Source organism: Coffea arabica, chromosome 11c (assembly GCF_036785885.1).
Source record: "Coffea arabica cultivar ET-39 chromosome 11c, Coffea Arabica ET-39 HiFi, whole genome shotgun sequence".
In the NCBI taxonomy this organism is placed as follows: domain Eukaryota; kingdom Viridiplantae; phylum Streptophyta; class Magnoliopsida; order Gentianales; family Rubiaceae; genus Coffea; species Coffea arabica.
Window position 1 is genome coordinate 37,795,424 of NC_092330.1, and position 72,089 is coordinate 37,867,512.

The following is a 72,089-nucleotide window of genomic DNA, read 5'->3' on the forward strand; positions in this document are numbered from 1 at the left end:
GACTCCCTTATGTATAAAGTCTTAGTGAATTTGATGCAAGAAATATACATATCAAGATTCAATTCAAGAATCTTTAATTGCAAATTATTTTTAATTATTCATTGTTAGTCATATTTGATAATATGCATGTAACTGAAAAGAGTTACTTGGGTCCTTCATTAAGCGGAAAATATAAAATGATATATATATTTTTTTTGATGCTACATGTGATTTAATTCCTAATGATAAATAGTAAATTTTAGTGTTTTTCTTTAATGAAAGCGTTGGTATTAAATTAACTAAATAATGTAGTAAATAAGGGGCAATGGTGGAATCATATTTTCTTCTCTCTTCTAATGTCACTGTTTAATCATTAGTTGAGCCTTAATGTTATAAGGTAATTAACCTCAAGGGAGGTTAGTGTAATTTTCAAAATCTGGAGGAAGGCCAATGAAATAGTTAAAAACCTCGAGGGAGGTTTCTGAAATTATAGTGAATTTGATGCAAGAAATGTACATATCAAGATTCAATTCAAGAATCCTTACAGTACATTGTGCAAAATTACACCATATTCATGAATGAACTAACAAGAAATGAATGCATGCATAATCTTCCACTTCATACCTCTGGGTTGGTACAGAAGAAGAATAGTAGGAAAAATGAAAGGGTTTTCATAAAATAAAAAATGCGATTTACACATGGTTTTGTTGAGTAGGCTGTGTCATAGGTTACATAAGGCAGGCTCGAGTAGTTGGGAGTATAATCAATTAATCAAACCCTTCAGTTACTAGTAATATGAATAGGTTCAGTTGTATATACTTACCATTCAATATGAATATTTTATTAATCCTTCTTGTGGGATTCAAGAAAGGGACAAACAAGATAAAGAAATTAAATTAGGAGAGGATTAATTACTCCCATATTCTATTGTTCATCGAATAATGTACACGTGCTTCCAATAATAGGTGGAAAGAAACAAAATATCAAATTGATTGATCACAGAAACCAATCTGAGCGGTCGGCAGCAGCTGTTTTCTTGCAGCTTTGGTGATTCCACCGCCAACTTTAGCTTCTTTTCTGTTCTTTTTTTTGTCTAAAATGGGGAAACATGGGAAATTTTTCTTTTTTTTAAAAAAAAAAAAAAAAATTTTGTTTTGATTGAGAAAGCAAATCACCATTGGGTTTCTGCATAGGGTTGCTACCAAAAGAAATTCAAGTCATTAATAAAGAGAAAAATTGATGAGGATCGAGCTGTTATTAGTGATGTGCATATCTGCTCCTTCTCCTTTAGACAAATAGATATCCAAATTCTGTCCCTTTTTTTTTTTTTCAAGCATATTGAAATTTGTCCCTCCAATTTCTTTAGCAAAATTTTTAGTTTACTCTTTCAAGTCACATCTAATCCCAATTTCTGCAAGCAATTTTTGATACCAAAACTTGCAAACTTGACCGCTGATACGTAAATTCAATTGAAAAGTCTCTGTGTATATACCAGCACAATTTTGGAGCTTGTTCGGTTTGTATTTTTTGGGAAAGTTTTTGAAACTATTGTGGAAAAAAAAAACTATAACACAATTCTGAGATGTAATGTTTATAAGATAAATAAGTACTTGAAAAATAGAAAAAAAAAATATTCTGTAAAAACTCAAGAATCTTTTTCATAAAAAGTAACAATCCAAACCGAACCTTATCTTGGGTGTACCAATTTACTGTTAATTTGTTGTCATTTTCTACGTCAGATTGAGAGGCTTTACCATCATCTTTTAAGGCTTGCCTCCAAAAGCACATTTGTCCGTGGAAAAAGGAAAAAACAATGTATAAGTTTGTCCGTGGAAACTTTTCTTTTGCTTCCTATGATGATGGGTACAAAACTTCTGAGGTTTAATTAAACAATTTCTTACTTCTATAAGAAAAGGAAAAAGGAAAAAACATTGCAGGGGGTTTCTGAGATTTGTGGGGGGGTTTTTATCCCTTAGTAGCAGCAGCCTTACAAGCTTCCCTATTCTGTCTATCCCGCATCGTTCTTGGGAGGGTTAAGGGTTGGGTAGTTAAGTCCCCAGATTTGCCTCAAAAGTTGCCGGCTTTTGAGGTTAAATTTGGGATTATGTTTAATTAAACAATTTCTTACTTCTGTAAGAAAAGGAAAAAGGGTACAAAACTGTAATGATGCACGTCCAAATGAGTATGGCCTAATCTAATTATGCAAATATACATTTGAATTTAGAATTAGATCATGCATAATCTGGACTAATATTTTTAAAAATTGCTCTTTGAGAATTTACTTGATTCAAGAAGTTGTCCAGAGTAGCATCTAAATCAAAACACTTGGTACGTTAAGGATGTTCAACAACCTTTTATGAAGGGTTTTTTCTAATGCATTCTTCTGAATTTGTTGCTGAAATACTCAACCTCTGCAAGATAGAAGTAAAGCCTTTGACCTAAAAAAAGAAAAATAAAGAAATTAGAGGTCTCCCACCCTCTTATAATAGTAATTGGAAGGAAGGAAGGAAGAGAGCAAGAGTCGAAAAGAGGATGGCAGTTTCAGTAGAATTCTTGAAATGAAAGCAATTGTCGTGACATATGATAGGCAGGTGGATCAATAATGAACGATGATACAAGAGTTGAGTTCAAGAAATCTACCAATCCATCCAAGATTTCGTGTCCAACAAACCCGATTTGCTGGCTGAAGGAATAATCAGAAAACAGTACTAGCGTCACTTGCCAAAAATGCAAGAAAGGATTCGACCATTTCTGGATATTTGATGAATTATTTCTCTTTTCATCGCACTGTCATTAGTGAAATCCACAATGTCTTAGTTTACTGGTAAAAAATTATAATAGAAAACAAGATACTCCCTCCGTCCCACTTTGTTAGTCTTGTTTTCCTTTTTCGCCCGTCCCAAATTGTAGTCCACTTTCCCATTAAGAAATGTAGTAATCTTTCAAATTGTCTAAAATACCCTTATTAAATATCTTGTTATTAATACATTGTTATTAAATACTAACCCACTACATTGAATACATTGATTACATTGAATACATTGACTACATTGATTAGCATAAGGGTATTTTAGGAAATTATTAATCTAAATTTATGTTTCCAACCAAATTAATTACACTTTCTTAATCTGTGTGAAAAAAAGACCAAGACTAAGAAAACGGGACGGAGGGAGTATATAATTAATATTTCATGTGGAACTCGTGTCTTGAGGTGTTAATTTCTTTTTATAAAATTTATAGTTAATTTGAGAAAATATTTAAATGCAGAAGTAATTAAATGTGGATTTATTGCGTTCACACGAGAAGTTAGATAATTTACGTGTATTAACAAGTGTCACAATGAAAAAACTAAACTAGTCATCGATTGCCGTAGACAAAAATCCCAATGAGGTGATTGCCGTTTAAAGGGAAAAAATGAACAATGCCCTGTTTGTTTTAACGGGTTATCAACTCATAGCATTAGATCTAGTCGTCCGGCATTAAAGGTGGAGACAAATGTAGCTGTCAAAGGGTCTCTGGTCAATGGTCATAGAACAAGAATATGTTTTTGTTTGGCTTTGGCGGCCTTTGCTCTTCTTCCCTGCGTAGATTTTGTTCATATCCTCCAAAAATAACTACTAGAACAGTGGAATTCAGCTGTTGTTGAAAAAGATAATAAATATTGACTTGTTATTCATGACTTTTCTCCCATGTGGACTAAGTCTAAAGACTTTTTCTTCTTTTGGGGGTGGTTTTACAACAAACGACAGTTGTTAACCAACTTTAACACGCTCTATTTCCTACTTGTGTGGAGAAATTGTCCAATCACCACCTTCTTAATTAAGTAGAGAAGTGACAATTTCTTCTACTAGGTTTTTTGGATTGTAAGGCTCCTCAGACCATTGTAAGGCTCCTCATACCCCCGACTTCTTCAATAGGTTCAATAGATGTCCAATGACGGAGTCAGGATTTTTTTTCTTGGAAGGCCAAAATTTTCTTAATATGTTATGTTCCAAATAATTTTCATTCATTTAAATATATGACATCTAAAAAAAATCAAATATTAACTTTAATTATAAATATATATATATATATATATAAACTCTCGTAATAAAAATTAAAATTATAAAAAATTCGGGGAGGTCATGGCCCTATAGATTAACTTGGGGGGGGGGGTCATGGCCCTATCAGTCCCCCTTAGCTCTGTCATTGCAGGTGCTCACATTTCATGTCACCTTATCTAACAATCTAAGAATTAAGGATCATGATTGTTGTTTGTTCATGCAAGTTATTAGCTTTGATTTCAAGCAAATTTTAATTCCAGATTCAGCAGACAAACTGCAATAGAAAGAGATTGCACGTCACCTCTTCTGATGATCATGGATTTGAAGAGCCATCCGATTTTCCTACTAAAACAGCAATGTTACAAGAATCACTGTCAGATGCATGAATCAGTGTCCCGTTTTTAGGTTATATAGCAGCATTTCCATGATAGTAACATATGGTAGATTAATTGGAAACTCTGTAACATAAACAAGTCAAAAGTAGAATGAATACTTCTTCTTCGTCTTCTTCTTCTTCTCTCTCTCTCTCTCTCTCTCTCTCTCTCAATTTTAAGGCTGTGCTTCTTTCTATCAAAACTGAAGTAATTTTTGTATAAGAATTGTCTACATTTAAGAGAATGAAATTCTGCAATCAGCTGAATAAAATAAGTACGGGGTAGGCAATGAAATTCATGATCAGTATGTAAGGCGCTTCACCTGTGATCTATACATCCTGCTTCGAGTTATCAATGGGGTTTGGAATTCCACGATTGATTCTCTAACACAAAACCAAAAACAACGAATGGAAAAAAGGTAGTATATCCTAAAAAAGATGCTACTAAGGGAGTTATAGATATGATTTTTCCACTAGAATGAGGTATACTAATACTACAAATGGAGTTGAATTACATGAAGGTGAAACTCAGCACAATATATATATACACACAGACATATCTGGCTCTTTGCAACATAGTTGCAGTTTTACTAGAAGTGGTTACTGAAGACCTAAATGATGCTTTATGGACTATGGACTTTCAAAATGTGAATTTTTTAGTCAGCCAGATATGGAGCGTAGAACTGCATTTCATCAATTTTACAGAGGAGAGTAAGCTTTATCACATAATGAAGTCATCAAGCAAAGGGGTGTCAAATGGAAGCTTTATGATCCCAGAAGCCACGAAGAATGCAAAAAGCCACAAAGGTAGCATCCATTGAAATGTAAACATCAGAATTGGCTTCCCTGCAAGGTAACAGTAGAGTTAAACTGTCTTTCAACTGCACAAGACTAAATTTTGAAAGTAGCTAAGGTTCCAACAACTGCATGAAGATCTTAAGTCGGCAATATTCTTCAGGATAGCCAGATATAAAACAGTGCAATTTTTTTTTGTTCATGCAGTCTGAAATCTTTTCTTATGGTTTCTTTGTATGAGAAAAATGCAAATCCCATAACACAGTAAAAGATGTAATTTTCCATCATTCCTTTTTTTTTTTTTTTAAATGCTTTAAACTACTGTTAAGACTTAAGAGGTTCTTGATACAATAAGCAGCTCTTGACTAATGCCACTTCAGTATAGACGTACTTCTGCTTCTTTGCTTCTTTTCTTCTCTTACCGTCTTTCTCAATGGATTAATCATTCTCCATTCTCTTGCAAACGCTAATTCCTTACAGAAATGGTGGACAAGAAAGGGAAAAGCAGCATGAATCTGATATATTTAATTTGTGATTCATGAAAAGGCCATTGAAAGTAAACATAATGGAGAACCTAATGACCTGAGTGACAAGGAATATACTACCCTTTGCAACTTGGTGCAGCAAAGATCTAGGATAAGCTTGTAAAAGGCTATAAACTATTTTTTCATGTAATCTGAAATCTACCAGCCTTTGTTGTGAAGTTTTAAATCCTGGAATAGTGATTGACATGCTTGACAGTTAGATAAAAAGCAAGTAATTAAAAATTTAAAAGCACCGGCCGAGCAGCATAAACGCATATAGAAGAAAAAATGCAAGTCCATATTTGCAATTGGCTAAAATTTTACCAGCAATGTTGGGATGAGAACTGTTTTGCAGTTTAAATATAAGAAGGCATGTTTGGTTTTAGACAACGAAATATGGGGGAAAGCTTTATAATTTGAAGGATTTCAGGTTGATAATAACAAAAGTTTCATTGACAAATTGATTGGATTTCTTGAATCAAAGATAAGAATCATCTCAAAATACCAAAAGTACGCCTCATAATCATTATCATTCAACAGTAGACATAGGACACTTTAACTTTCTAAGGTCACTTCGTAAAGAAATGGATTGCCAGGCTATCAAATCTTTGCCCTACTTGAATGCACAAGTGCATTAATTCCGATCAATCTGGGATACTATACAAATCAGGAGAACTTCATGCATAAGTTTAGTAGAAATTCATGCTTTGAAATATTATATTGAAGACGACAAAATAATATTTTTCAGGACAATACGGTCAGTACCAGCAGAGCGAAAAGAGGCTTCCGTTTTATCAGCAATCCACTCCCCTGTCTCACGTAGTTGCTTCTCCACAGGGCTTTCAGTTGACATGGGGGTACCAAACAGGGACATCTTCTCTTTTGGGTCCCTAAACATTTTCAACACAAAAAATCCCAAAAAGCAATCAATCAGGGAACTCCAGACAATGCTAGAACCATTTTTCATGATAAAACAAGAAGTACTCAAGTCAAAAATGAAATAAAAAGTAGTTGCCTGACGGGTTCTGTGTCTCTAAAACTGCCTGCACTGACGGCTCTTTCAATCTCCAGAATTGATGGTTGCTTCTGCTTTCTCTTCTGCTTCAGCCTTGGTATTGATGGTGGCTGTGATGTTGTTGGGGAACTACTGCCAGTGTCTATTGTGGGATGTGAACGCTTAGGGGGGCTGCCTTGATGAGATGTGGAAGGTGAAGAAGTTTTGTTTGTGGAGGCAAGAATTTGAAGTTTGTTAATGGAAAGGCAGTTCAAGCTTACCATTCTTCTGCTTTCTTTTTGATATCCTTTGCTTTGAAACTTACTGTAGTGTTGCAAAAGAAGATGCATCCAATACTGCAACTTAAACGGGCGGCACTGAAATATCTTATCTGAACCATCTGATAGACAAAACCAAGCCTTGACCGGTCCCAATTCCAAGTCAAGATAGTAGACTGAACTTGTTTTTGGCCTTTCATCTCCTGTTTTAGGTTTTCTTGTGCAGCCACTTAAAGTGTTATCTAGTCCCAAATTGGTTTCAGTCTTGTAATTAAGACAAATTGTCTAGTCTCACATGATGAGAGGCATACATTACAATTTTCTTTAAGATGCTAATCCACTTCTCCTTATGCGGCAGCAGTTCCACAAGCACAAAAATGGCATTCTAGGATTTGAAGAGGGAGCAGGGAGGAAGCAACTTTTATTTCATCTAAGCATTAGAACAGGTGAAAATTGTGTATACTTAACATCCAAAATTGGACCCGGTCTTCTATTGGGTTGATACGATTTTTCTACCGTCCCAGGATCATCACCACTAAAAAATTAGTTTGTGACTGACATTTGCCAAAAATGGCGAAAATTTACATGGAAATTACATTCAGTTTTTACACTATTCTCAGGTGGGTAGAGTCCTGAGCAAATGAAGAGCTCTTGTCCACTGTGGCTTCTGCGAAAGCACAATTCTCCTCAAAATAGGAACAGCTCCTGCTGATATAATTGCTGCATGGTTCTCACTATCCATGCTCAAATTGTATAGTATTGATAAACCAGCTTCCATCGCTCGGTTGCTACCCTCTTCAATCAACTTGACCAATGGAAAAATGCCACCCTGTGCAGCGACTGCTCTGGTAGAATCAACCACCCCTTCAGAAATTATTCTGTTAAGTTCAATAACTGCAGCCTCTTGGAGTTCTGGTGAAGATGAGGTTTTTATCTGCTCTATCAACCTTGGGATTGTTTCATAAAGAGTTACCTCCATATTTACTGGATTCTCAAAGTCCAGGTTTGGACCAGAGAAAGAACTCAGTTTAACAAGACAAGAAGCAACCCAATCCTTGTAGCAAATAGGAATCTCAGATATCAGAATTTTACGAAGTAAATGCATGAAATGCTGTGTGTCTGTAGTGCTGCGGAAGTGCTCAGAATCAAGCAATCTTGTAAATAAGCGGGATGCTGCTGATATTGCTTGACCAGCTTCTTCAACTTGCAGGGCCAATAATTCTGGTCTCTGTACATCTGTGTCAGCTTCTATATCTGTCAAATTAGAAATGAGGTAGATTATGAACAGTGGACAAACAAGAAAACTGTTCTAGAATAGTTAAGCAACAGACACATGTACACACATGCAGACACACACACACGTATTTAGCACAATCAGGTAGAAAGAGAGTGTGTATCGCAGGCTTCATTTGGCCAATAGAAATGAGGCTTCAGTAGTATGTCTTGAATGAATAATCTCTGAGAATCTTAATTCCACATTAAGGCCAATAGAAATTGGAAGGAAGCATATAATTTCAAGATAGACTAAATTTGACTGAGCATCACAAATAAGCAATACAGGGGAAGGGAAATAATTAGAGAGCCAGAAGGTTAACAGTAAACGGAGAACTACCATTAGTTGACCAAATAAAAGATGTTCTTCACCTCAAATAAAAATAGGAATGTGAGATACCCAAAACCTGTGTGTGGTGGGACGAAAATATTCAAGATTCGCTTGGCTAGTGAGGGAAACACCTTGACGTTTTTAAAACTACAGGTGTCTACCAGTTGCTTTTTTGTATAAGGGCTATAGAATGGCATAAATTAACTTTCCAAATACTTAAATCCCAGGTAACTCTAATCACAATAGCTTGACCAAAAAAAAAAAAAGAAGAATGTCACTGAAAGCCTTAGTAAGACTTTGAAGTTGCAAAAGCCAGGTGCATTTGAATCCAGAATGTGCATACTAGGTTCTCCAAAACAAGAATGACATGTTAGAGTTGGTGGTTAATCATCTCTTGTTGGTCTGGTTGCACTAACTAGTAGCTTCACGTTAATGGATGGCTAGGACCTTTACATTTGATTTGGAGCAAATGGAAATGGAAACTTATAGAAAAGTTTCTCTTTCTTCTCTAGCTCTAGTCATCTGCCTGAAAGAAGTAAAGTGTGATTCACTTCTATCTTCTTGAGCTTATCTGTAATCATTTTTTTTGGTATTTGCTCAGCCACACCTAGATGAATGGACATGAGGTATAAATTTACTAGTCCTCAACGCAGGTTCAGTGATCTAAATCAAAATGAACTCCAAAGCAACAGTTTAGAAAAGGAAGAAGCATTCATAAATGTTTTGCATCTTACAGTTCTGAAGCATCTTCCTTACCGCTTAAACGTTGTTGGAAAACACAAACTAAGCCAGATGCTACATCAACTGAGATGACCATTTCCACACATGCATCATCAACTATGACAAACTCAAGGATGGAAGCAGCTTTCTTTTGCAAATTGGGGGATGATGTCTTCAAAATCTCAATGATGCGAGCTAAGAAGGCAGAATTTACGAAGTCTCTGACATACATGGTTTGCACACTGTAGAAAAAAGTAGACTTAGTTTGAGGTCTAGCAGTGACAGTCAGTTGCAATCATCATTATAACAAAGTAACACAGAAACTTGTAGTGCATAACAAGAATCTGAAAAGAAAAAAATGACAGCAGACTACCGTGTTAAAAATTTGAACAAGGAAATGCTTATTAACTGTCAAATTTTGCCCTAAAAATGATGCAAAAATCAAATTCAAGCTTAGAGACCCAAAGAAAAAGTAAAAGCTGCGTGTCAAATACACTGAAAGAACACACCTTACTGCTTCATAAAGGAAACCTGAAATGAAGGCAAAGAAACCGAAACCAGCAGATCATGAGCAATTAACGTTGGAAAAATATATTCTGAATGGAAAGTATGGATTGGCCAAATGAAGTCACTTTTTCTTCTTAATCATGAATTAGCTTGTAGCACTTACCAAAAAATACTGTGATGACTACTAAGTAAATGAGCTACAAGAAGAATGTAGTGTAAGAGTAAAAAAGTAAATAATTTTGTCTATCAGTCTGTTCCAGTAATGCATGATATATATACATATATGTACACTGACATCCCTTCAGAACCACAGAGTGGCATCTTTATCATATTGAGGAGTAAATAAATAAACAACAATAAACTTGGCTGCTTAAAATTCACTATTCTTGTTTTTTCAAACCTACAACTAGAAGATAACCTTTTCCTTGGGGAACAACAGAAGCCCTCTATGTGAGGCAGCCATTCAGAGATAGAAAAGTTCAATGGTGACTCAGCTGTAGTTATTATTTCTCTGACAAAAAATAACCCTATTAGCCATTTAGATGGCTCTCACCGTGCTTCATGTTGCCCTCTGCAGGAGGGGATTCTATGATTCTAAGACACTGTATGGAACTTGTTTTGATACCCTATCATAATGGCATATCATCCCAGACATAAGTTGAGAAAGAGGAAAGCATTTGAATTTTTAGTAAGGTACCAGAAGATTGGAGTGATTTTGTTCTTAGGTCAAATACATATCTCTTAACATGTATTGTCTGCTAAGAAGGAGGTGGTACGCATCATTTAAGAAGGCATAATCCACTGATCCCAAGGAAACCTCACAATCCTTCACCTCAGAAGGTAGTTCTTACCTTTTAGCAAGGTTAAGTACAAGAAATGATACATCAACACACATAATAAAAAATAAGGTTAGCCTGACCATCCTTTTCTACAAGTAGTGATACATTATCTCTATGAGAAAGCTAACAGTTCCAGTCAAGAGACAAGGCTATGGATTATCCTAATGTCCCATGCAGGACACTGCTAGAGATTCCTAATGAAATCAGTGAATCTGATAAAATTATCTTCATTTACCTTGTGTAATAAATTCCAGCATCCATTTGTTTTCTCATTTATGATCACAGGAGCATATTTCAGGCAGCATAGTCTCTCGCTCATTCAGTATTTGCAAGCAAACTAGGAGTCTTAAATGGCCCTTATTTTGGTGAAAACCTATTTATACACAATAGCCAAAACCGCAAGACTCGTCCAATATAATCTAGGCGCTAAATAAATTTTCATCTTTTTACTACCTCCTTTTTTTTCATAATCTAGGCACTAAATAAATTTTCATCTTTTTTACTACCTCCTTTTTTTTCAGTTTGCTTTCTTGCACATTGAGCTGGTAATAAAACAAGTATTAACAAATTGGTACTAAAATATAAGTGAGCTTTTCTGATGAACAGAAAAGAACCTGGATGTTGACTTTGACTCAGCCATCTCATTCAGATACCCAGGTGACTGAGAATTTCTTGTAGCATTCCATCCCTTCTTTGAAGCATTAACTGGTCCATCATAAAACTGAAAGCGAAAAATACGCTCGGTTCACATTGAAAACAAGTACGAAATCTTTGACTGCTATTGAGCAGTAGGTACAGACCTTTGACTTCATCTCTTTATCAGGGTCCAGAATCCGATTAAGAATGTTTAAAATCTGCATTACAAACAATGTAAAGCCCTTTATTAATTACAGAAATTAAAATTGAAGAGAAACAATATTGGAAAATTTCCACTACCATCTCTGTTGAGCTTCCAGATGTCTCAAATTGCATCAGTGAATTAATCAAAGGATAAACAACACCTTCCCTTTCAATTATCTGGCAAACATCATTGCTGCATTTTGAAACATATGAAGTTACTTCTTGACAAATTACCATGAGGCCATGAAAGAATTTGATCTCAGACAACTCAAGATGTAGATTACGAATTCAAAAGTGACCATGAATTAGGAACAGGTATCACACCAGTTACATTTTTAATATCAAAACTTAAAGACTTCTCAAGTGCATATGCAAAAACAATATTTTCCTTTCTTAGCAACATGAACACGAAGCGTAATACTATGTAATTGAATCATATGAACTCTAAGAGAAACAGACATTAGAAAATCATGTAAATGTAAAAGTAAGTCAGATTAGCTACACAAACATTGTTAGCATAATGCAGCATTGGATATAAAATATATGGAGTATTTCACAAAAGAAAAAAAAAGAGGACAATGTTTTTAAAAGGAGAACAGCCAAGAAATGGAATCAAGAGGGTTTTTCTGGAGAGGACATATAATTTCTACATTTTTTTTCACAGTTTAATGCCGATCCCCAAGCTGATCTAGTTGGCAGTAAGATCCAAGGACTATATAAGAAAAAAAGTCCCAAAAAATCACATAAATCAAATTTCTTTGGCTGAGAAATGAAAATGAACAGATATCATACAAAGAATGAGCTAGGATAGCTTAAATCAGACTGGGATAAAAATGATGCACTTGGCAACCTGATTGACAGTCTCTCCAAAGCTCGAATAACGGGCAACCTAACAGTTTCATTTGGATGATTAAGTAATTGACTAAGATGATTAATTGCTCCAGCTTCCTTGAATGACAAGCGTATATGTTCATTGACAGATGAATCAGCAATGGAATCTGCAGCTCTGGCAATAGCAGACTCATCATCAAGTCCAAGAATCAAAACTAGTCGAGCAACACCATCAACCCATGGCAAAAGTGTGAACCTCCAACTTGAGGATGATTTAGAGTCTGATTTGTTCTCATCTTCCATTTCTATGGCTCCTATACGAGCGAGGAACTGTTGTTGTGTTCGTCCAACTATGGCATTCTTTTTTGCCTCATCTAGTTTCTGGTCTTCAATATTCAACCCAATTAGCAGTTCTGAAGCACCATATCTTGAAGGAGCTGTTGAACCTTGCTCAAGCTTTGTGCCATCAGGTAAAGATGGCCATGAATACAAAGCTGGTTTAAAAGACTTGTAGGCAGCTGCACCAATCAAAGGAACCAAAACAAGACCTTCATCTAATAATAGAATCCTATAGTAATCATCTTTAGCAAATTCCAATAATGCATTTCTCGCCTCTTTTCTAATGACCTTGTACCCTTCCTCATTACTCTTCAAGAGATTTGCCTGAAAAGTGCCTAACGTTAGTAAAATCCTAACAGCCACTTACCTTCATGAAATCTAATACTTGAAAATTACATGTTAATACATGTAAAACCTTATACATGAAAATTACATGTTAATACTTGAGAATTACATGTTAGTAAAATCCTAACAGCCACTTATCTTCATAAAACCTTATACTGGAAAATTTCATGTTAATACTCCATGTGTGGGAGGACATTGATGCAGGACAATCTTTAAATTCCAAAGTAACAATTTCTATTGGAGATGACAGCCAAAAGCACAAGCCAAGGAAAGAGTGTCCTGAAATTAGGGATTCTCCTAGTTGGACCTAAATGTTTTCTTTCCCTGAAAATAACTCAGTATGTCCCCTAGCACCAATCATCTGAAAACATCATCCATGCTAAGCGTAATTATTTTTCCAAAGGAATAACAACATGAAAATTCCTACAAGGACTTTCATGAGTGCTTTTAGTTGTTCCTCTCTTTTCCGCTGTCATGATTGACATATTCATATAGCTTTATTACAACTACTTAACTACGCTTACATGGAACATTTTGTTCTCCTCACATAATTTTAATCTTTGGTTGGGAATTCTAAATATAACTATTCACTACTATTACTAGTCAAATTCTCAATACAGTTGTTATATTAGTTTCTCTAATTTGATGCTAATGATTTTAGAAATGAAAAAAGAATCCAAAACATAGTTTAAAGTTGTTCGATCATCACAATATTGATTAACTAAAAAAATATGCTTGAGGTTTCTGAAAGCCAAACTCAAAAATAGGCAGACAAAATGAACTACATTTCCTTAATTTTTTTTCCTCCTGGACATCTGCAACATTTCTTTTATATTTGCCAAAAGAAATCATGTGAACAGACAACTTTTATTCCTCAAACCTACAATTGATTCTGACAGTTACAGGGTAGGCTTCTTAAAGAGTTTTAACAACTCGCTAAAGCTATGGAGTAGCATACTAGGAACAAAGAATTTCCCAACCCAAAGTAAAATAGATATGAAGTAAGCCTCACCAATTTTGGAATAACACCTGCTTCAACCATGATCTTGTGGTTAGAATTGCTAAGTGCTAAATTAGACAGGACACCTCCAGCTGCCTCCTTCACTTGTACGTCCTCATCCTCCAAGAACTTAATAAGTAAAGGCAGGAGCTCTGAGTTCGCAATTTTCACTCGGATATTCTCATCTACAGACAAGTTCCACAATGTACATAAGCCTTGCTCCTTCACCTGCAGAAAAAATCCAAATTGAAAATTTTCCACATGATATATCATAAGAATACATGTACAAAAGTATGAATATTTAAATAGCTTGCATACATTTGAAGACAAGGAAATTCGTCTAAGCATGCTAGTTATCTCCTCTACTGCCCCACTTTCGGCCACAGTGTTTCTGTAAACATTAATGGAGGAAATCGTCCTCAAGATTCCAGCAGCAGCTTCACATGCAGAATCAGAATCAGACTTGAGAAGGTTAACAGTAAGATTTACAGCACCATGGAATTGCATGACATTATCTATGCATTTTTTCCCTCCAAGTGAGTACTTCCAGAGTGCAACTACAGCTTGTTCTCTATCAAGAGGATCGTTATCCAATCCAAGCATCCGTACAAATAATGCCACATAACCATCACTGCTCCCAGATGAGCTCCTCCCTCGTGCATCAACATCCTGATACCGAGTGGCAATTGATTCATTCACATATGCATAAAAAGTAATGGCAAATTTAAAGGTAAAAGTACATGTCAAAAAGGAACAGAATAATGACATGTATACATGATGAAAGACACATCTTTACTGACCATGTCAATATCAAGAATTTTGGCCCATAAAAAAGGTGGAAAAGGGTTGATTAACAAAATAAATATAGCTGCACAGAATAGTATAGTTTGGAACAATAAAAATCGTCCTGAACAAGGTAATATATGAATTTTAAGCACCAGATAACTCCAAATAACACAGCTGCACTAGGAAAAACAAAAGAGAAGGAAAACAAAAAATTAGCCACAGCAAAAACTTTGATGAACTTAAGATACACCAACATGGATGGTATGACTAAAGTCATGTGACCCCAAATATAACACAATATTGCCATCGGCAAGTAGCATGTTTTGGGATTTTTATTCTCAGGATTTCAATCAAATTATTGCTTAGCATTATAAAAGACAAGTTAAGATTTTTTGCGCTTTGATCTTACATGGAAGTGTACAGTTGTAAAGATACACCATTGTCCCCTATATAAATACTTGCCTGGGCCTTCCACAGTTCTACTCCAAGAACTTAGGATTGGCAACTCAAAGGCGAGATTAAGCTACTCCAATAGGACTCAAATAAATTTTGCTTTTCCCCTTTTTTTTTTGGGCGGGGAGGTGGGGGGTGAAGGATGGATAATTGAATTTCCAAAATTCAACAGCAATAAAAACAGTTACATAATCGACCAGACAATATCGATTTCAGACTGAAATAAACATGAAAAAATTCTAATAATTCCTCAACATAATTTTGCAAGAATCTCGATCACTGATATAATTTTCAAGAAGCCAACACTTGTGTATGCTACTTGATATCTATAGCACAGCATACAATCAGCATTACAAAAACAGCAACAAATTTAGACTTCACAGTAAAAACCATTAATCACAAAAAAAAAAAAACTCCGAATAAACATCAGAGTTCGATCACTATACTCATATACACAAAATCTTAGAATAAAACGTGAGTGAAATGGGATGAAGACAAATGGAAAGTCGATGATATGTAGAAAGCTTACAGCAGAAGATGAAGGCTGAAATGGGATGGCACCACTATCATCAGAGACCCTTGTTCTAAAAATTGAATCTTTATAGCCTATTCTGAGCTTAAATCTGTAATGATTAACATTATCACTGCTAAAACAGTTGGTTTTCTTGGTTCTAACTGTAACAAATCCCACTCGAGGATGCAAGATTTGATTTTGCAGCGGATTGGGGGGCTTGAGTTGTATTTGGGTTGGGATTATCAGCGCCATTTATGCAATGCTAAAATCGATGTTTGGCACTCATAAGTTCTATCTGATTGTCGATGAAATAGAACAAAACAGAGGTTCTGGAAGGAATAACAGTCCGGGGTTTCTGTGTCTAAGCCAAGGTTTTGGACTGGGGATTTTCTTCCATTTTTTTTCGATAAAAGGACTCGGGATTTTGTGGTTTTGAGGACTAAACAAATGAAAATGGTGCATTTGTATTCTCTCCTTTTTCTTGCTTTGAAAAAGATGTTAGATGTCTTTTATTTTCCTTTTTTTTGAAAATAAAAAGCAAGGAGTTTGTAAGTATTTATGGGTAATAGTTAATTATTATTTTTATTTTCCTTTCTTGCTTTGAAAATGATGTTAGATGTCTTTTATTTTCCTTTTTTTTTTTAGTTTTTGGAGAAAATAGCCACATATCAGCCAAGATTTGTGTTATATCAACCAAGTTGGTGCAAGATTTTATCCTTAATAAGTTTTCAAACTTTCCTCAAAAAAAGGTTTTTAAACTTGATTTATTAAGTAAAAAAATACTAGTATAAAACTTAACAGGTATATGTATGTTCGTATATTCAACATTTCAACTTGACGCCTTTCAACTCGATTCACGTAGTATCCAAATAAAGCTTGAACAGTATTTTGAATTCATTAAAAATCTAATTAACCTTGACATTGTAATATCAACTCACTTAATTCCCTAAGGATAATTTAAAAAGAGCTTATTTACATGTATATCGATTTAGGGATCTTTGTGAAGTTTGAAAATTTTTAGTGGGATGAAGTCTATTATTAATACATGATTAATAATACAAATCTCAAATTTTCATTGATTAAAAACTTAAACTAAACAAGAATAGAACTACGGAGTAAGACGGGACCACCGCTCTCAAGTTTTAAATATTTATATTTTCTTCTTTTGAAATTTTGAAAAAAAATTTATGAATTTTAAGATATTTGCCCCTCAAAGTTCTCAAATGATTTTATGGTGATATCTATTTTGCCCTCTTAAATTAAATTTTTAATTCCCTCCCCCAAACTAAAAAGCCTTAGAAGTTTTTTTTTTTTTTTTTTGTAATTAAAAAGCCTTAGAAGTTGACTCCTTGCCCTCACAAGAATTACTCTTCTATTTTGGTGTACATGTATCCATTAAATAATAAAGATCACTCAATGGTCTTTATTCACATTACCCCCTTAAATTATACTATCTCAAATTCTCAATTGCACCCTTAAATTACTTCGTTGCCACATGTCAAAATACTAGTGAGGGGCTTTTGGATATGTTACCACTGAGAGCCACCCACAATTGCTGTTTCTCAAGTCTCATTTTCATTTTTGATAATACCATAGAACGCTACAGCAGACAACAGCCAAAACCTTCTCTTCCTGAATTTGCATGTAATTCATGCATTCTGTGGATAAGGAAATCAACAATTGGCTCTGAAATGAGCAGTTCATTGGGCTTCCAATTCACCAAGGCCTTGCCTCCCCGCCTCCCATCTCAATCCAAAAGCCCGCCACTTTTGATTGTCTGCAAACGTAAAATTCCTCCACCTTCAAAGCTGAAGGTAATAAATTGTCAACCGTATGACAATTTTATTTGATGGAGAAAAAGAAAACTGCATCAGATTTTGCATTATTTTACTTTTAGCCTCTGAATTCTTAAATCCCATATTTTGCTAGTTGTTGATAACAGGCACAAAGAAGTCTCAGCACAGAGCCCATCAAGAATATTGGAACTGCAATTCCCAGTTTGGCAATTCAAGTTGGGGCATTTTTTGCCACTGTAAACAACTGACTTTTTTTTTTTTTTTTTTGTCTTATATCTCATTACAAACTTGAAGCTAAATAATTTGAGAAAATTTGCCAAACAGGTAGCAGAGCCTGCTTTAGCAGTAACAGGAGTGAATGATGAAGAAGATTTGATAACCATCTTAATTCAGTTGGGGATATGTGCTTTTATATACTTTATTGTCTTTCCAGTGAGTGGCCATTACCATATTCTTGACTTGGCAAATAGGCTCAATGGATACCACGAACTGTTGAAAAAATCAATACTGATTTATATATGTGAATTAATAATTGCAGCCAATCATTATGAACTGGCTTAGGATCAGATGGTACAAAAGGGGCTTCATCGAGATGTACTTTCAGTTCATGTTTGTATTCATATTCTTCCCAGGGTAAGTGATTCCTACTCTAAAACCACTTCTGATCCACTTTGCCAGCATTATAATTCTAATTCTTTGCGCTCAAAGTTGCCATTTCTCATAATCAGGAGTAGTATCTGAACATTTTAACCTGTTAGACGGCTGAATTAGTACTTGAATGTATGTAAGGTGATTAGTGCACATAGATAATGGTAGACAATGGTGCCATCAATTTAGAGGAATTGCAGTTTTGAAAAAAAAAATGATACCTAAACTTATAGGTTCAACTACTATTGATTGTCACATAAAGAAGTTCATGATACAAAGTCTACATACATTTTGTTAAAGGGGGTGCAAAACTTTGATTTAATCAACTAAAAACTAACATCATTACTTGTGGCAAATAGTGAAACAGAAACTAGTTGTTATGAAGCCTAGTTAAGCATTCTCTGTCTTCAAACACAAGCCTAATTTGCTCTTCTTCAAAAAAAAAATGTCAATAGCAAATATTCATAATTAATGTTGGAGGAAAAAATTCTGGTGGAGGTACATTTTTCTTCTTCTTCTTCTTCTTTTTCCATATCTGATGGTTCGGTTGATATCTCTCAGGTTACTACTATGGGCACCCTTCTTGAACTTCAGAAAATTCCCAAGAGATCCATCCATGAAGTACCCTTGGTCTACCCCAGAAAACCCCTCCCAAATCAAGGGTGCTTCTCGCAAGTATCCTTGGGCTACACCTGAAGATTATGAATAACTAAAACTCAAAAATGTAATAGTATTGGAATTTGATGTTTTTTTTTTTTAGTCTGTCTATCCATCATGCTAGTAGGCGCAAATGACTGGCTATTAAATAATGTTTATTCTTTTTAGAGAAAATTTAAGGATAAATTACCTTTTACCTACTATTGTTTGGTGTTTTACCACATAACTCTCCCATGGTTTAAAATTCTATATATTACCCCTTCATAATATAGATTAAAGTGTCACTGTTAGTTTTTCCATTAAAACTAGCTATCAATAATAAAAAAAAAGTCAAAATCAAACTAATAAATTGATAAATTTACCCTTTTATTAATTCTTTTTTCCTCCACACATAAAAAAAAAGAAATTGAAATAAAAAAAAAGATAAATAAGAACTAAAAAATATCATTAAAGATTTGGTTTAAAAACCATAATGATATTTGTAGTAAAAAAAGATTTGAAATTTTTTGTTTCTTATTTATTTGTTTTATGTTTCCCTTCCATTTTTTTGTTTCTCATTTATTTATATTTTATTTCTATTCCAACTCTTTTGTATATGGAGAAAATTAAGATTTGCAGGCCAAAGTATAGATTGTCAAAATCATCTCTTCTTTTCCAAAAAAGAAAAAAAGATAGAGAGAAAGAAAAGAAAAAAAAAGTAGTAAAAGGATGAATTTATCAATTTATTAGTTTGACTTTGACATTTTACCATTCACAGTTAGTTTTAACGGAAAAACTAACCCAAACTATGAGAGGGTTATATACAAGTTATTAAACCACAGGTGGTTACGTGATGAAACACCAAACCCATGGAGATAAAAGGTAATTTATCCAAAATTCAAGTCAATAACAATTTTATTCGCTTTTCTGCTTACATTTAGCTCTTAAAGCAAAAGTTCCAAAAATTCTTAAAAATTGCAACTATTTATTTATCTACACTACATATAAAGGAAGAGCACATTTTGATCTACAACATTAGCCATAAGTAACAGAATTAGTGCATATTTTGCCCAGACTATAACTGGCAATGTTCTAGCAAAATTGAAACTAAAAGTTGGCCTAATCCACAAAAATCTTGATGAAAAATGGTTCCATCCCCAAAATCTCAAAATCTCCTCAAGTATTCCTTATATCCAAAGGTAGCAGCAAAGGCTAGAAGGATTGGAAAGAAGGCCAAGAGTTTAATAATCATCCAACGATTCTGCTCAATAAACATCTTCTTCAGTATAACCTTGCACTTCTGGTCTGCCTCCTTCAAAAGGGCTTGACGAGCAGGATCCATTCCACCCCTTAGTGCTTTCTCATTCTGTTAAAAGTTATCATTTGATTTAGAAAAAAAAAAAAAAACCGTTATTTAACATTGGATTCCTCTGCCTTAAATTTCGTTAAATGTGAACTGTACAACTTTTAAATCAATGGAAACAAGCAAAACCAACAATCTTGTATGAAAGAGGAAAAAATTATACCTACCTTTTGCCTAAAACTCTTGAGAGTGTCGCGTAAATCATCGGCAGAAGCCAGCTTTGAAGCTAGCTCTGGCCATCTTTGGTTAAGCTTTTGGAGGATAGCCACACTTGTTTCCAGGTTATTTGCATAGATCTTTTCCTGTACAGATGGATTGCAAACAATAGCATTAGCTATTGATTTTAACATAAATTTCAGAAAGACCAAAAGAATATTGGAAGAAAACAATGAAAGAGAGGGATAATATCAGAAACCTCCCTTGAGATTTCTCGTAATAACACTTGGTATCCCTGAGATTCTAGAAATATCACTTACCTCCCCTAATAATTGTGAAAAGACTATATTAATCCTTACTTGATACACAATTCACATATCAAATAAATGGAGTTCAAAAATTAAAAAAAAAAGAAATGAAAGTAACTTTCTTCTCTTTCCCTTTTCTCCACCATTCTCTCGTACTTATTTTTTGGATGACTATGCAATATGTTTTTTGTAAATTATAATAAATTGAATTTTATTTTTCTTTTAACTTTTGTGATTGTGATAGAGTGAGGTATTATTTATTTACTTATTTTGAATTAATTTTTATAATGATTGGTACAATTTAATGATTTGGGCAAGAGTTGACAAGATGTTGGAAAAAAAATATAAAGTTTATATGAAATCAGTTTTAAGCACATAGAGTTAAATTGGTGCAAGTGTATTTATTTTCAAATATCTCTTTTACTTTTCAAATTTATAGTTTTATGGAGTATAGTATTATGATGTAATAGTATTACAAGAGATTATTTTGTAAATGATGATTTTCTTGAAGTGAATAAAGCGGTTTAGGAATATTTTTATTTAGCAAGCAAAAGGGTAGTTTAGAATTTTTAAAAATTTTGTTACACAAATAACAAAAATAAGGGAAGTAAATGATATTTTTAAAACCTTAGGGGCGCTAGATGATATAAAGAGAAACCTTAGGGGAGTTTCTGATGAAAGCTCCTTGTAGACAGGAATTCTAGCTTACCCATTCCTTGTAGCATTCGGTATTCTGAGTCAAACACCAGAGTAACAACTTGGTGGCTTCTTGGGATAATTTTGGGTTTCCTGCAAAAATCATTTGAAGACAGATAGAGAATATTGCCATGTCGTTAGAATCCACAATGGAAAGTCATTTTTCAGGTTTGAAATGTATTACCTTCCTGAGTTGCTTTCATTGCAAAATCCTGAACTTGTAGGGCGAGTTGTTTCATCGATTTACTTCTAGGAGTACCAGCAAGAGCAACATAAACGAGGGTGGGATATATTGCCTCAAATCTATCAGTTGCCTGCTTTGCATTATCAAAAAATTATGTTAACTACTTATCCCCCAGGCAAAAAGAAATATTTTGGCTGCCTAATTTTGTGCTCAAAATATAGGGGTTAACCATTCCTATAATTTTAACGTATATTTTAGCGGTTCTGGACATACAACACGTGTAAAATTTGAATTTGAATTCTAAATTTTACATATATAACATGCATTTAAACTCGTTAATATATACACTATTAGTGTGGAAAAAATTTATCTAAACATTAGGCATTGCTCCATCACGAAAACAACATCAATGACCAATTATACTACATGATTTATACTGTAAATTGGTTTAATTTCACCTTGATTGGGGTAGATGATGCAGGAAATGTCACATGTAGCAAAAGGTCTAGTGCCAAAGGTGGTATTAAACGCTCTCCTTTTCTTACAGCACCGTTTACCAAGATTTTATACGCATTAGGTCTAGAAAGAATTCTGTGGAAAGAAGAACAAAAGAGCAACTTTTATAAGTAAAAAAGCATTTACCAAGGAAGCATTGCAATTTTGAATTATGCTCAACAATTTCAAACCTTTCTGCTAATTGTAAAACCAGATCCCTTGTCTGTGGATTTGAACTTGACTTGCTGCCTGCTCCCAATATAGGCAAGACATAATGTGCCCATAGATATAATCCTACTGTTAAATCTCCCTGAGAGGCCTGGACAAAGAAAATTTAGCTTGGTCATCCGTTCATGTTCATGAAGACGAACAAATAATTGGAAGCTTATTTTGGCCAAAGTGACGGGATGTTCATGTAGGTATATACCTGAATTATCATCCATATGTAGAGTGGAAGCTTATTTTGGCCGTGATATTTCGAATTAGCCCTCAAAATTGGCAATAGATTAATCATAATGTCAGGTTTTCGTCGCAATATCATAGATGCTACGACAAATGTAGCGACCTACAGCAACAATGCAAGAGATCTGATAAGAAACATGTCAGAGATATCAGATCTCTTCCACTTAACAAAGCTCTTATAGCCATGTACACGTCTACTTGCAACAAGAAATGAATCAGCTAAGTAATCTATTGGTAAAATGTCCAACAATTAAATGTTGTCCTCGACCAAGATATATAGGAAATATATGTCCACAATCAACGCTAGCTCAAGAACCATTTTTGGAGATTGTACCTGAGATTTTGATGATGAAGCTTGAACTCCTTTTTTGGGGCCCTTAGATCCAGCTTTCTGCATTGTTAAATCAGCAAGAATGCAGTCCAATGACCATAGCATAAAGGACTCGAGTGATTCATTGGAAAGTTGATTAATCCAGTCAACCGAAGTCCTATAGACAACTTCTTTTATATGACAAACGGGGATCTGCTCAACACAAAGCAATTGACCAAATTACGTTTATCAATTGCTTAGTTCCTATACAAAATGTATTCTTTATATGTACATGAATGAATTGCACGAGTTAAAATGCAGTATGGAAGACCAAAACGAAATGAACAAGTGCCAAAAGATTGTTATGCCTGAAGGAACCACTCTTTATATGTGACTACTTGAATGCAAATTTATTCTGATTTTTTCTCAAGTAATTGTCTTTTTCTTCTTTCTGTTTCTTTCCTCCCTTCTTGACACGGCGTCAAGTAAAGGTAAAATGGAGAAAAAACCATATTGGGCAGTAGCTATCTCCAAAACCAACTCACATCGGCAATTGCATCAAGGGATGACTCTTTGAACAACTCCAACCATGGAAACTGTGCTGCACTCACAGCTGAAAATGCTCGTCCAAAATAATCTGCAAATCTCGTTAGTTGAATCTCCTCTTGTGATGCATACGATGCCTACAAATTGTCAAAAAGAAAACAACTAAGTTACAAAGAAATACACTTGCAAGATCAAAGTTAAAATGTTCAACGCAAGAAACTTGTACTTCTGTTTATTAATTGTACGAATAACATCCCTCAATCTAATGCAAGCATTTAGTGATGTTCCCAAATGTATGTATTGTAAAGCATGGAATATTGTTTTCGATTAATAGTAATTCTCAATCCGGGGTGCATAAGTGGCAATACTCAGGTTGCACGGTTAATTAGTGAAGATTACATGCACTAATTTTGCTATACAAAACTTGAAGAGCTGACCAAATTCACATATATTCACTATTTATTTACAATTTTATCAAATTTTGGCAAACACAAGAGATTGAATTTTCAATTTAAGCAATGCATGATGTGCCCGAATTTTCTAACTCATCTTTTGTGACAATTTCTACTTTACTTTCTATTTTCTTGTCCGGTGCACATTTTACCGGTTTTAGAAAAATAGTAACACAAGAAGTGAAATAGAGTATTCGCAAACCATTAATATGCCAAAGAAGTAAAATTTGAGCAAAAAACTACATGAAACCAAAAACTAACCGAGACATCAGCAAGGAAAGAAGAGAGATCATCACCATCAATCTTCATAGCAGCTTCAGCAATAGTCATATTAGTCTTCTTTGTCTCCTTTTTCTCCTTCTTCTTCTTCTTCTTCTCTTTTTCCTCCATAGCTCCATTCTTCCTACTCTTTCCACTGCCACCATTTTCTGATCGATGATTTGACGAATTTGCCAAAAACTTTCCATCGTCGTCATAAATGTCAGCCTTTTTTCGAGCCTCAACATTTTTCCTCCTCTCAGCAGCATGCTTCTCCAAAGACTCGAACACATTTCTAGTACTATTATCAATAATATTTTTGGTGGGATCAGATGATGGTTTTTTCGTTGCTTGGTTTTTCTTATTTTTTTGTTGCTTTTTCTTAGCATATGTCACTTGTTGCCACCCTCCATTATTCTTTTGGCCTTGATCCAATTCATTTGTGGGATTGGATTTCGCTTCCATTTCTTTAATATCTTGTAAGAGGGATGCGAAAGAAAACAGTTGGAAAAGGAAGAATAGATAAATTAGTTGAGTTTAGAGAGTTTATTGAGTGACAGGAGGGAATGACGGGGAAAACAAGTAACGGATGGTTTTGGTTGGAAATAAATTAGTGGAAAAAAGTGCAATGGGACGTTAAAATCGGGCCTTTTATGGCTAATGCAGATAAAAGATTAGAGGGATTGGATAATGGGAATTATAGGTATGAATTGATTTGAATTCAACTAAATTACACACATATCGAGTCAACCCTTATTACTAGTAGCAATAATGAGGCAGAGCAGTGACCTTAAAGAGAAATTAATGTAACCAACAATGGTAAAAAATTAATTAAACAAAAATAGTAGGGGAATTAAATGACAATATTAGAGGCCTCCAACGGATATCTAATCAAGAAAAGGAAGAAAATACTCTTCTAATTAAGTTTACATTTTTCTAATGAGTATCTATATATTGTGCATTCGTTAATACACCTAAATCACACTCAAATTATCATGTGAATGCATACACTAACAATTATTATCTTTCCTTACAATTATATATTTTTCTAATTAAATTTATCTTTTCAAAAACTTAAAACTGAATAATCTCTCAACGAGTGCTTATTTTAAGTCATCTTTTTTATTGTAATAAAAAAAGTTTGAAAGGGTTCAATTTCGGTCACCATCACTGGTCAGAGCGTGCCTTTGATATGATAAATTGCTCACAAAAATTTTTTTGCAAATCATCCACCAGCACATTTCTTCACATCAACAGTGGGATTGAATACACGACCTTTACTTTACGAGAAAATGACTCGTACTTATCAAATGAGCCAACTTATATTTGCAATTATCTAATAATGGCACTCAAAATGCTTAAATTTATATGCATCCCCATAGACAAGTCAACCCTTCAGCAATAGTATTTAAAATTTTATTCAAAGTTTTAGTCCTCTAAAGTACGAAGACTAATCTCAATCGAATTGGCTTAACCAAGCAAAATGCTGATCTCAATTCAAGTACTTCTGCTCTCACTATTGCAAATTTGATTATGCATTTTTTCGCCTTATTGATTGCAAAGATCGGCGGGCTCAAAATGGGCTGCACACAATTCGGGTCATGACTGAATGCAGACTTCTCCTAACAATGTACAAATTTTGTCATATCCTCACTGGGCCTACCGAAAAGAATTGGTATCACTCCGCTGGACCAGAATCGAAAATTGGAGTCACTACTTAATTAGTTCTGGTCTCACTTTTATTCAGCTAAATTTATGTCGTAATCCATTCACTTTTGATAAATGAAAATTGTGCTTTCTTTAATTTCATGTCCAAGTAACATTTAAAGCAACCAAAAAAATTTTTGAGCGCTCATTAATACATCTTATCCAACATAACTTGCCAAGTCTATGCACAAGCTTATAATTAATTCCTTCTCTCACACTTATATATTTTTCCAAATTAACTCTATCTGCTTAAGAAGTTAACACTTGAAGTATGTCTTAACGAGTACCCATTGAACATGGGTGCCCTTTGGACAGAACCGAAAAAATTAACAAAAACTTTCTTTGGAATATTACTTTCATAAAACAACTTGCTAAAAATGTTATTTCAGTTATGGTAAGTAAACAACGCTTTCGTGCTAAATTTTTGATAAAGTAGCTTCATGAAAGGTAAAAAGGCACCTCCTATCACCATACAATCTAGAGTACCTTTCTTCTTGTCCCCAAAAAGCGAAGACGCATGCAAGCAAACCCAATCTTGGGTTCATACTTGGTTGGGCCCTTGAACATATGGCATGTGAAAATCTGGCAGCAATAAGTATATTGCGCAAGCACAAAAAGTTTATTCCAACTCATGCGCCCTTCTTATAAAGAGTAAAAATCTGCATTGTAGGACACTGAGCTAGGTTTCTTTTTTTCTTTTTTTTTCCATAAACCACAGGTGCATGCTTTCCTTTTATGGTCTGCAAGACTGCGACTAATCATGTTCGAGTCGGATCAGATTTTTTTTTCCATAAACCACAGATATATGCTTTCCTTTTTATGGTCTGCAACTAATCATATTCGAGTCAGATTAGATGCCTTGTGAGAAAAAGTTATTCCAACATTATTCTTTTCATTCTCATGAATTTTAAACTCGAAACCTCATGATTATGGGACGCAAGTTCTTTTCACTTGCACCAACATCCGTTGGTGGACACTGAGCTGAGTAATCACTAAATTTGGTTACTTGAAGCTCGTGGGTACAGCAGTTGTTGTCATCTTCAATCCCTTTCACAGAATTTCTAGAGGCTGCATGGTATTCAAGCATCATACTTTAATTCTTGTAGGATTCTACATTAAATTAGCAAAAATAGAGAATTTTATAACTTTCAGAAGTTAATATCTAGATTAAAGAAATAAATTTTTTTTTTAAAAAAAAAAAATCAAGCCTCGTGTTGTGTTACCCATATGATTGCCAGATCTTCCTTTTGGCCAAATGGTTCCGATGTCCCAACAAAGAAAAATAAAAAATTTTAACACCGGAGATTTGGATTGCGTTTTTCAAAAAATTTGACTGTACCACTTTCCGGCAATCAAATCATCTATGATTCACTTCAAGAGAATAATTCAGAGTTATATATTCGATATGATGTATATAAGATAAAATAAAGAAACTAAAATACATGTTGTTTAAAAAAAAATTCTAATACTTATCTCGATACAAATAATGTTCAACCAACCTTTGTACAGACAAACCCTAATCTTTGTCCTTAGCACTTCATGCTTTGGTTTTGTAGAACCACTCAGCCGTGACTATACGCTGCCTTCTCATACGAACGATAGGTGGACCTAATACCAAATCAAGCAAATTTGTTTCACCCTTTTTTCGCCTTTTGTGCTTAAAATTCTGTCCAAGCTCTAAGGGCATAAAATAGGTAGCCATGAAGCACATGCGATGGTTTAATATTTCACTGTTGCTAGGGCCCCAAAGGTCCAACTTAGTACCATGATTTAAATAGGAATGGGTATGTCTCTGCCATTTGATATGATACATGTTACCTCTTATGTTAAATAGATTCTGAGTGAAGAAGTTTTACAGGGAAGTACAAAATTAGTCTAAAGCAACCACCAACTACACATGTATAAAAACTGAATGCTGCACAATAATTGGAGGCAAAGACTCTTATACAATTGAACAGCAAGGACGGGGGGCAGGTTTAGCAACCGTTCCTGAAGGCTAGGTACAAAATGTACACGACATAACTTTATATTTAATTTATTTTTAATAACGTGTAATTATAAAATAAAATTTTTTGAACCCCACATGACGTTCTAAAAAACGAGATACACGTTCTGCCTCTCTTCCAGCAATGGATATATAAACTGTCAATTTTTCTTCACTGTTTAAGTGGAAGCTTAAGGAAAGGTATATTTACTTGTCATGAACATAATGAGGCAAAGTTCACTTTGTTTTTGGGTACATACAAAGTTCACTAATTTCAAGTCATAACTTGGAAAAAAAAATATATATATATATATATATATATATATATATATATATATATATATATATATATATATATATATATATATAAGGCGTTAGGCAAGCCAAAATTATGTACAACCCATTACCTAGCACAGATTTTATAATGTGACACAACACATTATTGATACGTAGCTAATTTGTGAAAAATTTATGTTGTGTTTGGATTGTATTTTCCGTCATTTTTCATGGAAAAATTATTGTAGCGATTTGATATATGTAAGGGAAAAAGGTGATAGGGAAATGTGATCACGGAAAAAGATAATATTTTTCGACGAAAACAAGCAATGCAAACAAGACCTTAACTGTTTGCGTAAATTTTTTTTTTTAAAAAAAGGATTTAATTTCATGAAACATATCCTTTCAATTAACAAATTTTTCTTGCTCTACACCCGCTAGCGTTCGATAATTTTTTTACCAAAGAACTTAGAAATACACTCTAAAGAAATTCATAATATCTTGCCAAAATGACCATACAAATGGAACAGCTATTGATTTGTGCACTGACATTGAAAAGATTGAGCACTTTCTACATATTTGCTTTTGATGATCAAACATGTGATGGTGTCTTTTCATCTGTCTGATTTAATATCTACTCCGTTAACCAAATGAAGTAATAACCACTAACGGAGAATAACTCATTCAGGGCCACCCTCTTTACTGCTGTTCACAGAACAAAATAAATAATGAGTCTCTGCAACTTTTGATAGTGTTGTCCAATCACATTATCTGGACATGCTAAATTTTGATTTTCTGGTCTTAGTAGCAAAACTTACTGTCCAATCCAAACTGGCAAAGAGATGTAGTGCAGAGGTCCATTCACTGAGTAAGAGAAGTGGGAAAAAATTAAGAGAAAGAAAAGAAGGATCAGGTACCGGCTTTTGAGGTTTCTTCTGGGATTAGGTTTATAAAAGCCGAATTTCTAGACTTCAGTTTAGAAAAGGTCAAGAGGCAAATTCATGCAAGGGTAGTTTACTGAGTGTCGTGAGGGGTCTTTACTTCTTAGCAGCAGCGGCCTTACTGGCTTGCCCTTGTGGGGTTTGCCATCCCACATCGGTTCTGGGGGGGGTTTGGGTTTGGTTTATAAGTCCCTGGAAGGACCTCAAGAGTTGCCGGCTTTTGAGGTTTCTTCTGGGATTAGGTTTATAAAAGCCGAATTTCTAGACTTCAGTTTAGAAAAGGTCAAGAGGTACCTTGTAGAAGCTTTTTTTTTTTCAGTAAATAAATGTAGAAGCTACAGATACAATATCTTTTCTATCAGTAGTAGAATAATTATGTAAAACTAGAAATTGTGAAAAAAAAATTAAATAAAATTTTAAGAAATTTATATCGTGGTACTTTTGATTCCAGAGATAAAGTAAAGAAAAACAAAGCCTCAACAATTTCATATTTTTCCTTGACAAACTAGACGATTCAAGTTGGGGAGAAATTTTTTTTTTTCAATGTAGGGGTATCCCAACTCACGCTAAACTAACCCCCTGCGGCTATGCGCCCCCCATCCCTAAGGATACACAACGGATAAAATGGGACTCAAACACACGACCATCATATTTGGAACTACTAGCCTGCGATCATTCGAGCCAACCCCTAAGTGTCGGTATAGGCGAATTGTTCAACTAAAAATTCTACGGGCGCTAGCTTCACAAGTTTGCATTTTGTAATATTCTAACAAGGAAAAAAAAGAAGAAGAAAAGCATTTTCCACAATCCTGAAAGGGACAAGAATTTCTTCTTCTTTTTTTTTTTTGGATTTTCTAACTATTACGTTAGCATGATAAAGTCACATTTCACGTCTCTTTTTTTATTTACAATTTTTTTTGTTGTAATATTAATTTTTTAAAAAAAACCCAGAATTCAAATATTGTCAGTATCTCTTCATCAATCTTTTAGTTCATTAATGAGCCTTTAATAAACAAAATTGACTTGGTATTATGGTATGCAAATATGAAATTGAATTTTATCATGATATTATAGTTAGAATCTTTGATTTGAATGAATCCCTCGAAAGAAAAGAAAGACAAAGAGAAGACCAGGTTGGCAAGTGCCAACATCCACTCGTGCAAGAATGGACGTCGACCAAGTTTTTTTTCTGATTAATATAGTACAGTCCTTTTATCCATTAATAAAAAGAGGAACTTTCCTTTGTCAGGAACAGGGCAACTTCCAAACTACATAATCTTGTTTAGTTTAAGAATTATATATTGCCTTAGCCAATATATTTGACTTTTGTTTTTAATTTTGGGTGTTCATTTGCCTGCTTATCTTTTATGTTATCTTTAAGGCTCAGACTGTAGATATTAAAATGGAGAGGGAAATTAGTCACAAAAAATTCTATAATTTGAGTCTCTCCGAAAAGTTTTTTTTTTTTTTTTTTTTAGTCTCTCCGAAAAGTTAATATCGTCTATCAACTTTCATTTGATACCCAAAATTTGCACACTATGAGCAACAGTAGGGGAAAAAAAAAAGGGGAGGCAGATCTAGGATTGTTGTTTTTTGCAGAGAAACTCTTATATTTTTTGTGAACACATTTTTCAATCATCTTTTTAACTCATATACGTCAGAACGTTACGATATATTTTTCTACAAAACTCCTTAAAATAGCGATTCAGACGGGCTCTTACACGTCATTTTATATACGCTCTCGTTCGTTCCAGCCAAAACATTCTGTAGTTTTTCTTCTTTTTTTTTTTCATTGAAAACATAATAGTAAAAGAAATTGTACCCACATTAACCTGAGGACTTTTTAAAGTTATACATGCTTGCACCCAAAACTTATCTCTCTAGAAAAAAAAAATCTTATCACTTTAAGCTTGGATGAAGGGCAAAACTCCACGTGTTGCAGAGACATGATTCAACTGGGCTATTTCTTATACAAATGTCAGCTTCAACAATTCTCAGTTTTCAACAATTAAATGACTGTACTTTGTAGTTTATTTCTGATGCAAAAACAAAAAGCATATAATAATTGTGGCCGGATTTTATTACTAGAATAATGAGACTTCTAACCATCTAGCATGGTCGAGCTCGTGGCTACGTGTTTCTGCCGGCATTAATTAAAAATCTTATGGTCTTTGTGCATTAATTAATCTTAATAGTCTTTGTTCAAGAAAGCGTTGCAGTACATGTGATAATATATTATTCTCTGTACATGATGAATCGTACAATTAATTACTCCCTCCGTCCCTTTTTGTTAGTTTTGGTTTTTTTTTTCACACAGATTAAGAAACTGTAATTAATTTGGTTAGAAACATAAATTTAGATTAATAATTTCCTAAAATACCCTTATGCTAATCACGAAGAGTGCCAATTAATATCAGTTACAGCTAATGGTTTACTATTGGAAAAGCTCAATGTATTCAATGTAGTGGGTTAGTATTTAATAACAATGTATTAATAACAATATATTTAATAAGGGTATTTTAGACAATTTAAAAAATTACTACATTCCTTAATGGGAAAGTGGACTACAATTTGTGACAGATGAAAAAGGAAAACATGACTATCAAAGTGGGACGGAGGGAGTAATATATTAGATGATTTTTTTATGTGGATTATGTACTGTTTAATTGAAGTAGATCTATCTTTTTAGGCTAATGATGAAAGAAAAAAAATTTATTAAAAAGCTGGCACCCCTCTATGGATGACCCAAGATATGTATATCATATATATATATATATATGTCTTGTGTCCTGGTTTTTAAGGACTATAGGCTGATGAAGTTAGGTCAAAAGATATGTTGTCTTGCACGGACAAATCAGCAGCTTGCTTATAGATACCAATCAGCACTTATGTGGTTTTACTGATAAGTACAATTCATTTACTTGGCTAATTAATTTCTCGTGCAATTTGTTTACTTGGTTGATCAAATTTTCGCTAATTCCATTTTGGACTTACACCAAAAGGGCCCCTAAGCTTTGCAAAAGAAATGAAAAATAAAGATTTGAGAGTCGGAACTAAAACTCATGGTCGACGGATTATTGTTCCTGTCAATTAAATTAAGATGGATCTTAAAAATAATGGATTTTTGTTCCAAAACCCAAGAATTTTTTTTTTTTTAAATGTATCTGGTCTTCACTAATATTCAAACCACTTCACATATTTTTGCCGGCACACATAAACAAGACATATAATGCATAACTTTTTACTTTAATATTCCAAAGGAATTATTAATGGGATCACATAAAAGTAGAGGTTTTCTAGTGCCCATTCGTGCAAACATCAACTTAAATATATAACACCAAACCCATTTCGCTGGAATGGCTCTCTCGAGCCGTAATGCTTGGATTGCTATTTTCTAAGAAAAAATTTTAACTTTTTTTTTTAATATATTTTTCAATTATTTTTTTACTTCGTATACATCAAATCGTTATAGTAAATTTTATTATGAAAACTTCAAAAAAAAAATAACAATCCAAACGGGAATATTTTTCTATTATTACTCTCTCAATTTTAAATTTCTGAGATGAGTCTTTAATTAAGTTTGGCAGCCTAAATCCTTATTCGAGTATTAATAACTCGCAGGATTTGACGTCTCTTTCACATGTTAATTCAACAATTTTCTCTCCTTAATTAATCCTTCAGAAAATTATAGCAAAGAGTAAATTTGCATATATGTTAAAGCGTTTACATTGAGTTAGACTTTTCTAATTTTTTGGACCCAATTTGAATTTTGCTTTCTTGTGAAGAATATTCTCAATATTATTGTGGAATTTTTTACCCATTTGTAGACCCGTGTGGTCCAATTCCAACCCTTCCTAATCAGCCGGGGTCCATCAAGCAGACCCGATTCCCGTACCTAAACTCAAGTTGGGCTTTACGGTTACATGGAAGAAATGACAACGATAAAAACGGGGTCCCCGTCCCCCTGCACCTGCCCCCATGGCCACAGGGATTCAGTATGGAGTTAAATAGCCAGAAACCTAATAATTATGTTCACATGCATGGTAGCTAGCTACTTTGATATTTGTCCCATTTTTGTCATCAATTGTTTCATGTGACTTTCATATTTAGATTTGAGAAAATTCTTGTTACCTTCGATTTGTAGAAGGTTTTGCATGAAAACTCTACACCAAGTGCACTAAAAAAAGATAAAGAAGCTCATTTTGAGAAAAAAAAAAAAAAAAAAAAAAGAACAAGCTCATAACAATGTTGTAGTAGGGTAGGTTGTGTAGTAAGAATTACCCCAAAAAAAAAAAAGAAATTTATTCTAAGTTCAATCACCTTACTTTTTCTTGTTAACTTTTTGTTTTAATATATAAAGAGGATTAATAGTAGTGTATTTTCTCACTTATCCTCTGAATGAATTGAACGCGTGATATCAGTTACATGTGAAACGTCTTATCAAATAGATTGCAACTCGTTATCCACTATTTTCAAGTTTTGAACCAACCAACGCTGCATTGATTTTGGGACCAATTTATCAAGTTCATTGCATGTAGCTAAAAGTAAAAGGCAAGGTTCCAGACGATGGTCCTAATGTCGCTGTTTTGATGTAGATTATAATGAGAAAACAAAAAAATCCATCGCATGATTCTCGATGTTCGATATTTTTTTTAATATTACATTAACCCCAAATAATGTTGCCGTTTTCAAACCGTGTGTGGTCTCACTTTAGGTTCGTATTTTACTTGGAAAATGATTCTTGGAATTATTACGTGAAATTTTGAAAATTAAAACATGAATTTATAAGTTGATGGGCAACTTTCAAAGATAAAAATTTGCTTCATGATTTGAGTCGGTTATTATTTTTTTTTTTCTGTCTTTCAAATGTGTGCATGGTATATTTGGTGGATTAGGGCTAATTTTGGAGCTCGATTTAGAGTAATAGATGTGAGTTAACATTTTTTTGAGTTTATAAATAGGAACTACAATAAATTGAACCCTGTTAATCTTTTAATAATTTTAGTATGTCGCTTGTCATTATTTTTAATGCATCTTCAAAACCCAACTTAGCTGACTGAAATTTGAACGTCGTAATGTATTTTGACTCTTTTTTTTCTTCATTTTTTCCACTTTTGCGTGTTGACTACAACTTAACGTTGTCCTTCAAACGGGTAGAATATGTTAAATCACAGAATCAAAGAAGGTGATGTCCTTTAGAATAGAAGCCGAGAGGGCTTAAAAACAAATAACTAATAAAAAGAGCAGTTCCTCATTAGCTGCTCTCTTTTGGATGCAAGTAACAATTCCCAATTCCAATTTTTAAGTTTCAGTGCACAAGCAATAATTTTATAGCACAAACGCAAACTTGTACATGCCTAGGCATCGTCACTATTGGAAATTTGGGCTTCAAATAAATAAACTTAGTCAATGTCAAGCATTTTGCGACTATTGTAGACTAGTCAAACCATTTGCGTGTAAATTCAAATTATGTGCTCACATTTAGCAGATTGGATTGCGGTTTTTCGTCGGAAAATGAAATCACATTTCTCTATTATCTTTTTCTCTCACATACATCAAATCGCTACAGTATTTTTTCCATGAAAAATCATGGAAAATGCATTCCAAAAAAGCTTTTTTGGATTGCATTTTTTGGACTTTTTGTAGAAAAATTACTGTAGTAATTTGATATTTGTGAAATAAAAAGGTGATTGAAAAATATATTCATGAAAATTTTTTAATCCAAACACACTAGGTTCAATTTTCGACGAGTTTTCTTTTTCATTTACTAAAGGTCAATTTTCCTTTACTTTTGAAAATGATGTTTATTGTGTATTAGCAAAGGGCAAATCATGGACTCTTTCAAAAATTCTTTCTTCTGTTTTTTTCCTCTCCCTTATTCGTAGACACAACCATAAGCTAATTGGTTTTCTAAGTGAAGTATTTAAGTTTTCTTGCCTTTTTTTTCTTTAAAAAACCATAAAAGGGAAAAATAGCAATAAAAGTGTCAAAATGTAGTTCCTTCTCGTTTTTGAAAGAATTGTGATTAGGCGATTAGACATCTTGAGACCAACAAGGATATAAATTTGTCCAGGAAATGTTTTATGAGTTTCTAACATGCATAAGTTGAATCTTGTGAGATTTTACCGGGCATTTTGTAGTTTTGGTATGATACTAAATAACAATTAGGCACGCAAAGTTTATTGACAAAATAATTGCACATCAATGTACTCATACGCCACTTAATTCTCAACATATTTCAAAAAGGAAAGTAATATTAGGTTAAATCTCTCATTACTTATAATTGTAAGAAGGAAAAGTAAAATTTGAAGTATGGATAATTAAAAAGATTTCTATCATGATAACGAAGCGTAACCTAGTTGGTAAGATATAAAGATAGGTAATGGATTCAAATAATTAAGAGAATAAGTAGAGAATCATTGTAAGATTCTTATCATGCCAAGAGTCAATGAAGTGAAAGCAATGAGCATGAAAAAGAATAATAACTTTTTTCAAATATTATTTTACTTATATCATAAACTCATTTTTGAATCGTTCTTTTATTATCGTTTCAATCACTTTTTTTATTTCACATATATTATATCATAAAAAGTATTACAATAAATACTCAAAGTAAAATATATTTCAAAATAATCTCCTATCCAACCACACTCAAAAGATTTCTTAGTAGTGAATTGTCATTTGGTGAGCTTAGATTAGCTTTCTAGAATACCGAACTTGACCATAGGGGTACGAATTCGGTACAATTTTGGAAATTCGGTTATTTGAATTCGATTTTTTCGATTATTTTACTTGTAAAACTTTAAATTGCTTTCAATTTCTAATTGGAAATAATCAAATTCATTCAGTTACCAAATTGAATTTGGAAACAGTCATGAAATTGATTATAATCGAATTGGATAATAATTTTCACATAATTAAATAGGACTCACTTGTGTAGTTGCATACACTTAGTCATTTAGTTACTTATAATTTACTAATGATGTATTGCATTACACTTACATTTATTCTTTTTTTTATATAACCTAAATGTTTAATTTTCAAATAACTTGATTGCTTTCAACGGTGAATGCTAATACACTAATATATTGACATGCAATTCATATACATTCGCGAAGATTACTTAATGATACTGCATAGTTGTTTACATTTAAACGAGATTAGTGATTAGAAAATATAAATTCACATATTGTATATGTAATGTAAATTTAGACTATACTAATACTTGCAAGTTAAACATTACACATTCAAATATTTAATAATCCAAAACATGAATGATGAATCAATGACTAAATTCTAATTATTAATTATGTTTAATATTTAGTATTATACTTATACTTATTATCTAATTCTAATTATGTATAAATGGGTAAGTGTTATAGTTATGCATTATTGCATATTTGTATTATTATAACCATATAACAAAAACTAAAATAGTATATTTTATATCATTATATATTTTTATTACTATAGGTACATGATAATACTATATACTATCTATTATTAATAGCATTTACTTAAATAATCTATTAATAGTATATAGCATTTATCTATATAATATATAAATTTATAAACTAATTTGGTGGTAATACGGAACCCTATTTTGTTTTACCGAATTTAAATTCGAAATCGGTTATTACTAAATTGATAATCCCATTATTTATTTCATACCATATTAGAATTCGATGAATTTGATAAATATCACTTTTGTACCAAATTATCAAATATTCGATTTTAAATTATCAAATTAAATTTGAAATCACTTATGAATTCGATTCTTCCCAAATTTGCTCACCCCTACTTGACCAAAAGAGGAACAAAATTTGCAGCGGTAAAAGGTGAAGTATTAATAATCATTTGATTCGATGCCACAGTTAATAGTGAATAAATCTAGTAAAAAAGAAGAGCTGTAAATAAATTAAATTAGCAGAGGATGTCAGGGTGGAGAGACATCAGGATCGGGTGGATCTATCCGCAAGCACTAAAAATAGGAAAACAGAAGCAGGAAGCTGCCCCCAATGTGGGTTGTGGCCCCCACGCTTCACAATTGTCAGGGCCTAGGGGAATATATACACGTGTCATAAGCACGTGGGCTATGGGGCCTCCCTTCTTGGTCCGTTGGTACACAGAAAATCGTACTACCTTATCTTCCCAAATCGAAATGCCGCTGCGGAGTCTTTGGCAGATCATCGCTTAGGGGTAATGGTGACGGTGTTTTGAGTGTGTGTGCACTCTTTCCGGTATTGGTTCAGTCCGTCCGTTGGGCCGCCTTTGGCTTCGTCCATGCTGCAAACATCATCTGCCCTGTATTCCACATAAATTTACACACAGCACACACAGTTACAGGCAAAATTTTTTTTTTCAATTTTTGTAATTGAAAAAAAAAATCGAGCAATTTCAAATATCATCACCACCAGACCAAACAAATCCACGACAGGATTATGAATCGCTTATGGGTTTAGAGATCGCTTATTATAAATAGAGTATTGACACCGATAACTACTAGGTAAAATAGATCCTCAAAATTATAAGTCGCTTATTTAAAAATTAGCTATAAATACAATTTTTACATCCACAGCGAGATTCGAATACACAATTTTTTCTGAGAAAGTGATTTGTATTGAGCAATTGATCCAACATGCATTGACTTACGTGCACTTTTATAATGCATCCGATTCAACATGCGTTGCTTGGATATGAATTTGACAATGAATTAGAATATTTTTATAGATTACTTTTTAATCCATTGTTTTAATCTTTTCAATTTTTTTTGTTGACATACAACACATCAAATCATTTTCAATCCAATCAAGGTAGATTTAAGAGCACAGACACGTAATAATGCTAATGAAGATTAATGATAGCTTGGGATGAGAGAAAAGTTTCTTAATTACAGATGATTGCATGTGCCATGAGGGAAGAAAGATAATCCATAGATCACACACTACTGTCTTGGTCATTGTAAAACTCCATAATGAAAATTTATACAAAAGTTTCATATTCTTTTTGTAAAATAATTACTTCGTATATTTCCTGTTTTTTTAACATGTTCATCAAATTTGAATCCGAATGATCGGAAAACAATAAAACATTTACGTCTAAACTAATTTTAGAATTTCTTTCCAAAAAATATATATATAACAACTGTTGATACGAAATGAGGAATTTGAGGTTCAACAACCCATCATTTGTGTTCAATGAAGTCACTCGAAAATAATTTAGAGTATTGCGTCAATTATATTAACAGCCTTTTCAAAAGCTGCAAAATTGTCTAATTATTACTTGCCTCAAGCTCAAAAAAAGGTTGAAATATTTGCTAAAGAAAGAAAAGCGCCCCCCCGGACTAAGACCCGTTTAGGGTTGCGATACGTTTATAGGAAATTTACTTTTAAATACTAAAAATATTTTTATAATATTTGATAACTAATTTTTCGTAATTTAAATTGTCCAGTTTTGATGATTAAAAAGTATTTTTATTAAAAGTACTTTGGTTAAAAATACTTTTTTATGAGCAATCGTAACACCAAACAGGGCCTAAATAATTACCCAAAAAGCAGTGCGCCAAGGGGAATTTAGGAATTTAACAAAAGAAAAAGAATGGGGGAATTTGGAATATTTTATAAAGAAGCGAAAATGAAAGGATGGTAAAAAAAAAGAGCAGGGATAAATTTTTTTAAAAAATACGAATAAGTAAAAATTATAATTTGAGAGACTGAACCTTTCCGAAAGGATAAGGTTGACAGTAACGGCGTCAAATTTTGCCAGCCCACCGTTTTCTCGTTTTCTTACTAATGGCGGTTTACCGTTTTATTGGACGCGCCGCTGTGAGGTCCTGACGGGACGGCCACTGATGTTGACGGCAGGGTCATTGGTCAAATTGGTCTCCGTCATGTGGGGCAACTTTGACACGGCAAGTAAATATCACTACTGAGTCCCTGGGATTGCCTCAAGAGTTGCCGGCTTTTGAGGTTAATTCTGGGATTAGGTTTATAAAACAACAAAAGTCTGATTCAGGCTGTTGAAAAAAGACAAATTGCCTCAGGGTTGAAAGGGTATTGGGTGGTAGTATCCCACTTAGCAGCAGGTCCCCCCTATAGGTACATTTGTCCCACATCGGGGTTGGGGTTGGGTTTGGGTTGGGATATAAGTCCCTGGGATTGCCTCAAGAGTTGCCGGCTTTTGAGGTTAATTCTGGGATTAGGTTTATAAAACAACAAAAGTCTGATTCAGGCTGTTGAAAAAAAGTAAATATCACTACTGACTTAAAGAAAAATGAAAAACAATTTACACTACAAGGAAAATACGAAAAATAAATCTGCTCGAATATAATAAAGAAAAAGGTGAAAAAAAAAACAGATTTTGGAACTAAGTGATTAGACATTTGGCAATGCACATTTACCTTAATTCAAGAGTAAAGAATAAAAAAGCCAAATTTTGATAATTAAACAAAATTCTGGGTTTTTTGGACACAAAATTATTTTAGATATTATTTTACTTGTACCATAAACACATTTTTCAAATCACTTTTTATACTTTCAACTATTTTTTATTTTATATATACCACATCATAAAAAAATACTATAATAATTATTTTAAATAATATCCTATCCAATTTTTAAAATGTTCTTGATAGGTTATAGTGCCAAAATAAGCAAATTATGACATCACGAATACTTTACTCAAAAAGAAAGAAAAGGATGTAAATTTTTTTTTTTGATTACTTGGTCATTTGATTTGTGCCCGTAACCATGAAAAATTATACTAACTAGTTCGATTAAGTAATCTTTGTTAGTTTGAGATGACCATAATTGAAATTATCCACAAAAAAGTTTGTGAGTTTTACTTTTGTTTGTAAGCATTATTTACATAAAAATTATTTACTTGCAACACAAACACATTTTTCGATCCCATAATTTATTTCACATACATTATATTATAAAAATACTATAGTAATTATTTCAGATAATATTTCAAATAGACTCTTATCCAAACATAGTTGTGTTCCTTCTTGTCATTGCTCGACTGATTTTCTTTCTTTAAAATTTTTTTTTCGCTCATCTTTTTCTTTTGTTTCTTTTTCTTTTTCCTTTTGACATATGATACAAACAGTGAAAGTGGAAATGTCTACACAACTCTACATCACAATCTTCAGCTATAGATTCACCCCGGACTTTGAAAAATATATGTTAATGTGCATCTCGAGGTTGAGCATACCTGAATCTCAATTAGTCAAACATTTAACTAATGTGTTGAATAATGATCTCTTCCTTCAAAAAAAAAAAAAAAAAAGAAGAATGACCTCTTGTTTTAGTTAATCATTTTCACTACAAAGATTGACCAATAATGATGAACATTTTAACACCATTTCGTTAAACTTCATCAACAAAATCAGAATATGACAACTTTTCAGGTCTCTTCCATTCACATTTGAGCATACTTAAAGCTTCCATTTCCCTATTTGGACAGCCTTTTTTTGCCGGAAAATTGTGTCATTTTTCGTGATGATATTTTTTTATTATCTTTTTTTTTCACGTACATCAAATCGTTATAGTAATTTTTTTATAAAAAATTCTAAAAAATGCAATTCAAATACAGTCAAGTCTCATTAATTTTTTTTCCTCCCAATAGTCTCATAAGTTTCATATCGAAAAGGTAGCAAGACTCCTTATCTAGCCCTTAAATACATCAAAGTTCCAATCCCTCTAGAATATCTACTGTTCATTATCCAATATCCTGAATTGAGATTAGATAAATGGCTTAAGGTTTCATTTTTTTAATAGTAGTACTAGTTTACTTCGTAATTCACTAAGCATGCCTGGGGCTGGTAGATGTTAATCCGTACCTGGAAATTATCACTTCTGGAAAAGAATCTTCCTGTTATTTTATTTTGCACACGTTCCAAAAAAAAAATTAAGAACTGGAGTACGTAGATTTTGCCATTGGAAATTCAGACAGAACATTGACACTTGGTGGGATAAGAGACAAGAGCGATGCTACCCAAAACTCATCACCGACTAGATCCAGTTTTAAGACTATCGTCTGAACGGGGTTAGTGGGTCTCTTTAATCTTAATAGCAGCTGTTCCCTTTAAGTGGTTATCCCACATCGGGACCGGAAGGAGATTTGAGTGGGTTTATAAGTCTCCTGAAGAATTTCAAGAGTTGCCGATTTTGAGATTTACTCGGGATTTAGGTTTGTAAAGTCACAAAAACCTTACGAAAGGTTTTGATAAAAAAGACTAGATCCAGTTTAATTAATCCAGATTTTTAAAGATGTAATGATTCAGATTGAATTAAATTATTCGTCAAAGTGCTAATTACATTGGACCAAAATTACCACTGTAAATTTTGTTAGGAGGATTGGATCGGATGATAAAATAAAATAATCGTGTTACACTTTAAAAAAGAAAAACCAGGATGTTGCATAGTGTAAAAATGTTCTCTTTCAAATCAAAAACCCGATCGAGTAAATTTTCATACACTTATATTTTTTACTATACATTGACGTGAAAATAAAGAAGCACGATCGACTTGTATTACTATTGCAACTGTTTTCTAAGTTTACAGATACAGCGTTTAATTTGTTTCTAATGATTTTTTCAGCGTAATGTTTGATATGAATCTTCTAGAAATTGGCCTATATCATCAATGGCAATGATGAGCCTTTTGAAGTTGATTTAGTTGGATAAGTTTGGTTGTTCTGATGCTTATTATAATTTGATCAATCTTCATTACAAAATTTTGATATTAATTTATGAACTAAATACTCACTAAATTAAGGTCACAAACATTTATGGTGGAATCTATTTAATTTTTATCTGTCCATACAGATAAAACCCCTCTATGAGCAGAAAGCATCAAAAGCAATTAAATAGCCGTTAATCATTATTAGTCAGGTAAAACATACCTACTTCTAAAAAACTCTTACAAGGCCAAATTTGAGGTACAAAACTAACTTCATTTAAGTCACAGATTGAGCGCAATTAATATCAAGTAATTCCGGTACACATATTTAAGTAGGCAATCTTGTGTTTTATGCCATCCCTGCTTATATTCCCATGCAGCAATTAATTCTTGCAATTCATAACACGTTACCATATCTGTCTCACCTAAAAGAAAAGGTACCAGCTATGGTAATTATCCAAATCCCATTAATAGAACCTCCATTTAAGCTAAGCTGAATACGCCCCCATACGAAGCAAATCCCAAAATAGCCCGCTTTTTTAAGAGTAGAAACTAAAACTATGAAAAATTTGTTTGGATTGCATTTTCATGGATTTTTCATTGGAAAATTACTGTAGCGATTTGATGTATGTGAGATAAAAAAATGATAGAAAAATATGTTCACGAAAAACAAGACCATTTTTCGATGGAAAATGACTATCCAAACAAGACCGCCATTCCAAGTAGGCATATTCTCTTACTCTTTCTAGTCAAATAAGAAAAACTAAATAGATAAACAAAACATATATTAGTAAGCACATATCAATATGAATATAAATAATTTACTACCTGTTTGGATTGCTAATTTTAGGAATTTTTATTTAAAAAAATGCACTGTAACAATTTGATATATGTGAAGCGAAAAGGTGGTTGGAAAATGAGTTTATGAAAACGTAAAATTTTTCTGCAAAAATTCACAATCCAAGACTTACCTCAATTTGAAGAAATTTCCCCCTGAACGCATTTAAAGACGCTGAACTCGGCTCTAAACATGCTAAGTTTGATCCTAAACTAATACTAATAATTCGCTAATATAACAAAAAAAAAAAGGGAATCGAATCCAATTCGGTACTACTTCGTCTGTTTGAAAATTATTTGAAATTTTCCCTATATTTATTATAGCATTTTTATGATGCAAGGTGTGTCGGATGAGAAAATAGTTTAAAAAATTGTTAAAAGAAGCAGTGAGAAAACGAGTTTAGATAGAATTTCTTAAAAATATATAAAAGATGGCCTAGAATTTATTTACCCAAAAAAAAAGAAAAGGAAAAAAAAAACTGGCCTAAATGGCTAAATTGCCAAGTCTATCTAAATACTAGCTAGTAAATATGACTGTAAAAAAGTGAACCAATCCAGTGTAAGGATAAAATGTAATATGTTTTGCAGGGCCTGTAAGTAAAAATCTGATCTGGTTTAGCCTGTTCCACTGTTGCGCTGGCTTCTTTGGTCCTTGCGCCCTTCTTCACGAGACGAGACCCCTCCCCTTTCTTTCTTTCTCTCTCACACACTCACACACTCATTTTTCATCTCTCCTGTATTCTTATTCGTAGTTCGTACCACTATTATTGTTAAGCCCCCAATCCCCTTCCAATATTTTTCCTCCTTCTCACGTCCCATCTTCTCATGCTCAACTCAAACCCCAACTAAGAAATTCTGAAAATCCAAGCACTTCTCCCCCAATCCCCAATGCTCAGACCCTTCGTCTTTCCTCATACTCCTCACCCCCACAAATCTTGATACATACCAGAGAGAAACTTCTTCCAAACCCTTCTCATTTTTCATTTTTTTTTTGTAGAAACAAAAAAAAAAAAAAAAAGAGAGAGAAGGGAAGATGAAAAGAAACCATCCAAAACTGCAGCAGTCAACAGCAGCAGCAGCACGAGTGCAAGTCCAGGAAAGCAGCTATTCAGGTGGGGGCGGAAGTTCAACGGGAAGTGGCAGCTGTTACAGTACCATGGCGAGTTGCAGCTCTGCAGGAGGAGGAAGCCGGAGCAAAGGGAAGATGTGGGTTGATGAGTCTGACCAGCAAGATGATGAGCTTTTGGCTGTTTTGGGCTATAAAGTCAAGGCATCAGATATGGCTGAAGTTGCACAAAAGATTGAGCAGCTTGAAGAGGTTTTTGGTAATGCCGAAAATGATAGTTTATCCCATCTGGTTTCCGAGACCGTTCATTATAATCCCTCAGATCTTTCGTCCTGGCTTGGATCTATGATTTCTGAACTCTACCCGGATATGTCTTCCATCCCTGATTCGTCTGCAATTTCCTCGTTGGATAATTGTAGCTCGAATAACACTACTAGCAATAGTGCACGTACCTTGCACAATTATCCCAATTCCAATCGGGTGATTTTTGACGACTCATCTTTCGATTCTGATCTCACCGCCATCCCTGGAAAGGCGGCGGTTTACCCACAAATCCAGCAATTGCCGTCCCCTGTTTCCGTTTCTCCCGGTTCTGTTCAGCCGCCGAGTAAGAGAATGAAGCCAAGTTCCCAATTGGGCGGTTGGGGGACTCCAAGCGAGTCCATCATCACGAATTCGAGAGCTGTTGCGTCAACAAGGCCAGTTGTTCTTGTTGATTCCCAAGAAAATGGGATTAGGCTTGTTCATGCTTTGATGGCCTGCGCTGAGGCTATTCAGCAAGAGAACATGAAATTAGCTGAAGCTTTGGTGAAACATATTGGATTCTTGGCAGTTTCTCAAGCAGGGGCAATGAGAAAAGTGGCAACTTATTTTGCTGAAGCATTGGCAAGGAGGATTTATAGATTGTATCCAACCAGCCCTCATGATTCTGCCTTTACTGATTTGCTGCAAATGCATTTTTATGAGACTTGTCCTTACATAAAATTTGCCCATTTCACAGCAAATCAGGCGATCTTGGAGGCTTTTGCTAACAAAAATCGGGTACATGTGATCGATTTTAGTATGAAACAAGGTATGCAATGGCCTGCGTTGTTACAGGCTTTGGCCTTGAGGCCAGGTGGTCCTCCTAGTTTTAGGCTAACTGGGATTGGACCGCCTTCGCATGATAATACTGATCATTTGCAAGAAGTCGGGTGGAAATTAGCCCAATTAGCTGATTGCATTAAAGTTGAATTTGAGTTCAGAGGCTTCGTTGCTAACTCCCTTGCTGATCTTGACGCATCCATGTTTGATATTCGCGAAGGAGAAACAGTTGCAGTGAATTCCATCTTTGAATTGCATCAGCTTTTATCTAGGCCGGGGGCTATTGAAAAAGTCTTGTCAGCTGTGAAAGAATTGAAGCCTGAAATCTTAACCGTGGTCGAGCAAGAGGCTAATCATAATGGACCGGTTTTCTTGGACCGGTTCACAGAGTCATTGCATTATTACTCGACCCTTTTCGACTCGTTGGAGGGTTGCGGCAGTGGCGGCGGCGGTAACGGAGGTGTTGATGGTGGTTCTAGTAGTGGCGGCGGTGTGGCTGTGAGTGATCAAGATAAGGTGATGTCTGAGGTGTATTTAGGGAGGCAGATCTGTAATGTGGTGGCTTGTGAGGGGGTGGACCGGGTTGAGAGGCATGAGACATTGGCTCAATGGCGAACGAGGTTCGGTTCGGCCGGTTTCGAGGCGGTTCATTTGGGTTCCAATGCCTTTAAGCAAGCTAGTATGTTATTGGCTTTGTTTGCTGGTGGGGATGGGTATAGAGTGGAGGAAAACAATGGGTCTTTGATGTTGGGATGGCATACAAGGCCTCTAATTGCAACCTCGGCTTGGAAACTCAGTTAACCGACCGAGCTAAACTTGACTCGGTCAGTGAGTTATGGGTTTGCAGGGGGGGGCCTAGCTCAGTTTTGGGCCTTTTGGTCTACCAAACCATTGTAAGAGTGGTCTCTGCTTAGCTGGGTACCTTAGTGAGGTGAGACCCACCACTCCCTAGTGTGTCTCCCTTTGTTTTTTGTTTTTTGTTTTTTTTTTTGAATTATTCAATTTTCTTTTTACTCTATCCATCTGTTTTAGGTTTTTAATTTTTAATTTTTTAGGGTTTTTTTTTTTTTTTTTTGTTAATTTGGGGTGGAATCATGTAACTTTCCGGGGGTGAATCTCAAAAGGGTCAATGTGTAGTTATATATAGCTTTGCTTAATAAAAAGATAGGGGACTTCTTTTTCTTTTCTTTCTTTCTTTCTGGATTCTTGATTGTGGGTGTGATGTAAATGACAGAATGGCATATTTGTGGAATTGTGTGCTTGTGCTGGTATATCAAAAAGCTTGTTTGATTGGAACTTTTTGGTTTTCATGGACCATCAAAGGCATTTGAGAGCTCACTTTTGTCAAAGAATGTCTATAATTTGCACATGGCTTGGCAACTTACTTTCGAGCCCTAATCATTCTCATAAGAATCTGAAATTTGTTGAACTCAAGGGCTTGTTGCAGCTGCTGTTGAGTGTTGACTTCATCGTGTCGCTTATTTTTCATTTCCTTTATAAGAATTTAACATGCACCGCCCCCTCAAGTCTCAACAGCTAGAACTCGATTAATTAATATGCTAAACTTGTTTGGATTGCTTTTTTTTTTTTTCTCAACAAATTTTTATATGTTTAACGAATGCAAATTTTTCTTAATTACGTTTTTATTTTATATATATATATATCAAATTAAATTATTACAGTACATTTACAAAAAAATAGCAATCCAAGCGGGCTTATAGAAAACATGAAAAAATTCAGTGAGTTATCATGATGACTAGCACAATTAATACTCTTATTAATCTCGAGTATTTTAGCAACAATCATTTGCAATCATCTTGACAACTCAAGACAACTAGGTGATTAGCATGTACTACAACAAGTGCTTAAATGGTACTGCTAGTTTGGCTTGTAAGCAATACTAAACGATTTGACTAATTAATAGCATGACAACTCCTCCTTGAAATCCTATTCCTTTTGTGCCTTTTAAGAGAGTTGGGAGCTTTAAATTACGTTAGTTCAAGATGCAAGTAAAGGTATGGGAGACAATCGAACTCATAACATAAACTTAAAAGGTCATAAGGGGAGTGCTATGGGAAAAACGAGAGAATTTTTACTGCAAGTCATATGTTTTTTTTTTTTTTTTTTTGATGAATTCGAAGAATAGAATAGGTGATTAGCAGCTACCAACGTTCAACAATATCGAGGGACTGGCCTGCTAAGAAATTAACAATTGAATTCCTCGCAGATCGGCATCAATTAGTAGTATGATTAATGAACAAGATTATTTAGGTTACAAGATTAGTACATGTCATACGACTTTTAATAACATTTTCGCCACGTTAGCAGGATGATTAAGGATCGTTAATACCTACATGATTGTAACATTTACTCTATTAAATATAAGAGTACCTGTCATTATCATTTTCAAGCAACTTGAAAAATTTCTATTATGAGATTCTCTTCTGGATCCTAACAAAAAATTTGCCGGCCATTTGATTACAACAGACGTTAATAATGGATGCTTCATTAATTTTTTTTTTTTTTTAAAGTATACATTGATTTGAGTCCCATTTAGATGCTCTTAACATTGAGAATGACCCTTCCCTAAATTCCATGTTTGGGGCTTCTTTCCCTGAGGTTTTCTAATTGAAAATCAGAAGATAAAGAAAATTTTTGGGCAATTTTCCAAATGTCGAAATCTGATTGACCAATAATTGAACTTCTCTTGAAAGAGAAGCTGCTACCAGTTTGCAAGATGGTTTTATACGTACATTTCTCATATGGGTTGCTATTCTTGGTTGGAATAGATTGAAATTTCAAGACCTTATATTCTGCAATTAGATGCAACATGAATTCTGAATTGACTGCTAATATCTTTCCCAATTCACCAAACAAACTAGATATAAGTATGGTGAGTAGATGGAAATGAATTAAATGGCTTTACAAATTTGAAAGTTTTTTTTTTTTCAATTTATGGGTTACATGAAGTCAACTACATGAACCCTATTTTGAGGGGATAAAAAAATTACTAAAAAGAACCCTATTAAAAAGTGAACCCAAAAATTGATTTGTTTGAGTTTTTTTTTTTTTTTTTTTTGGAAAAAGTGAAAAAAAGAAGAAGACAAATCTCATATTTGGACTCCATGAATATACTTTTGATGAGTTTTGCCCCCCCCCCCCCCAAATAAGAAAAAAAAATAGCATCACTTTCTAAAATTCAATCTAAGCCTCACTATTTACACACCACAAAAATAATTTGTACTTTCTTGCTGAAATGAGGATGCCTGAACAATTTCATTTAATATTCTCGGAGAAAAAGAAAGAAACGAAGAGATGAAAATGTACATATTAAGTCCTTGTAATAATTACCTCCTATTCGTTAGTCTAATTCAGTAGTGATTTCTGCTTTACCTCTCCTGCTTTTTCAGACATTTCCTCTTGCCTGAACTTCTTTTAGCTAGGACCTAATAAAGTACAATTTAAGATGTAGAAAGTGGTCAATGCACTTTTGCTTAATTCTAATTGAAAAGAGACCTTTTCTAGGTAGTGTTCTAAAAGTGACTTAGCACTCGTGGAATATAATGGGATTAGTATGTATGAGAAAAAAAGTGGGGAAAGGGAAGAAAAAAAATGCTTTGGAAGGCTTTTGTTGTATGATCACTATACTTGCAGTCCATTGGCTCTGAGCCACATAACAAACCTGGGAGGGAAAGTTATTACTTTAGTGTTTGATTTGCTATGTCAATCTTTTCCTATGACATATAAAGTAATTAACTCCAACTCAATCAACTATATATAAAACTCTTAACCAGAAAGATGTATGCATACATGAGTAATTTTAAGCAGTTAATTATCTTCACGACATATATACTTATTGCAAGATTACTCTTATATGAGTAGCTCGTATTGAAAAAAAAAAAGATTTATTGATAGTATTGCTTTTAAGGAAGAACAATTTTGAGTTAAAATGAAGAAATATATATATATATATATATATATATATATAATTCAGTCGGGGGCTCGAGAGGTGGTGGTTTACCTTATAGCGGACGTTAGCTGTTCGAATCCGTCTATCTCCAACTCGTGAACTTAGCCGATACAAAACTACAAAGATATATATATATATATATATAATAAATAACCCTTGATTTCAATATAACTAGTATATAGTATAACTATATTAGCTTAAATCGATAGTATAACACAGAAATCAGAATTTCAAAGATGCCATTTTGTGTTTTTAAGGTTTGTAACAAGGTGTCAAAATGAAGATGGATAAATGTTGATTGAAGCTTTGGTCATTGAGGAAGGCTGGTCAAGATTACTTTAAAGATGACAATGAAGGTTGGTCAAAATGAGAGGGAGGTGCAATGGTGGGCTAGAGACAACCATGACTGCAAGTTGCCTTAGATTATATATATGGTGGTTGAGATACACAGGTTAGTATTATTTTAAGGTGATGTCCCTAGATGAAATGTACACAAGCAATATAAAACTAAAGGGGATAGAAGTTGAAAAACTACATGTTCATATTATATGATTGAACCATTTAGCTGGTTAGCATCTTTGTTGCATTAGCATTCCTTTTAGCTGGGAAGCATGTTGTTGCATTAGTATTGTGTTTGGATTGCATTTTTCGTCATTTTTCATGGAAAAATTACTGTAGCGATTTGATACATGTGAGAGAAAAAGATGATAGAAAAATGTAATCACAGAAAACGATAATAATATTTTCCGATGAAAACAAGCAATCCAAACAAGGCCATCCCCTTTTTTTCCCATTTAAACCTGCAAGATATGAGGAAAACTTTGCACTATCCACGTGAAAATCCACAAAGAGAGGAATTATAAAATTTGTTTCCCAACTGAGAGTTAGAGTTGTCAGTTAGGCCTTGTGAGGTGAGTTAGCATTGGGAACTCAAACCTGCCAGACTACACAGGGTCATGCTCAACTTGCAAGATTTCAAATTGGTCATGTCCATTTTCTGTCTTGAGGTCATCATGATAATTGGATTCTTATCTTCATTCCAAGAAACCCCTAGGAAGACACCTAGGACTTCATGCAATTTTCTTGATTATGTACTCAACAACACATTATCCAGTTTCTCCATATCTTTTTCTTGATGCCTTCGCAATGGAGGCTGAGAGTTAAAATTACGCCAGTATCATCCTCAACTCTTGACCGTTCAAAAAGGAAAGGAATAATTGCAGAAACCTCCCTTGGAGTTTTTAACAATTTCATTCAGCTCCCTCAAATTTTTAAAAATTACGCATACCTCCATTATCATTTGAAATGATAATATTACCCTTAAATATTTTAATGAGATTCCCTTATTTTGTATGCTTATACTTAGGCTGATTTTTTTCTTCTTATTTCCTTTTTTTTTAAATTTGTTGCCAATAAAACTATAGAGCTAGCATTATTATTTCTAGTTTCTATTGTAACCAAATGTCGAACTATTGGTTTTTTTATGAATTTATTTTATATGCAATCCAATGTTTTTACTGGTATTTGTTTTCTATTTTTTTGTATTAAAATTAGCAATAAATCAAAAAGAAATGGTCCAAAACCATTACTAAATTATGATAATTTCACTACTCAAAAAATTCATAAACTCTAAATGAATTATTTTAACATTTTCTTTCATCTTATAAATCTAAATCTATAATAAAATACCATCAAAAGTATCCTATCATAATGATAAAAATTATTATTATAGTTATTTATCAAATAGTAGGTATGGATATGAAAATTTGGCGCTTTTTCCTTATTATTATACTAGACAATCTTATAAATTGTATAGGGAAGTAAATTAGAACTTATTACACAAGGGCATTTTTGGATATTCATTTAAAAATTTGACCAGGTCAATATTATTTTAAGGTTTTGTCACTAAAACTATCAAATCAAGGGAGGCATGTGTAATTTTTTAAATCTCAGGGGAGGTCAGTGAAATTGTTAGAAACCTCAGGGGAGATTTCTGAAATTATCCCAAAAGGAAAAGAAAAGAAAAAAGATTGCAGTGAAACAGGAAAAACGTTGAAAAAAAAAAATGAAAATATCATTTTATAAAACTGAAAGAATCTCAAATACACTAGCAACAAATCCAAAAAAAAGATTAATAGAAATGGCCAAAAACAAATGCACTGAATCTTCAACATCCAGTAAATAAACAAAAGTACAAGTGGAAGCAAAAGTGCAATCTAATCCACGCATGTTGAACAATAAAACTTTATATGTATATATCCATTGTATAGACTACAAATACATCTGCAATTATATGCGCAATGATGCACAAGAAAATATGCGCATATATATACACAGTAAACTTGCAATATTTAATTTCGAGTTGGCCCTCCAAATAGACTTTTAGGTTTCTTGTTGGGACCCCCCCCCCGGGGGCCAAAAGAATAAAGAAAATATAAACGTCCCTTTTTAATAAATTGTTAGAGGATCACATCATAAACGATTACAAATCCCACATGGCTTTTGTGTTTTGAGCCCCAAATGCTCTTCTTTTCCTACCTTACAGATTTGACAGACAAATAAAAGTGGACTTCTTGAGAATTTGGTTGCGAAGATGCCATGTCAAACTAAAATTCTTCCAACTTTATCGTTCATAGCGTCTACGATGAGTAAATGAAGATGTGGGAATTGAACAGAGTCAATCACTTTGTAAACTGTAGACAGTTCTTGTTGAGACGGCCCGCCATCTTCCTGTAATCTTCCTTTCATCTTTAAGACCCCGTCATCGATTTTTTTTTCCCCTTTTATTTTTGCCCTTTTGGTGTGCAAAACCTATAAGGTTGCCATAGAGATAGTTGAACAAGTTCTTGCAAGGAAAATACTTTTTTATTTGGCTGATTTTAGCATTGTTCGAGCACTATTTTTTATTCGATCGAAACTAATAAATAAACTACCATGATTACATTGGACAATCAAGAAGCATTGGAGGTGACAAAATGAATGAAAATTGAGAGGGAATGATTGTTGTATGGGAGCATTTGCTTTTCAAGATGTTAATCCTCTCCGATCTTTTTTTGGTTAAAATCATACTGCAATTCTTTCCATCCAAACATATCTCTGTTGTGGGCTTTACAATATGGCCAAACCCCGGCGGTGGCCGGGTGGGGGGGGGGGGGGGGGGTTGTTGTGTCACTTGTGTGTGTAAGTGTGCTAACAGAAGTACCATTTTCCCAAGCCATCAAAGCTGAAAACTGCAGTCTTTTCAAGACCTTGCTGTATACAAGTAATTATTATTAGGACATGCATTATTCAATTTTGCATGGATTGCATAAAAATAAGAGGTGGGCGGTGCCACAACGGAGGGAGGGGGGAATGGGTTTTGGTGGCTGGTCATTGTCAACACCGCTCGTGGGGTACTAATAGTTGGGCTTGTCGGCTGGCACTTCAAAAGTGACTTTCAGTCTTGATATGCAATTTTCTGAGTTTTTGGGCAAATTCCCACTATAAAAACTTTATACTTCTCCACCACAAAATGTTCCCAACTCCCCACTTTTTCCTTTTTTTTTCATCTTCCTCTTTTTCTGGCATGATACAGAAACCAGCTCACTACATTTGATAATGGTGATCCTAGAATCTTAAAGGATTGCTGTTTGGTCAATAACTCAGAATCGACTATATATGAATCAGAGTGTCTACAACCACGAAGGCGTGGTTTAATTATTGGTACGAAAGCTGGTCATAAAGATGAAGTTGTGACTGATGACATAAAATTTAGGAATAATTGCAGAAACCTCCCTTGAGGTTTCTGACATTTGCAGTGACCTCCTTGTGGTTTGAAAAATTACACTAACCTCCCCTGAGGTTACTAATCCTTTGCAAATTCAGTCCAAATGATTAAAATATTGTTTTAGGGAGTGAAATTATAATTTTTTACCAAATTTGTCCTTTGTACTATATGTCCAATGAATGACAAAATACTATAAATCAATTAACAATTAATAAACTTTAAGGAGTATAATTTATGGACAAACACGCATTACTCATTTAAAGTATGTTGATCTAATCAGCAACATCCTTCAGATCCCCGCTCGAAGGGACTAATCGCCCAACTCGTGGCACCTAAGGGTGCAGCCCCTTATGCTGGCCGAGCTAGGGATGCTGTCGAGTCGAGTCGAGCCGAGCTCGAGTAGTGCACTACTCGAGCTCGACTTGAGGCAAAATAACTAAGCTCGAGCTCGTCAAACTTTTAAAATTCGAGGTCGAGCTCGAGCTCGACATCAATTTATGGAACTCGAGCTCGAATTTAATTAAATGTAATTAATTTAAATCAAGCTCAATCGAGCTTATTCGAGCTCAATCAAGCCTAATCAAGCTCAAGTAATAAAAATTAATATTTTATATATAATTTTAAATAAAGGATATTATTGACATTTTCACAATAATAAAAATTAAAATATATATTATAAAAAACTCAATAGAGCTCGTCGAGCTCTCGAGTATTATATTTCCAAGCTCGAACTCGAGCTCGATAGCTCTAACGAGCAGCTCGAGCTCGAGCTCAAACTTGGTCAACCGAGCTCGAGCTCGAGCTGCTAACCAAGTAGCTCGCGAGCTCAAGCCGAGCTATTTGGTTCAACTCCAGCCCTAGGCCGAGCATAGTACGGTGCTTTGCGCTGCCATTATGGTTAAGGAAATAAAGTTGCGCTTTCGCTAATAGCTATACCTTTTGGTGCAATGATGAGTGCTTGATCCTGACAAAGTACCAGTTCTTTACGGGTATTTTACTTTCAAATATTTAATTTACGATAAATATATTAATATTTGTAAGTAAAATTCAAAAATTGTTATAGTAATATTCTTGCAAAAAGAAAATCGATAGGTTATTTATTTAATATAAATTAAATATTTTTTAAAAAAAAATAAATGGCCCATAAAGTATTAATTTTTTATGACTTTCATCCATTACACGAGCAAAGTATTCGCTCTTTATGTGTATTTTATTTTGAATCATTTAATTTATATTAAATACATAAATATTTGTAACTAACATTGAAAAAGTATTATATTAATATTTTTACGGAAGAGAGATTGGTAGGTTTTGTATTTAATAAAAATTAAATATTTGAAAGTAAATACAAATCTGTATTTGAGCGTAAATATTTGTATTAAATTAAATGTTTGAAAGTAAAATACTCTTAAAGAACCGGTACTTTAAATAGTTACCCGCCTCTTTATAGGCAAACACGCATTACTCATTTAAAGTACCGGTTTTTTACGAATATTTTACTTTCAAACATTTAATTTATGATAAATATATCAATGTTTGTAAGTAAAATTTAAAAAGAGTTACAGTAATATTTTTACAAAAAGGAAATCGGTAGGTTATTTATTTAATATAAATTAAATATTTTGTTTTAAAAAAGAAATAGCTCATAAAGTATTAATTCTTTATGATTTTCATCCATTACATGAATAAAATATTGACTTTTTATGGGTATTTTATTTTGAATCATTTAATTTATGTTAAATACATAAATGTTTGTAACTAAAATTGAAAAAGTGTTATATTAATATTTTTATGAAAGAGAGATTGGTAATTTTTGTATTTAACAAAAATTAAATATTTGAAAGTAAATACAAATATGTATTTGAGCGTAAATATTTGTATTAAATTAAATGTTTGAAAGTAAAATACCCATAAAGTGCCGGTACTTTAAATAGGTAATGCGTATTTGCCTATAAATTATACTACTTAAAGTTTATTAATTTTTAATTGATTTGTAATATTTTGTCATTCATTGAACATGTAGTACAAATGACAAATTTGGTAAAAAATTCTAATTTCACTCCCTAAAACATATTATTCCAAATAATATTTCGCTTGCATCATAAACACATTTCCCAACCCACCTTTTTATATTCTCAATTAACTTTTTATCTTACATACATCACATCACAAAAAGTGTTACAGTAATTATTTCAAATAATACTCTATCCAAACAAACCCATATTTTAATTATTTGGACTGAATTTGCAAAGGATTAGTAATCTCAGGGGAGGTTAGTGTAATTTTTTAAACCACAAGGGAGGTCAGTGCAAATGTCAGAAATCTCAGGGGAGGTTTCTGCAATTATCCCTAAAATTTATCCAAAAGTTTATGAAAAGATTCGTTGCAAGATCCTCGATCTAGAAGTTTTGTTCTTTCTTACCCCAAATATATTGACTTTCCTACGTTGAGGTTTTGAATCACAGGCTAGGCTAAGAAGGTAGAAAGTTTGTGGCATATGTCATCCAAAATCACATGAATATACTTCCATATACAGGCTCCAGAATAGATTGATATACCTTTTTTTTTTTTTGGGTGTAATCTTTTGACACTGTTCATTACCAATGTGTGGAACAATTGACATGATATGAACTTGTAACATGAATTGGATGATGTATCCCATTGAATTGAGACCATGGATTTCCTTCTGCCATGCGAGGCTTGCTTTATTTGTAGACATAACTGGTCATTACCACACCAAGAATGAACTTGTCCTATTTAAAAGGACCAGTGCATGCACTTTGCACGCATGAAAGATTTGATTGTTCAAAGTTCAAAATAGGGTTGAAAGTTGTACTAATCTGTATGATACTCGAATAGAATTTAGTTTTATAAAAATTTATTCAAATTTGATTTGTCAATTACTGAAATAAAATTTGAAAAATATTTTATGTTTGATAACTTTCAATCTCTATTAAAAAATCATTCAAATTCAATTCGATAAATTAATAAACATAATTTGAATAAAATTTCAAGTCGATTAAAATGATCAAATAAGGTTCAACGCTAGAATAGAATGTTGGATTTGATTATACTCGCTTGTACACCCTACTTCGAAGTGAACATTGATGCAAGATACGTGGAAACGAGGCAAGATTTAGTTGGGAAACGGATACGAAGATTTTTACAGAGAACCAAAGGCCAGGAACAAATAAGCTACATCAACCACGGAATCGTGGTTGACCAAAGTCGCCAAGTTTAAGTTCCAAAACCAGTAAAAATTTCTAGCACAAATTTCAAAGTTTCAACTTTCCAACATTAATTCCAAGTCATGGTCAATACTTCCTAATCCGTTGTTGACCCAAAAAACCTCAAAATTTGACGCGCACGGGTTGTCTGCCCAATTTTTCTGAGTTATATTTCGTTCTTCTGTGTACAAAACGTTCCCGCAAATTTACTCAATAATTGTCCCATGTATTAAAGAAAGTCGTACAACAATCATATTAGATAGGGTTATTATTACTTTACCCCTTAATATTTTGTGCTACTATTAATTTTCGTCTTAACATTATTATCTTTTAGTTATTTTACCCCCAAAACTAACGGTCAAATTTAACGAAATTTATTAATTAAAGTGAAAAGACATGTTTAACCCTTAAAATTATTATCACTTTACCTCTATAAAATATAATTTCATTATCAATTTAGCCAATAGAGTTATTTTTTAGACAATTTATCAGACCATTAAACCAACTTAGCAAGTTAAAAAATTTTAAAAGAAAATACCCTCCTTTTTGCATAATAAAAATAATAAAAATTTTGGAGTGACTCTTCTTCTTTTTAGCATCAAGAAAAAAGTCAAAATATTAATTTCTTTTTTCTAGGCAATCTTATTAATATTGAAAAAAATAGAAAGATGGAGAAGGAGAGGGAGAGGGGGGGAGGTAGAGAGAGAGCTCAATTATTTTTTAAAAATTACAAATAAAAAAGAATTAAATACTTTTATTATTTTAAAATTATTTCACTTTTTTGTTTACCACCAAATTCCAATCCTAATATCGATAACCTTAAAATAATACGATAATGTTAGACTTTTCTTTATTTCTTTTTTTTTTTTTGTAAAATCTAATTTTTTTGTCTCCTTCTTTCCAATCTCTTTTTCTTTTCCTAGTATTAATAAATGTGAAAAAAAGAAATTTGAGAAAATTCTTTTATTTTTATGTTTTTCGATCTCTTAAAGTGAAAAAAAGGAAGAATAATTATTCCAATTTTTTATTTTTAATTATATATAAAGAAGAGTAAATATATTTAAAATTTTTTGACCATTCTAGTTAAATTAACAATGAGGTAAAATGCCTAGAAAATAATGTTAGGAACTAAAGTGATTGTATCACTATAATCTAAACGAATAAAGTGATAATAATAATGTATTAATGTTATAAAATAAAAGGGTATTTCTATCCAAAATTTCTTAACACGTTGAATTAAATTACTTATAAGGGTAAAGTGACTAAAAGATAGCGTTAGGGGGTTAACTAATAGTAGTGATATAGTTTATAGGGGTAAAGTGATAATAACCCTATTAGATAAGCAGCAAGGAAATTAAGTCCAAAGAATTATGTGCTGGTTCCCTACTCTTTTTTTTTCTTTTTTGGTTCGGAAAATGATGTTTTGCAAGGAAAGGTTCCTAAGTAGCTTATACAACTTTTTTTTTTCTCTTTTTTTTCGGTTTTCTGTTTCCTTAATATCTTTTAAGTCTAGTATATTTCCATCCAAGAATTTATTGGGAAGAAACTCTTCCGTTAGATGAATACATCTAAGTTGAACATCAGTCCATGTACTTGGGAATTTGTCTGGTGATGCATGTACTGGGGAATTCTAATGCCAGGGACCCGTCCATACGTAGCCCAAAGAGCGGGTGGGAGAATTTGACGTCTCGGTCCATCAGGTAAAAGGCCGAGAAAGAAATGGAAACAACAGAAGCATGAGATCAACCCAAGAAGAGAAGAGAACGACAGAGAAGCCCAAAATGGAAGAGGAGAGCTTCTTTACGAGGGCTAGTGTAAAAGCCCACCCAAACGAAAAAATGTTATTAAGGCTTTCGAATAATTTAAAAAAATGTAGAAGTTGAAACTTCCAAAAAAAAAAAATTATCGGAAATAATTTTGCTTTTGAAAATAGGCTATTGGAAGTTATTCGATGGTGGTTATATAGTGGATTTCTTACCTATTTGAGGGTAAGAATGAAATAACAAAAAGTGGCAAAAAAATTTTAATACCAAAATCCACCTTCATGCTTTGTATATAGACAGGTGTAACCGGTGTCAAACACCCAATCACATAGCTTCATGTCGAATTCTAGTAAGTTTCTAGAAATATTGTTAAATTAAAAAATATCTCAATTTTGGTGTTGATAGAAGTGTTTTCTCTACTTAGGGTCGCTGCATTTCAAAATATACCTTTCATTCATTTTTTTTTTTGGCTCTAGAAGGATAGGAAAATTTTTCATTAGATAAATGTCCACAGTTGTAGCAGAAATATTTTTTTCAGTTGCCATACAATGGTCACCGCATCAATCATACAGTGACCCTTTCTTTAGTTTTAAAATTGAATATTTTTATAATACTTGAAATTTTTTAATAGATTTGAAATTGTGGAAAAATTTTTGTAATTTTCTTTAGATTATGATTGTTTCTAGAAAATTTTTTACATTTTTTGGAACAAAAATTTGAATTATCTTTTAATTTTACATACATCAAATCACAACGGTACATTTCTAAGCACAAAACACACCAAGGGAAAAATTGCATGTAATTAAGTGGTAGTTGAAGATGTAGTCGCCAATTAACCTTTCAAGGTACTAAATAATTCGCAATACAGTTGAACCTTAAAAAAGATTTTAACAAAGATAACATACAGTTAAATAATTAGCTTCAGTCACTTTCATAAGTAAAATTGAAAACACATCCGACTTACAAAGCTAGTTTCGTGTGCAACTTACAAGCCAGTTTCATGTGTCATCCATAATCTGTTACTCACCCAAATATGAGAACCAAAATATAGAATGCGAGTTTAGTATGAAAGAAGAATGAGGACCAAAATATAGAATGCGATAACAATGGTTCAATATTAAGCAAAAAAAAAAAAGGATTAATCACCGGACATTCACCACTAACTTCAGAAAAAACTTTGCAAAGTTTTCAGTTGGTTCGCTATTTCTTGGCCTTGTGATCAAGAGTCCACTGCTCTAAGAAATGAACGACATATCGCATATCTACTTGGTCAACTGGATCACGTTGCAAACATTTCCTTGTCAATTTTGTGATTTTATATCCAGCAGCTACATCCATCTGAAAATCTTGATTGACAAGAGATTCCTGATTTTTGCGAAAACTTGACCATGCAATTTTACTCAAACTACAGTTGTCCTGATAATCTTTTTTCATTATCAGTTGACAGAGTACACAACTGTAGGCAAAAACCTCTGATCTATAAGTCCATAGATCTACACGAGTTGAAACAACATCATATAGCTGTTTTATAAATCTATCCTAATTATTTAAAGATTATGGGATCAACAAAGTTCAAAGAAGCATATTGGACGTAGAGAGATTTTATTCCTTTTTCGTTGATGAAGGTAAAGTCTCATATAATGTCTATACTTAGCTTTATTTGTAATCACCAAGTCTACAAAGACATATGTGCATGTTTTCAAAGACAGTAAACAAAGCTCCAATGATGTATTTGAAGTATGTCAACAATTATATTAGCTTTCTAACAAGAATAGTAAATTGGAAGAATTTGCAATATGAGAATGAGTATTCTCAATTTAGGAGTTACTGTTCCACTTAAGTCCTATTGAATGTTATGAGTGGTTTATAGCTCAATTCTGCGATTAAATCTTTGACCATCATTGAAAATCGGTATTTTTGGGTCCTGTCAACTAAAGATTGTATCCTGAGTGCTATCTTTTTGTTAGACCTAACAAGGATTCAATCATATCTAGATCAGTGCTTGGTAAAAGTGTTCTTTTTTTGTGTCAAGTTTCAAATGGTTTTCAAACTCAGATTGTCTCCTTTGTGAAGTTATATGGAAATTAGATTTCAATTTGCATTCCTTTTCAGAAACAAACAACTGTGGTGGAATCAACAACTCATTCGTTTGGTTGTCAAACATCATCTCCATCATTTACTGAAATGTTAAAAGATGTTTGAAAATGTAAAACACAAGGCGGACGCATCTTGGTCTTAATAGCTCACCTAAATCTTTGTTTATGTTCCCTGTGGTGACTGGCTACAGTTCTAGGAAATGGCTTAGAGTGAGTATGGTGTGCATGTTAGATATGATAGTCAAACCTTAATTGGAGTCTTAATTAGTTGAAACAAATTTGTTTGGCATACCAATTTTATTATTGATTATGATACTTTTGGTGCAAAATTTGATTCAGGCTTTGATCAAGTTCCTATTTTAGACAATATTCAAAGGGAAAGCTCCTTTGACATTTTGGTCCAACAAGAGATGAGAGGTACCATTTGGAGAACGTGTAGCTGGCTTGACCATCTAAATTACTACAATAATCTTGCAGTAATGGTTATTCAATAAGGACATAATGTAAATTTAACGGACCCCTAAGTTATAGTTGAGTGCGTTGTTAACAATGTGCAAGTCAACTTTATTAATCGTGATAGAATATGTGTTGCCACAAGTATAAAAAGGTCATTGCAGTGTGCTCGATTGTCATTCATTTCATAGATCTAGCATTGAAATAGTGTGGACTAGTAACACGTACAAGTTGTCTTGAAAATATGCATCCTTCAACTGCTGTTTTGTTGCTAATAAGTTATTATTTTGTAGCCCAGTGGATTTTTCACATATGATATCAGAATCAGCACTTTATAAGAGTATTGAGACCAATGGGATGTTTATTGGAGAAGGTCAATATAGAAAAATATATATGTACTCTGTAGAAGATGTGGATCCTACAGGGCTACCGCCAGGAAACTATGCCTTCAAGATGCGGTGTTAGGGCTACTATCAATATGTAAAGGTAATATGCTTTATCCATTTTCATGATAAGGCAATATAAATTAGATACGTAGTTTTCAGTTTCATGATATTGAATTTATTTTAGTTTCATTACATTGAATAGGAGGAGATACAATTTAGATCAGAATAGAAACTTCTGTATGAGGATACAATGCTCAAATTGGTCGACTTTGGATTCGATGATTCTTGCAGAAGAGCATGCCTGGTCATGGAGTATATCAGTGGTGGTCAACTGAAACACAAGTTACATGGTATCTTTCTTCATTAGATTTACTTTTGCTGTATTTTGATTGCATAAAACCTTCACTTCGTGTTTTTTCCTTATTGCTTGTTGCTATTTCGGTAAAATATGTTTGTACATATCCAGAAATAATGAAATATATTTTGTATTAAAACAAATCTATGGAAATTGCGTTGGACATCCTTGTTTGTTGTGAATGCTAAATTGTTTGTCTCATTTGATTGTTTAAAATTTAAATATCTAAATTTGTTCCCTACTAAATGCAATCATGAGGTTTCCTTTATTTAGTTAATTGAAAAATTTATTACAGATAACACAACATGATTTGGCATGTTACCGGTTTGATGTTCTTATTTTGTTTGTTCTTTTGCGTCTTAAATTCACTAGAGGAAGAATGGGATAGATAAGAAGACTTCTATAGTTTCGTATATTCCTTGGATATACTTCCCATTTACTTACGTGCACATTCATTTTGTCCCATTTACCTTTCTTTATATGTCATGATTTAAGAAGTAAAAAATATCTAACCCCACATATCCCTCAAATACAATATTCACCGGAAAAAATGTTCTTTTCTGGAGTGTGTGGTTTACCAATGATCTGACGATGGATTGCAACGCAGTTGGCTTCATGTCGAATTCTAGTAAGTTTCTAGAAATATTGTTAAATTAAAAAATATCTCAGTTTTGGTGTTGATAGAAGTGTTTTCTCTACTTAGGGTCGCCGCATTTCAAAATATACCTTTCATTCATTTTTTTTTGGCTCTAGAAGGATAGGAAAATTTTTCATTAGATAAATGTCCACAGTTGTAGCAGAAATATTTTTTTCAGTTGCCATACAATGGTCACCGCATCAATCATACAGTGACCCTTTCTTTAGTTTTAAAATTGAATATTTTTGTATTACTTGAAATTTTTTAATAGATTTGAAATTGTGGAAAAATTTTTGTAATTTTCTTTAGATTATGATTGTTTCTAGAAAATTTTTTACATTTTTTGGAACAAAAATTTGAATTATCTTTTAATTTTACATACATCAAATCACAACGGTACATTTCTAAGCACAAAACACACCAAGGGAAAAATTGCATGTAATTAAGTGGTAGTTGAAGATGTAGTCGCCAATTAACCTTTCAAGGTACTAAATAATTCGCAATACAGTCGAACCTTAAAAAAGATTTTAACAAAGATAACATACAGTTAAATAATTAGCTTCAATCACTTTCATAGGTAAAGTTGAAAACACATCCGACTTACAAAGCTATTTTCGTGTGCAACTTACAAGCCAGTTTCATGTGTCATCCATAATCTGTTACTCACCCAAATATGAGAACCAAAATATAGAATGCGAGTTTAGTATGAAAGAAGAATGAGGACCAAAATATAGAATGCAATAACAATGGTTCAATGTTAAGCAAAAAAAAAAGGATTAATCACCGGACATTCACCACTAACTTCAGAAAAAACTTTGCAAAGTTTTCAGTTGGTTCGCTATTTCTTGGTCAACTGGATCACGTTGCAAACATTTCCTTGTCAATTTTATGATTTTATATCCAGCAGCTACATCCATCTGAAAATCTTGATTGACAAGAGATTCCTGATTTTTGCGAAAACTTGACCATGCAATTTTACTCAAACTACAGTTGTCCTGATAATCTTTTTTCATTATCAGTTGACAGAGTACACAACTGTAGGCAAAAACCTCTGATCTATAAGTCCATAGATCTACACGAGTTGAAACAACATCATATAGCTGTTTTATAAATCTATCCTAATTATTTAAAGATTATGGGATCAACAAAGTTCAAAGAAGCATATTGGACGTAGAGAGATTTTATTCCTTTTTCGTTGATGAAGGTAAAGTCTCATATAATGTCTATACTTAGCTTTATTTGTAATCACCAAGTCTACAAAGATATATGTGCATGTTTTCAAAGACAGTAAACAAAGCTCCAATGATGTATTTGAAGCATGTCAACAATTATATTAGCTTTCTAACAAGAATAGTAAATTGGAAAAATTTGCAATATGAGAATGAGTATTCTCAATTTAGGAGTTACTGTTCCACTTAAGTCCTATTGAATGTTATGAGTGGTTTATAGCTCAATTCTGCGATTAAATCTTTGACCATCATTGAAAATCGGTATTTTTGGGTCCTGTCAACTAAAGATTGTATCCTGAGTGCCATCTTTTTGTTAGACCTAACAAGGATTCAATCATATCTAGATCAGTGCTTGGTAAAAGTGTTCTTTTTTTGTGTCAAGTTTCAAATGGTTTTCAAACTCAGATTGTCTCCTTTGTGAAGTTATATGGAAATTAGATTTCAATTTGCATTCCTTTTCAGAAACAAACAACTGTGGTGGAATCAACAACTCATTCATTTGGTTGTCAAACATCATCTCCATCATTTACTGAAATGTTAAAAGATGTTTGAAAATGTAAAACACAAGGCGGACGCATCTTGGTCTTAATAGCTCACCTAAATCTTTGTTTATGTTCCCTGTGGTGACTGGCTACAGTTCTAGGAAATGGCTTAGAGTGAGTATGGTGTGCATGTTAGATATGATAGTCAAACCTTAATTGGAGTCTTAATTAGTTGAAACAAATTTGTTTGGCATACCAATTTTATTATTGATTATGATACTTTTGGTGCAAAATTTGATTCAGGCTTTGATCAAGTTCCTATTTTAGACAATATTCAAAGGGAAAGCTCCTTTGACATTTTGGTCCAACAAGAGATGAGAGGTACCATTTGGAGAACGTGTAGCTGGCTTGACCATCTAAATTACTACAATAATCTTGCAGTAATGGTTATTCAATAAGGACATAATGTAAATTTAACGGACCCCTAAGTTATAGTTGAGTGCGTTGTTAACAATGTGCAAGTCAACTTTATTAATCGTGATAGAATATGTGTTGCCACAAGTATAAAAAGGTCATTGCAGTGTGCTCGATTGTCATTCATTTCATAGATCTAGCATTGAAATAGTGTGGACTAGTAACACGTACAAGTTGTCTTGAAAATATGCATCCTTCAACTGCTGTTTTGTTGCTAATAAGTTATTATTTTGTAGCCCAGTGAATTTTTCACATATGATATCAGAATCAGCACTTTATAAGAGTATTGAGACCAATGGGATGTTTATTGGAGAAGGTCAATATAGAAAAATATATATGCACTCTGTAGAAGATGTGGATCCTACAGGGCTACCGCCAGGAAACTATGCCTTCAAGATGCGGTGTTAGGGCTACTATCAATATGTAAAGGTAATATGCTTTATCCATTTTCATGATAAGGCAATATAAATTAGATACGTAGTTTTCAGTTTCATGATATTGAATTTATTTTAGTTTCATTACATTGAATAGGAGGAGATACAATTTAGATCAGAATAGAAACTTCTGTATGAGGATACAATGCTCAAATTGGTCGACTTTGGATTCGATGATTCTTGCAGAAGAGCATGCCTGGTCATGGAGTATATCAGTGGTGGTCAACTGAAACACAAGTTACACGGTATCTTTCTTCATTAGATTTACTTTTGCTGTATTTTGATTGCATAAAACCTTCACTTCGTGTTTTTCCCTTATTGCTTGTTGCTATCTCGGTAAAATATGTTTGTACATATCCAGAAAAAATGAAATATATTTTGTATTAAGACAAATCTATGGAAATTGCGTTGGACATCCTTGTTTGTTGTGAATGCTAAATTGTTTGTCTCATTTGATTGTTTAAAATTTAAATATCTAAATTTGTTCCCTACTAAATGCAATCATGAGGTTTCCTTTATTTAGTTGATTGAAAAATTTATTACAGATGACACAACATGATTTGGCATGTTACCGGTTTGATGTTCTTATTTTGTTTGTTCTTTTGCGTCTTAAATTCACTAGAGGAAGAATGGGATAGATAAGAAGACTTCTATAGTTCCCATATTCCTTGGATATACTTTCCATTTACTTACGTGCACATTCATTTTGTCCCATTTACCTTTCTTTATATGTCATGATTTAAGAAGTAAAAAATATCTAACCCCACATATCCCTCAAATACAATATTCACCGGAAAAAATGTTCTTTTCTGGAGTGTGTAGTTTACCAATGATCTGACGATGAATTGCAACGCAGTTGGCTTCATGTCGAATTCTAGTAAGTCTCTAGAAATATTGTTAAATTAAAAAATATCTTAGTTTTGGTGTTGATAGAAGTGTTTTCTCTACTTAGGGTCGCCGCATTTCAAAATATACCTTTCATTCATTTTTTTTTTTGGCTCTAGAAGGATAGGAAAATTTTTCATTAGATAAATGTCCACAGTTGTAGCAGAAATATTTTTTTCAGTTGCCATACAATGGTCACCGCATCAATCATACAGTGACCCTTTCTTTAGTTTTAAAATTGAATATTTTTATAATACTTGAAATTTTTTAATAGATTTGAAATTGTGGAAAAATTTTTGTAATTTTCTTTAGATTATGATTGTTTCTAGAAAATTTTTTACATTTTTTGGAACAAAAATTTGAATTATCTTTTAATTTTACATACATCAAATCACAACGGTACATTTCTAAGCACAAAACACACCAAGGGAAAAATTGCATGTAATTAAGTGGTAGTTGAAGATGTAGTCGCCAATTAACCTTTCAAGGTACTAAAAAATTCGCAATACAGTCGAACCTTAAAAAAGATTTTAACAAAGATAACATACAGTTAAATAATTAGCTTCAGTCACTTTCATAGGTAAAGTTGAAAACACATCCGACTTACAAAGCTAGTTTCGTGTGCAACTTACAAGCCAGTTTCATGTGTCATCCATAATCTGTTACTCACCCAAATATGAGAACCAAAATATAGAATGCGAGTTTAGTATGAAAGAAGAATGAGGACCAAAATATAGAATGCGATAACAATGGTTCAATGTTAAGCAAAAAAAAAAAAGGATTAATCACCGGACATTCACCACTAACTTCAGAAAAAACTTTGCAAAGTTTTCAGTTGGTTCGCTATTTCTTGGCCTTTTGATCAAGAGTCCACTGCTCTAAGAAATGAACGACATTTCGCATATCTACTTGGTCAACTGGATCACGTTGCAAACATTTCCTTGTCAATTTTGTGATTTTATATCCAGCAGCTACATCCATCTGAAAATCTTGATTGACAAGAGATTCCTGATTTTTGCGAAAACTTGACCATGCAATTTTACTCAAACTACAGTTGTCCTGATAATCTTTTTTCATTATCAGTTGACAGAGTACACAACTGTAGGCAAAAACCTCTGATCTATAAGTCCATAGATCTACACGAGTTGAAACAACATCATATAGCTGTTTTATAAATCTATCCTAATTATTTAAAGATTATGGGATCAACAAAGTTCAAAGAAGCATATTGGACGTAGAGAGATTTTATTCCTTTTTCGTTGATGAAGGTAAAGTCTCATATAATGTCAATACTTAGCTTTATTTGTAATCACCAAGTCTACAAAGACATATGTGCATGTTTTCAAAGACAGTAAACAAAGCTCCAATGATGTATTTGAAGCATGTTTTCCACTTAAGTCCTATTGAATGTTATGAGTGGTTTATAGCTCAATTCTGCGATTAAATCTTTGACCATCATTGAAAATCGGTATTTTTGGGTCCTGTCAACTAAAGATTGTATCCTGAGTGCCATCTTTTTGTTAGACCTAACAAGGATTCAATCATATCTAGATCAGTGCTTGGTAAAAGTGTTCTTTTTTTGTGTCAAGTTTCAAATGGTTTTCAAACTCAGATTGTCTCCTTTGTGAAGTTATATGGAAATTAGATTTCAATTTGCATTCCTTTTCAGAAACAAACAACTGTGGTGGAATCAACAACTCATTCATTTGGTTGTCAAACATCATCTCCATCATTTACTGAAATGTTAAAAGATGTTTGAAAATGTAAAACACAAGGCGGACGCATCTTGGTCTTAATAGCTCACCTAAATCTTTGTTTATGTTCCCTGTGGTGACTGGCTACAGTTCTAGGAAATGGCTTAGAGTGAGTATGGTGTGCATGTTAGATATGATAGTCAAACCTTAATTGGAGTCTTAATTAGTTGAAACAAATTTGTTTGGCATACCAATTTTATTATTGATTATGATACTTTTGGTGCAAAATTTGATTCAGGCTTTGATCAAGTTCCTATTTTAGACAATATTCAAAGGGAAAGCTCCTTTGACATGTTGGTCTAACAAGAGATGAGAGGCACTATTTGAAGAACGTGTAGCTGGCTTGACCATCTAAATTACTACAATAAGCTTGCAGTAATGGTTATTCAATAAGGACATAATGTAAATTTAATGGACCCCTAAATTATAGTTGAGTGCGTTGTTAACAATGTGCAAGTCAACTTTATTAATCGTGATAGAATATGTGTTGCCACAAGTATAAAAAGGTCATTGCAGTGTGCTCGATTGTCATTCATTTCATAGATCTAGCATTGAAATAGTGTGGACTAGTAACACGTATGAGTTGTCTTGAAAATATGCATCCTTCAACTGTTGTTTTGTTGCTAATAAGTTATTATTTTGTAGCCCAGTGGATTTTTCACATATGATATCAGAATCAGCACTTTATAAGAGTATTGAGACCAATGGGATGTTTATTGGAGAAGGTCAATATAGAAAAATATATATGCACACTGTAGAAGATTGGGATCCTACAGGGTTACCGCCAGGAAACTATGCCTTCAAGATACGGTGTTAGGGCTACTATCAATATGTAAAGGTAATATGCTTTATCCATTTTCATGATAAGACAATATAAATTAGATACGTAGTTTTCAGTTTCATGATATTGAATTTATTTTAGTTTCATTACATTGAATAGGAGGAGATACAATTTAGATCAGAATAGAAACTTCTGTATGAGGATACAATGCTCAAATTGGTCGACTTTGGATTCGATGATTCTTGCAGAAGAGCATGCCTGGTCATGGAGTATATCAGTGGTGGTCAACTGAAACACAAGTTACATGGTATCTTTCTTTATTAGATTTACTTTTGCTGTATTTTGATTGCATAAAACCTTGATTTCGTGTTTTTCCCTTATTGCTTGTTGCTATCTCGGTAAAATATGTTTGTACATATCCAGAAAAAATGAAATATATTTTGTATTAAGACAAATCTATGGAAATTGCGTTGGACATCCTTGTTTGTTGTGAATGCTAAATTGTTTGTCTCATTTGATTGTTTAAAATTTAAATATCTAAATTTGTTCCCTACTAAATGCAATCATGAGGTTTCCTTTATTTAGTTGATTGAAAAATTTATTACAGATGACACAACATGATTTGGCATGTTACCGGTTTGATGTTCTTATTTTGTTTGTTCTTTTGCGTCTTAAATTCACTAGAGGAAGAATGGGATAGATAAGAAGACTTCTATAGTTCCCATATTCCTTGGATATACTTTCCATTTACTTACGTGCACATTCATTTTGTCCCATTTACCTTTCTTTATATGTCATGATTTAAGAAGTAAAAAATATCTAACCCCACATATCCCTCAAATACAATATTCACCGGAAAAAATGTTCTTTTCTGGAGTGTGTGGTTTACCAATGATCTGACGATGGATTGCAACGCAGTTGGCTTGATGATAACAGTAAGGTAGATTCTTCTATTCGGGGAAACCTTGTATAATATGGTTGAAGATGATGGGCTCATGGTCTCTTTTGGGTCCTTTTAAGTACTTTTTCTTTTGCCATATTATGAAGATTGAAATAAATCTGAGAGTCTATAAAAGTTCCATTGAAATAAATGTATCCGAATTCTTCCACCATATGCATAAGAAAATTTGGTTTCTGCATTTGATTTTCTTTTTCCTTTTTTTCCAGGTGTTTTTATAATTGGTGGAATTTAAAAGTCATTCTGTTATATTCTTTTTGTTACAGCGTTTGCATTACCAGAATGTTGATAAAACGAAAAGCAACTTGATTAGTTGAATTTTAATTTTTGTGGTTCTTCAAGAAGAAATTGTTCAATTAGACCAGCTTTTTGATGCTTATGTGCTAGCGAACTGTTGTCATCTAATGAGAAAACAATGTGAGCAGCAATGAAAGAAATGCAGGAATAGTATACAAACTGACATATAAGCCATCATAACATTACTCATCAAATTCAGGAAAGATCACAAATTTCCGGAATCAGTTCTTAAGCCACAATCAGTTCACTTGGTAGATCCTAGTCTGTAGATTGACCATAATGAGTTCTTAAAAATAAAACAGAGAACTACTATTCTATGTGAAATTACACAGTACTTTTTCTTGTCAAGTCCAGACAGCTTTTCAACTGCGAGAATCTTTCCAGAAGAACTTTTAGTCCATGTTTCAAGGCAAATGACCTTTTCCTTTTTTTTTTACCCCGTAACATAACTCAATAACGGTTATCTGGTGCAAATTTGGAATTACAATCAATCGTGAAAGTTTTACATGATATAGCCTATGGACTACATTTAGTCCATTCACATTTTCCAGTTCCCATTATTCATGGTGACTTCAAGCCAGAGAATGTCTTATTAAAAGTAAGATTAACTCTTGTAAATCTAGGGATATACATTGACATTTAATTCAACATTTTGACGTGATGTCGATATTTTATTCTAGGGTGATAAGGCTTTGCTGTGCGACTTTGGCACGATCACTTCTGTTGGTGAACGTCGTCGTCGATACAATCCTATCTACGATGGTCAATGCTGGGGCAGGCTATCCAACTCTTACTTCATTGCTTTCATGATAATATCTTGCAATTTCTATTTCTTGCATCACTCAAGTGTTTTATAAACTTTAGGGATAATATCAGAAATCATCCCTGAGATTTCTCTTAATATCACTTTGCACCCTTGAGGTTTTAGAAATATCACTTACCTTCCCCTAGTAATTGTAAAAAGATTATATTAACCCTCACTTGACACATTATTCATATTTCTATATGGAATCAAACAACATTAGAATGTTAATCGGTCTGGATTTTATCTTTTTCGCTATTCTATTTTTTATTTTCCTTTGAATAGAGTATGCAGTTTTTGAATTAAATATTTTAAGCTCAGATGATTTTAAAAAAGTTTTTACTTTCATTATTCGGACAAAATTTTGCCATAAGTCTCCTTAGTTTGATTGTTCTCATGACCAACACGATTAGTATACAACGATTTGTATACATAAACTTTGTTAAAGGAGTCATAGTCTCTATCTATGTGGGCATATCTTTTCCTATATTTACCCAAAACTCTACTATTTTTTTCCCAGGGTTCATTGATTGCACAAAGACTGAGGTCTACTTCATTGGGGTTTTGTTATTTGAAATGATCATCAATGTCCCAGTTAAATATGACCGGAATGATCCCCTTATACAAAGAGTTAATAGACTGATCCCAGATTCAAGTGCATGTGAAGATCAAGTTCAAAAAAGACTATTGCAGCCTGGACATGATAGACAGTTACTAGCACAACTAATTGAATTGGGGAAAAATGCATTTATGTAGAGGCAACTAAGCATCTAGCTGCATTTCAGGCTGCTGATGTGTTGCACAGCTTATTGACCGAGAATGACTAGGCCCATAGATATGCAAGATCAAGAAAGACGTTTGATTAAATTGTGTAGTTTTAATTTGTTGTATGTCACAATATCTATCTATGTTCAAGAATGTTAGACTTTTCTTGGATTTAACAAATTATTGAAAAACTATTTTTGTCTTTCATGATTGTGGTAATAAACTCCCAAAACAACTCTAAAAAAAAAATTCAAAAAATGACACCTAAAATAAAATTCTTGCCTTTATTCTTTCACATACTACCTATCAACTATAACGATTCCACCTCACCTTAGGGTGAACCCTAGGGTTTAGCGAACCGCCTGTCTGACTCCTGTCATAACTCACTCACTCACATTAATTTCAGGGATAACATTAATTTAGATTAACTATTAACAATCCATTCAAGCTTATATTTCTTCAACCAAAACAAGAGTTATTTTAACTATATCAATTAATATGTACATTTATCAAAATAATAAATCTGCATGACTTTACTTCAAATACAAAAAAATCGCTAAGTTTCGAACTTATACTACTGACTTCTCACACATAGGGATGGCAACGGGGTGGGTTTGGGATGGGGGATCCTTTCCCCGTTCCCTGCCTCGTTGCCCAAAAACTCTTCCCACCCTGCCCTGTCCCCCGTCTCCGTTGCTCCTAACCTCTCCCCACGGCACATCCTGCTGCCTTTTCGGGTGTCCGCGAGTGATAATTTAGTTTTTTTTCAAGAATCTTTTATTCAATAGATCAAAACTAAATTCAAAAAATAAAATAAAATAAGAAACTGGAAAAAGTGAAAAAATGAAAAATGAAAAAAGAAAAGTGTTGAAATAAAACATCAAGAAAATTAAGAAACTCAATTGGATTGTATAAATAATATTTGAAAATACTCATAAAATGCATAACATGCTTGTACCAAACATCAACTAGGAATTTGAATAGAAATAAGATAAAGGTTATGTTTAGTTGCCAATTATTCTAAAATTATTATTATTACATACTATAATATATTACATTTATTTATATTAATAAATTGAAGCGGGGGACAGGATGGGGGATGAGGTGGGGATATCGTTTCCCGCCTCTCGCCCCATTTAAAACGGGGGGAGAAAAATTCCCCCGTCCTTGCCCTCGCCCTTCTCTATCTACCGTCCCATTACTTCTTTCTCGGGGCAGGCGCCCATATGCACCTGTCCCTATTGCCATCCCTACTCACATACCCGTTTTCCACTCATGTAAGGAAAACAAATAGAAGGGTTGAGCTAATGCTTAGTAACATTCCAAGTGAACCCATCCATCCCAAAATAATCATAGCAATCACAAATCAATTATAAAACATATATATATATATATATTTATATATCAATTAGCAATATAAAACAAGTAACACGTTCAATGTGAAAGGATACAATATTGATATAGGCTGTAGATGTGGCTTCCATCCGATTCTAGACGTAACACTTATTCATGTTTAGTGATTCAGTGTCATTTCCCAAGTAACAGTACCCAACATTCTCCTTCTAGTGTTCGGTGATCACCTCGGTGGGTCATATTCGAGTATACCAATAAACGGTATCCAAAGAATATTGGCCTACTCGATCGAATCCATTGCTGGCTCGAATAGGCCGATAGTCGTTAGGGTTTGGGCCCAAAACGGTCATGCATAGTTAACAGTAGCAGTTAAACAATTAATGATTTCAAAAGTAAGTAGGTCGAGTGCGATAAAATACACACTCGTCTTTTATCAATGAATAATAATAGCAAAATTGGGACAGGTAGAATTGCAATTCAGCTCTAAATCCACAAACCAATTCGCTACCCAAACAACAAAATTTGAATTAGAAAGCACCAAACACACCGTAAGGGAAAAATTGCATGTAATT

At 33.4% G+C, this 72,089-nt stretch overlaps 4 protein-coding genes across 5 annotated transcripts; 2 read left to right on the forward strand and 2 right to left on the reverse strand.

The window, feature by feature from the left end:
- Window positions 1–4,658: 4,658 nt before the first annotated feature.
- Window positions 4,659–16,248, reverse strand: LOC113716765 (uncharacterized). 2 transcript variants are annotated; one of them, XM_027241200.2, is made up of 11 exons: window positions 15,779–16,248; window positions 14,329–14,679; window positions 14,023–14,238; window positions 12,346–12,989; window positions 11,592–11,688; window positions 11,456–11,509; window positions 11,270–11,376; window positions 9,346–9,551; window positions 6,735–8,240; window positions 6,480–6,604; window positions 4,659–5,241 (listed from the first exon to the last, which is right to left on the reverse strand). In XM_027241200.2, the coding sequence occupies exons 1-9, from the start codon at window positions 16,013–16,015 to the stop codon at window positions 7,603–7,605; spliced, it is 2,550 nt and encodes an 849-aa protein (XP_027097001.1). In that variant the 5' UTR covers window positions 16,016–16,248; the 3' UTR covers window positions 4,659–5,241; window positions 6,480–6,604; window positions 6,735–7,602. The 2 variants fall into 2 exon arrangements, with proteins under 2 accessions (XP_027097001.1, XP_071926584.1); XM_072070483.1 differs by having other exon boundaries at window positions 6,730–8,240.
- Window positions 16,249–17,331: 1,083 nt separating this feature from the next.
- Window positions 17,332–19,067, forward strand: LOC113716317 (NAD(P)H-quinone oxidoreductase subunit L, chloroplastic-like). Its single transcript, XM_027240600.2, has 5 exons — window positions 17,332–17,577; window positions 17,706–17,795; window positions 17,884–17,991; window positions 18,098–18,192; window positions 18,769–19,067. The coding sequence occupies exons 1-5, from the start codon at window positions 17,455–17,457 to the stop codon at window positions 18,914–18,916; spliced, it is 564 nt and encodes a 187-aa protein (XP_027096401.1). The 5' UTR covers window positions 17,332–17,454; the 3' UTR covers window positions 18,917–19,067.
- Window positions 19,068–19,729: 662 nt separating this feature from the next.
- LOC113716316 (uncharacterized) lies at window positions 19,730–24,538 on the reverse strand. Its single transcript, XM_027240599.2, has 10 exons — window positions 24,077–24,538; window positions 23,363–23,500; window positions 22,842–23,030; window positions 22,473–22,610; window positions 22,237–22,364; window positions 22,009–22,141; window positions 21,551–21,680; window positions 21,380–21,459; window positions 20,374–20,508; window positions 19,730–20,209 (listed from the first exon to the last, which is right to left on the reverse strand). Exons 1-10 carry the CDS (start codon window positions 24,536–24,538, stop codon window positions 20,009–20,011), a joined length of 1,734 nt encoding a protein of 577 aa, XP_027096400.1. The 3' UTR covers window positions 19,730–20,008.
- An 18,649-nt stretch (window positions 24,539–43,187) lies between these two features.
- On the forward strand, window positions 43,188–45,837 carry LOC113716962 (DELLA protein GAI1-like). The gene has a single exon (XM_027241533.2). The coding sequence runs from the start codon at window positions 43,535–43,537 to the stop codon at window positions 45,449–45,451; it is 1,917 nt and encodes a 638-aa protein (XP_027097334.1). The 5' UTR covers window positions 43,188–43,534; the 3' UTR covers window positions 45,452–45,837.
- Window positions 45,838–72,089: the final 26,252 nt, after the last annotated feature.

Coding starts and splice junctions, on each gene's coding strand:
- LOC113716765 (XM_027241200.2), bottom strand. CDS start 16,015: ATGGCGCTGATAATCCCAACCCAAATACAACTCAAGCCCCCCAATCCG. Junction 14,239..14,328: donor GAATTTCCTTGTCTTCAAAT/GTATGCAAGCTA, acceptor TTTTTTCTGCAG/GTGAAGGAGCAAGGCTTATG. Junction 11,510..11,591: donor CTGGAAGCTCAACAGAGATG/GTAGTGGAAATT, acceptor TTTGTAATGCAG/ATTTTAAACATTCTTAATCG.
- LOC113716317 (XM_027240600.2), top strand. CDS start 17,455: ATGAGCAGTTCATTGGGCTTCCAATTCACCAAGGCCTTGCCTCCCCGC. Junction 17,578..17,705: donor CTCCACCTTCAAAGCTGAAG/GTAATAAATTGT, acceptor TGTTGATAACAG/GCACAAAGAAGTCTCAGCAC. Junction 18,193..18,768: donor GTATTCATATTCTTCCCAGG/GTAAGTGATTCC, acceptor GATATCTCTCAG/GTTACTACTATGGGCACCCT.
- LOC113716316 (XM_027240599.2), bottom strand. CDS start 24,538: ATGGAAGCGAAATCCAATCCCACAAATGAATTGGATCAAGGCCAAAAG. Junction 20,509..21,379: donor CCGAATGCTACAAGGAATGG/GTAAGCTAGAAT, acceptor CCATCTGTACAG/GAAAAGATCTATGCAAATAA. Junction 20,210..20,373: donor TCAAGAGTTTTAGGCAAAAG/GTAGGTATAATT, acceptor AACTTTTAACAG/AATGAGAAAGCACTAAGGGG.
- LOC113716962 (XM_027241533.2), top strand. CDS start 43,535: ATGAAAAGAAACCATCCAAAACTGCAGCAGTCAACAGCAGCAGCAGCA.